Raw genomic sequence first — 72089 nt, forward strand, 5'->3', positions numbered from 1 at the left:
ACCCTGGTTTTTATGCTGTTTTGTACATGTGATTTTTGTATGAAGTATCGATTTCCTGAACTGGCTCCTGAAATGGCTCCTTTCCTGCAGGTCTCCATTGCTGCCATCTCTGCAGCCTAGGATTTGGGGCTGGCTCTAGGTTGGAAGGAGGCAGAGGGGCTCATTCTGATGGGGATGGTGAAGGTGGACACCCTAGGCCATTAGATATGTGTTGGAGAGCAGTCACTGCATAAATGCCAGAAAGGACACTCAGACTCTGCCTGGACTCTGGAGTGGGATGAGAGGAAGGGCAGCCATTCCTCAGTTCGTTTACATAGAAGTCGGCCCCACAGAAGGGTGGTTAGTGTCCGTCTCTCCCTCTAGAATGTAAGCACATTATGGGCAGGGAATGTGTCTACCAAATGTGTTAAATTGTACTCTCCCAAGCACTTGGAACACTGCCCTCAATAAATATCGTGGATTGATTAAGGTGTCTGGGTTCTCCCCACAGTCCCTGTTCCAAAGTCAGAAGAGGAACCCAGGCTTTACCCGCAGTCCTTGTGTCAATGTCAGAAAAGGCATCCAGGCTTTGGTTATAATCCCTGTGTCAATGCCAGAGGAAGCACCCAGGCTCTTCCCATTGTCCGTGTGTCAACAGTAGATGAGCTCCCAGGCTCTGCCCACATTCAGTCAGTCAATCAGTCAATTGAATTTACTGAGTACTTACTGTTCGCACAGCACTATTCTAAATGTATGGGAGAGTACAATTCAAGAGTACAATACAACAAAATAACAGTTACATTCCCTGCCTAAAATGAGCTTACAGTCTAGAGGGGGAGATGGACATGAAAATAAATAAATAAATTACAGATATGTGCATAAGTGCTGTCGGGCTGGCTAGGTGGATGAATAAGGGGAGCAAGTCACGATGACGCAGAATGGAACTGACGAAAAGGATTAGAAGGCTTAGTCAGGGAAGACCTCTTGGAAGAGATGTGCTGTCAAGGCTTTAAAGCTGGTGAGAGTAATTGTCTGTCAGATATGAGGAGGTATGGTATTGAAGGGCAGGACGTGGGCAAGAGATCAAAATACAGTGAGAAAGTTAGCATTAGAGTAGCCAGGTGTGTGGACTGGATTATAGTAGGAAAGTAGCAAGGTGAGATAGGAGGAGGAAAGGGGATTGGATGCTTTAAAGCCAATCGTGAGGAGTTTCTGTTTGATGCAGAGGTGGATAGGTAATCACTGGAAATTCCTGGGGAGTGGGGAAGCATGGTCTGAGTGTTTTTGTAGAAAAACAATCCGGGCAACAGAGTGAAGTATGGATTAGAGTGGGGAGAGAGAGGAGGCTGGGAGGTCAGCAAGGAGGCTGATACAAGCAGGATAGTGACTGGACTACCGTGGTACTACTTAAATAATCCCCGTTTATGTTCAAGAAGAGGCACCCTTGTTCTGCTAACAGTCCCTGTGTCAATCCCAGTAGAGTTACCCAGTCTCTGCACACAGCCCGTGTCAATGCCAGAAAAGGCACCCAAGCTCTGCCTACATTAGAAGAGGCACCAAGGCCCTGCCATCGTCACTGTTTAAATAATAATAATAATAATAACGATGGCATTTATTAAGCGCTTACTATGTGTAAAGCACTGTACTAAGCGCTGGGGAGGTTACAAGGTGATCGGATTGTCCCATCGTGGGGCTCACAGTCTTAATCTTCATTTTACAGATGAGGGAATTTAGGCCCAAAGAAGTGAAGTGACTTGCCCAAAGTCACACAGCTGACAATGGGTGGAGGCGGGATTTCAACCTATGACCTCTGACTCCAAAGCCCGAGCTCTTTGGACTGAGCCACGCTGCTTCTCACCCGCTTTAAATGCCAGAAAAGGCACTCAGACTCGGCCTACAGTCCTTTTGTCAATGACAGAAGAAACCCTAGGTTCTGCAGAAAGTCCCAGAGTTGATGCCAGACGATGCGCCCTTGGCTTTGCCGACATCCCCTGAAAAATGCCAGATGAGGCACCCAGGTGCCGGTCCGGGCCCCTGCGTCAATAATAGAAGTGGTACTCTGGCTCTGCACACATTCCCTGTTTAAATGAACGTGGCCTGGTTCGAGAGTGGGGCCATGGCCTGGTCTGTGAGCGGGGCCGTGGTCTGGTCTGTGAGTGGGGCCGTGGTCTGGCCTTGGAGTGCGGCCACTGTCTGATCTCCCCTGTCGTTCCCTTGATTTTCCCATCACTGTAGTTGGCACCGCCATTCTTCTTGTCTCACAAGCCCATAACGCCATAACGCCTTGACTCCTCTCTCTCATTCAACCCACATATTCAATCCATCACTAAATCCTCTTGGTCCAACCAACAGCCCTACATTCTGCACTTTCCTATCCTTCCAAACACCTACCATGTTTATCCAATCACTTATTCTATTCCACCTCGATTATTGTGTTAGCCTCTTGGCTGACCTTCCAGCCACCTAACTCTCCCCAATCTAGTCAATTCTTCACTCTGCTGCCCATATCCCTTTTCTAGAAAAATGTTTAGGCCACTTTTTCCCCTTTCCTCAAGAGCCTCCAGTGGTTGCCCATCCCCCTCCACATCAAACAGAAACCCTTCATCAATTGCTTTAAAGCACTCCATCACCTTGCCCCTTCCTTCCTCACCATGCTACTCTCCTACTACAACCCAGCCCACGTGCTTCTCTCTAATGCTAACCTTCTCACTGTGTCTCTGTCTTATCTATCTCACCAACAACCTCTCGCCCACATCCTACTTCCGGCCTGGATTGCCTTCCCTCCTTGTAGCCAACAGATAATTACTCTCTCCCACTTCGAAGCCTTCTTGAAGGCACAGCCCCTCCAAGAGGCCTCCCCTGACCAAGCCTTTCTATCCTCTTCTCCCTCTCTCTTCTTCATCACCAGGACTTGCTCCCTTCATTCATTCTCCCTCCCAGTCCCTCAGCACCTATGTCAGTATCTGTAATGTATAGATTTATATTAATGTCTCTCTCCCCTTCTAAACTCGTTGTGGGCAGGGAATGTGTTTGTTATATTGTTGTATTCTTCCAAGTAGTTACTACAGTTCTCTGCACACAGTAAGTGTTCAATTAATACAACTGACTGACTGACTAATCTGTGAATGGGGCCACAGTTCAGTCTGTGAATTGGGCTGCTCTTCATTCTGTGAATGGAGATATGGCCTAGTCTGTGAGTGAGGCCTCCATCCAGTCTGTGATTGGCGACATGGAATGGTCTGTGACTGGAGGCATGGCCCTTTGTTCAAGCAGGGCTGTGGCCTGATGTGTAAGTGGGTTCTCGGCCCAGTTTGTACGTGGGGTAGACACCTGTTCTGTGAGTGGCGACTCGTGCCGATCCCTACTCACAGACTGGGCTGTATCCTTATTCACAGACCAGGCCAAGGCCACTCAGAAAGACCAGACAGCAGGCCCACTCACAGACCAGATTGAGGTCCTATTCCCAGACTGGGCCTCGTAGTAACTCACTGACTGGGCCCCGGCATCACTCACAAATCAGACCACATCCCCACTCACAGACCAAGCCACAGCCCCAGTTATACCGAGCCACGGCCCCACTCACAGACGAGGTTGTGGCCCCATTCTAGACCAGGCCACAGCCCCACTCCAGAACCTCATAGTTCCGAGGTACTATGGCCCTTCCTACTTACATTTCCCCGGTGCTAATCTCAGAACTCCTCCCACATGTCCCAGGGAAGTGACCTGAGGCTCAGAGCCCTTGTCTCTGGTGCTATGGTGCTGAATCAGAATCTAGGACCATCCCTATAGGATCGGGGCTGCTCGCCCAGGTCCCAGAGCCCTCATTGAGATGCTGAATCATGTGCCAGAGCTTTCACAAATGCCAAGAGCCCGAGTGAGGTCCTGAGACCCCTGCCCCATAGGCACTAGGATTTTGATTCATGGCTGTCCTGCTAGTTTCCAGGGTGTTGGACCATGTCCCAGGACCATCTCTAGAGGTGGTGGGCTGCTGAGCCAAGACCTTGGGCTCCACAAAAAAGGGAAAGAACCCATGCATCACCCCAGTATAACTGTCAAAACCAGGATGAGACCATAGGGCAAAAATGTCAAACCAATACAGTTTACTGGCTCACTCTCACAGTGATGCCCAGACCCATGGTCTCCGGTCCACCGAGCAAAGACCTTTGTCCCCAGTCCCATTTTAACCAGCTCCAATATCCTTTGCTCCACCCTGGTTCTGCAGAGAAGGTGGGCTTTCTCACTTCTGAGGTCAGTCTGGGCAGACTAGCGTTCTTGAGGTGCATCACCATATTTCAGAGTGACATGGGAGTCAGAAGGTCATGGATACTAATCCCAGCACTGCCACCTGTCTGCTTTGTGACCTTGGATAAGTCACTTAACTTTTCTGTACCTCAGTTCCCTCATCTGTAAAATGGGGAATAAGACTGTGAGTGCTATGTGGAACAAGTACTGTGCCCAACCCGATTATGTTTTTATCTACCCCAAGCGCTTGGAACAGTGCCTGGCATATAGTAAGCACTTAGCAAATCCCACAATTATTATTAATTATTATTATTTAAAGTACTTAATTACTTTACCTCCCCCTACCTTACCTGGCTACTTTTCTGCTACAACCCAGTCCGCACACTTAGCTCCTCTAATGCTAAGCGTCTTGCTGTGCCTTGATCTCACCTATCTCTGCACGAACCTCTCATCCATGTCCTGTCTCTGGCCTGGAATATCCTCTCTTGTCAAATTCAACTGGCAATTACCCTCCCTGCCTTTAAATGCTTATTGAGGGCACATCTCCTCGCAGAGGCCGTTCCTGACTAAGCTCCTCTTTCCTCTTCTCCCACTCGCTTTTTAATCACCTGACCTGCTCCCTTTGTTCATTGCACAGCACCTATGCACACCTCTGTAGTTTATTTATTTATTTATTTATTTATTTATTTGATTATTTATTTATTTATCACTAGACTGTGAGCTCGTTGTGGACAGGGAATGTGTCTCTTCACTGATGTATTATACTCTTCCAAGTGCAGGAAGGAAGGGAGGAAGGAAAGAAGGGAGGAAGGAAGGAAGGAAGGAAGGAAGGAAGGAAGGAAGGAAGGAAGGAAGGAAGGAAGGAAGGAAGGAAGGAAGGAAGGAAGGAAGGAAGGAAGGAAGGAAGGATCCCACCATCCTTTCATGTTCTTTTTACTATAGCACTGATTCTGGTATCTGCCCTACCAACCTACCAAAGCACAGTGATCTGCGCCCCCATGTGGGGGGATCCAGTTAACTACATTGCTTTAGAACTCTTGTTGTGTTATCTTGTCGTTGGCTTGGTAATTATGCCAGGATGATGGGCAGGTTCCTAACCGTTTTGCTGGGGGGAGGGATGTTGTTGGGTGGGGGGGGTGCTGTGGAGAAGGTAGGTCTCTTTCAGGAGCCCCAATACGTTGTTAAAGGGAGATGGTTGTTAACAACATATCCAAGGCCGTGCACTCTTCTCATTAGTGCAGAAGAACTGGCCAAAACCCTAGAGTCCTCACTACAGGTGCTGGTTGACAGGGATCTCCCTGTCAGTTCAGGGTCTTGAACCGGTCTCCAGACCATCCACCTGAAAACTGTGATGCTGTCATGTCCCAGAGATTTCCCCAGAGATGATGTGATGCTGACCCAAATCCTGCAGACCTCTCTTCAGGTGCTGGGATTTTGACCCTGGTCCTGGAGCTCTCCCCATCCATTTCACAGAGATGATCTACAGGTGATGGGTTGCTGAATTAGGACCTGGGGATCCTTCATTCTATGAAATTGACCCAATATCTTTGACGCTCCCTATGGCTACTAGGGTAATTACCAAGGTCCCGGAGTTCACAGTCAGATGCTAAAATGCTGAATCATTTCCCGAGGCCATCAAGAACTAGGATGTAATGACCCAGCTCCCAGCGTTCTCCTCCCTGGTGTCAGGATCCTGAACAATTTCCGAGGATCTCCCTCACTTACTGGACTGCTGGCCCATGTCCCAGTACCAGCACAGATTGTGTTACGTCACTGCCCCATTGTCTCATTCTCCCCTCTCTTCCAAGCCAGCACGCTGAGGTCTCAGGGCTTTCTCAATTTGTATTTTATATGCTGTCTTGGGTTCCTGGGCCTTCCCTCCAAGTTCTGCATGAAGCTACATGTCCTAGGATTCTCTTCATATGTGCTGGGGAGCAGACCCAGATCCCAGAGATGTCTCCATTGTTGTCAAAGGTATTGACCCAGGTCCTGGGGCTCATCTCTTGCATGCCATCAAGTTTTCTCAAGTTCCTTAGCCTTTCCAACACCTCTCTGAGGTGTTGAACCAGGTTCCAAAACCAACACCATAAATGCTGTGGTGCAGGCCCAGAACCCAGTGGAGTTCACCAAATGAAAACTCCAGAAGTGTTGAGCCTGAGACCTAGGTCCTTCTTTATAGGTGCCAGATTCTCACCCAGGTCCCGGGATTCTCTTCAAGGACCAAACTCCTAGTGCCACCCTACAATTACTGATGTGCTGACCCACTGTTACAGAACCAAGTACCTGGGCATACACCAAATATCTCTGGGTGCTGACAGAGTTCCTCGGGACCTCCTCACTGGTGTTGAAGTGCTGATCCATGTCTCATCTCGTACAAGAAGCCAGTATACTGAACCACGTCTCCGGGTCTTCCCCAGAGGTGATTATTTGCTAACTCGGGTCCCTAGACATACCAGACGCAGACCTCAAGGCCTGCCACACAATTGCCAATGTGCTATGCCAGGTCTTATGCTTTTCCTCCCAAGTGCCAGTGTGCTGTAACAGGTCCCAGGATCCTAGCCACAGGTGCCAAGGTACTGAACCAGGTTCCTGGACAGGCCCAGGCAAATGCTGGGTTTGATGGCACCACCATACTTCCTGTCTCATATAATAATAATAATGATAATAATGGTATTTGTTCAGCGCTTACTATGTGCAAAGCACTGTTCTAAGCGCTGGGGAGGCTACAAGGTGATCAGGTTGTCCCACGGGGGGCTCACAGTTTTAATCCCCATTTTACAGATGAGGTAACTGAGGCACAGAGAAGTTAAGTGACTTGCCCAAAGTCACACAGCTGACAGTTGGTGGAGCCGGGATTTGAACCCCTGACCTCTGACTCCAAAGCCCGGGCTCTTTCCATTGAGCCACGCTGCTTCTCTATATGTCCATACCCTTGGCATTTTTCTTGACTCGTCTACTATTCAACCCACATTTTCAGGCCATCACTAAATTCTGTCAGTTCTAACTTCAAAACATTGACAAGATCCGGCCATTCCTCTCCATTCAGACTCCTATCACATTAATGCAAGCACTTATCCTATCCCATCTTGATTACTGTATCAGCCTCCTTCCTGACCTCCATGCCTCCTGTCTCTCCCCACTCCAGTCCATACTCTATTCTTTGGCCCGAATAATTTTTCTTCAAAAACATTCAGACTATATTTCCCCTCTCCTCAGGAAATTCCTTTGGTTGCCCATCCACTTCCGCATCAAACAAAAACCCCTCACCATTGATTTTAAAGCACTTAATCACCTTGCCCCCTCCCACCTCACCTTACCACTCTCCTACTACAACCTATCCCACACATTTTTCTCCTCCAATGCTAACCTTCTCACTGTACCTCGATCTTGTATATCTCGCCACCAACCTCTCACCCACATCCTACCTCTGGCCTGGAATGCCCTCCCTCCTCATATCAGACAGATAATTCTTTTCCCCCACTTCAAAGCCTTATTGAAGGCATATCTCCTCCAAGAAGCCTTCCCTGACTGAACCCTCCTCTCCTCTTCTCACACTCCCTTCTGTGCTGTTCTTACTTGCTCCTTCATTCAGTCTCCCTCCCATCTCCACAGTATATATAGATAGATAGATATGTAGATATATATCTGTATACATCATTTATTTATTGATTTATATTAATGTCTGTCTCCCCATCTAGACTGTGAACTCGTTGTGAGCAGTAATGTGTCTGTTTGTTGTAATATTGTATTCTCTTAAGTGCTAAGTCTTCTTGCAGATGGACGGGTACTGAATCAGGTCCCAGGACTCTTCTCAGATGCCAGATGTGGGCTCAGGTTCAGGGACACTCCCCACAAATACTGGGGTGCTGCTGAATCGAGTTCCATGACTGACCCCATATGTGCTCTGGTGTTGACTCAGGTCTCCTAGACCTTGTGCCAGGTGTCAGAATTCTCCCTGCACCCTCCATGGTCACGAGTGACCTCCACTTTGCCAAATCCAATGTACTCCTAGGCATGTGAGTAGCCTTTCCTTCTGTGGATAAACCCCTTCTTCTGGAAACACCATCTATCCTTGGTTTCTCTGGCAATGCCCGCTCCTGGTTCTTCTCTTACCTCTCTGACCTTTCCTTCTTGGGCTCTTTCATTACCATTCTCTGTAGAGGTGTAGGGTAGAAATAGAAAACACTCCAACCACACCTCATTCTGGTTGAAACCCCTTGATTTCCACTCCTCAACCTTGAGGAATGATGCCCATAGATTTGGGCTTTTATCACTTGGAATATTTACATACTCCCTCCCCTGGCAGACACAATCAGCCTCCCAGGCAACTGCCCACCAACCCACGTCTCTGGAATAATAGTCCAGCTAGCAAGAATCCTCCGTATCCTGAAGTTTGTCCCAGATATTAGGGCTCGGCCCACAGATGTCAACCCAGCTGTAGCCCTTGTTTGCTATGTGTCCTTGGCCAAGTCACTTAATTTATCTGTGCCTCAGTTACCTCATCTGTAAAATGGGGATGAAGACTGCGAGCCCTTTGCAGGACAGGGAATGTACCCAACTCGATTTACATGTACCCACACCAGCACTTAGTTCAGTTCCTGGCATATAGTAAGTGCTTAACAAATACCATAAACCCTCTAGACCGTGAACTCATTATGGTCAGGGATTCTCTCTCTTTATTACTGTATTATGCTTTCCCAAGCGCTTAGTACAGTGCTCTGCACACCGTAAGCACTCAATAAATGCAATTGAGTGAATGAACCACGTTACCCTAGCCGAGCATCTCTTCCCAGTGACATTCTACCTCATGGTGAGGACAAGGGTTCTAGTCCCAGCTCGCCACTTGCCTAATGTGCAATCTTGGGCAAGTCAACTTAACTGCTCTGCGTCTTATTCTTAGGTGGGTGGACAATCACTGAAGGTTCTAGAGGGGCAGGGAAATGTGAACTGATCTTTTTTTTAGTAAAAGGATCTGGCCAGCAGAGTGGAGTAAGGATTGGGATGCGGAGAGGTAGATGGCAGGGAGCTCAGCAAGGAGGCTGATTCAGTAATCAGATAGGATAGGACAAGTGCTTGGATGAACATAGTAGGAGTTTGGATGGAGGGGAAAGAGCAGATTCTAGCGATGTTGTGAAGGTTGAACTGTCAGGATTTGGTGGCAGATTGAATAGATGGGTTGAATGAAAAAGAAAAGTTGAGGACAATACCAAGGTTATTGGTTTATGAGACAGGGAGGGTAGTTATGTTTTCTACAATGTTGGGAAAATCTTCTGGGAGGACGGGGTTTGGGTGGGGAAATGAGGAGTTCTGTTTTGGACATATTAGGTTTGAGGTGTCAGCTAGATATCCAGGTAGAGATGCCCTGAAAGCGATAGAAAATGTGACACTGCAGAGAAGGAGTGATAGATGTGGGAATCATCCATGTAGAGATGGTAACTGAAGCCAAGGGAGCAAATGAGTTCTCCAAGGGAATAGGTGTAGATGGAGAATGGAAGGGGACCCACAAATGAGCCTTGAGAAACTCCCACAGTTGCAGCGGGGAAGTAGAGGAGGAGCCTGTGAAAGAGACTGAGAAGACAACTGAGGAGGTTGTGGCCAGTTAGAGGAATGTCAGAGTTGATGAGGTTAGAGATTATTCAGTTACTAGAGACGTGTCCAGGCATGAGTCCAATTTGGTGAAAGGATGAGGTGGGGTGGAGCAGGAGGTCAGTGGAATGGTCGAGAAAGAGGAAGTGGGCAGTGAAAGGGTTGTCGAGAACATCCCTGTGGATATTGAGGTCCCCATATGGATAGAGAGAGAAGGAATGTGAGAAAGGGATCAAAATGGTTCAAAAGGTTGAAAGAGAGGCCTGGCGGTGGTACATGATTGTGAGTAGTACTTAGAATGAGTGCTGAAGGCAAATGATATGGGCTTCAAAGGAAGGAAATGAGAGCGACAGGGCAGGTGGGATGGTACAAAAGCGGCAGGGGGGGGGGGCAAAAAAGGAAGTCAACACTTCTCCATAACCTAGTGAGTCCAGAGGAGTGGGAGAAGATGAAGCTCCCCTGAGAGAGAGTGGCAGACGACACTGTCTTCTGGGGAGAGCCAGGTCTCAGTAATGGCAAGGAGGAGCAGTGATTGAGTCAGAAACAGGTCAAGGATGAAGGGAAGCTTTTTCTTAATGAAATGGGGATTCCACAGGCTGCACTTGGCTGAGGCTGTTGGGAAGGGTTGAGGTGGGAGGGGATGGCGTAAGAGATAGGGATCGGTCGGTTGCGAGTGAGCTGTTGTGGGCTGGTGCCTGGGGAAGGGTAACACCTTCTCAGGATTTGACCAGTACTTCACTAATCCTTATCCATGGGAATAACAAATATTGAATGTTCAGCAATCAATCATATTATTGAGTACTTGGTGGAGAGAGCACTGTACTAAGAACGTGGGAGAGTACAGTATAACAGAGTTGATAGGGACATTCTCTGCCAACAATGACTTTACCATCTAGAGAAACATAGCTTTGCGATGGTGGAGACTGCATTGAGAAAAATATGTCCTGAGGCTTAAGGACCAAAATCCTGTCTCAAGTAATTGAGCACAAGTGGTTGCAAAGCACAATTCATACTCTCATTCCTGCCATTCATTCATTCATTCAATCATATTTACTGAGTACTTACTGTGTGCAGAGCACTGTACTATGCGCTTGGGAAGTACAAGTCGGCAACATATAGAGACGGTCCCTAGGGCTCAAAACGTGAAATGAGCAAGTAGATGGGCACAAATCGAGTATATTGTGAAGTGTACACAAAGATTCTTTTATAACTGCGTTATTTGGTAAGCGCTTACTATGTGCCAAGCGCTGTTCTAAGCACTGAAGTAGATGAAAGATAATCGGGTCGGACACAGTCCCTGTTCCACATGGAGCTCACAGTCTTAACCCCCTTTTTACAGATGAGGTAACCGAGGCATAGAGAAATGCAGTGACTTGTCCAAGGTCACAAAGCAGACATGTGGCGGAGCCAGGATTAGAACCCACATCCTCTGACTTCCAGGCCCCTGATCTTTTCACTAGAACATCTAATCATATGCAATTGTTTAAATACTTAATTTCATTATGTAGTATTACATTTCTATTTTCATATCTGTCTCTTTTTTATGCTTCCTGTGGGCAGGGCATCAACCAATCACGAAGTGCTTACTACAGTGCTCTGCACACAGTAAAAACTCAAGGAATACCATCGATGGCTTGATTGATCACCCATCTCCATCGAAACTACTACCACTCTGATCCAAACACTTATCATTTACCACCTTTTTTCATTCATTCATTCATTTATTCAATTTTACTCATTGAGCACTTACTGTGTGCAAAGCTCTGTACTCAGCACTTGGAAAGTACAATTCGGCAACAGGTGGAAGCAATCCCTACCCAACAACGGGCTCACACTCCAGAAGGGGGAGACAGACAACAAAACAGAACAAGTAAACCGGCACTAATAGCATCACAATAGATAAATAAAATTATAGATATAAACACATCATTAATAAAATAAATAGAATAACGAATATGTACAATTGTACACAAGTGCTGTGGGGCAGGGATGGGGGAGGGAATAGTGGCTATGGGGAAGGGAGGAGGAACAGAGGAAAATGGGGACTCAGTCTGGGAAGGCCTCCTGGAGGAGCTGAGCTGTCAGTAGGGCTTTGAAGGGGGGGGAGTGAACTTTTTTAGAAAAAGTATTTATTATTCACAATAATAATATTGCTTAAGCACTCATTATGTGCTACGCACTGTACTAACTGCTGGGGGGATACAAGCAAATCGGATTAGACACAGTTCCTGCCCATATGAGGTTTACAGTCTTTGTTCCCATTTTATGGTAGAGGTAACTGAGGCCCAAAGATGTTAAATGACTTGCCCAAGGTCACAGAGCAGACAAATGGCAGGGCTGGGATTATAACTCAGGTCCTTCTGACTCCCGTGACCGTGCCCTATCGACTAGACCATTTTGTTTCTCTGCCTTGACTACTGAATCAGCCAACTCGCTGATCTCTCTGCCTCCTACCTCTTCTTCTCCAGTCCATACTTTATTCTGCTTCCGGAATCATTTTTCTGAAAAAATGGTCAGTCCACACCTCCTCACTACTCAAAAACCTCCAATGATTGCCTACCTACTTCTACATCAAATAAAAAGTCCCTAAAGTAGGCTTGAAGGCACTCAATAATAATGATCTTGGTATTTGTTATGCACTTATTCTGTGCCAAGCACTGTTCTAGGCAGTGGGGTAGATACAAGATAATCAGGTTGTCCCGTGTAGGGCTCACAGTCTTAATTCCCATTTTACAGATGAGGTAACCGAGGCCCAGAGAAGTTAAGTGACTTGCCCAAAGTCACACAGCTAAGTGGCAGAGCCGAGATTAGAACCCACGACCTCTGACTCCCATGCCAGTGCTCTTCCCACTAAGCCACGCTGCTTCTCTATCAGCTCACTCCATTGTATTTCACCCTTCTAATCTTCTACTACGACCCAGTATGCACACTCAGCTTCTCTATTGCCAGCCTACTCTGTGTACTGTGATCTCATCTATCTTGTCGCCAATCCCTTGCCCATATCCTTCCCTGGGCCTGAAACTCAGCATGGTGTAGTGGATAGAGCACGGGTCTGGGAATCAGAAGGTTATGGGTAACAATCCTGGCTCCGCCACTTGTCCGCTGTATGACCTGAGCAAGACACTTAACTTCTCAGTGCTTCAGTTACCTTTCATTCGTTCATTCAATCGTATTTATTGAGCTCTTACCGTGTGCAGAACAGTGTACTACGTGCTTGAGAAGTATAAGTTGGTAACATATAGAGACGGTCCCTACCCAACAGTGGGCTCACAGTGTACCTCAGTCTACCTCATCTGTAAAAGGGGAATTGAGACTGAGCCCCTCACGGAACAGGGACTGTGTCCACTCCGATTTGCTTGTATCAGCCCCAGCACTAAGTACAGTACCTGGTACATAGTAAGCGCTTAACACATACAATAATCATTATTGTTATTACTCATATACCACTGTCCACAACTCTCCCCACCTTCAAAATCCTCCTGTAATCACATCTCTTCCTAAAGGCCTTCCCTGACTAAGCTTTTATATTGCTTATCTCCACTCTTCTCACCATCAACTGTGTACTTTTCTGTATACCCTTTAAGCTCTTTGATACTCATAAGAGCCCTATGGACCTTATGTAAACATCTTGATACTTAACCATGTCCCCTATCTGTATTTTATTTGAATATCTGTCTCCTCCTGGAGACTGTAACCTCCTCCTTATGGGCAGGGATCATATCTACCATATCTACCAACTGTATTATAATTGTACTTTCCCCAAAGCTTAGTACAATGCTCTGTACACAGAGTGTTTGCTTGACTGATTAATCACCTTCCCTGTTCTTGCTTCCCAATCTATTTAACCCTGAAGTTAATCCTCTCTTCCTGCTACCATCAGCTATCAGCTTCCCCACCTCATCCTTCCTGCTCAACCTTAATTATTTTCCTCCAAAGACCTTTGTCTAGCACATCCTAAACCTTATACCTCAACCAGTCCAATAGTCCCTGTTGATACTGCCACCCTCAACCTCTCCCAGTCCTCCAATGGTTCATTAAGGCTTTCAGGGACTGTGGATTTTCCACCCAATTGAAACAGCATTTTCCAGCTACAGAGATAGTCAGCAGGCCACTCTTGGCTTTCAGGATATTGCAGGGTGCTGATTGGCAACCACGCTGCAAAATTGTTACCATTGTGGTCAGTGACAGGGTGCAGACGAGTTTCCACTCCCCGAAACGGCTGCTTCGGCCCTCTCGGCTGCTGCCTTTGCAGTCCTGCAGAGGGAGCCCTACTGTCAGGAGAGCCAGGTCTTCATTCAATTTCATTTTCTCTACCTACTGTCTTCAAACCAAGTACCCACGCCGACTCCTGGAATTTCCACATGAGTCCTAGGACAGATGGAGGTGCACCAGGGAAGCAGTAATCACAGGTAGGCCTGGCCCTCTGCACGTTAAACCAATGATTCACACGCAATTAAGATGCCCAGCATCCTGAGCTCCTGCAGCCTGGTCACAAACAGGTTGGGCAGGTTGAATCGGACCACCCATCCTTCAGTCCTAGTGGGACTCTTTGCCCCTTGGTGGAGATCTCCTAGCCAGGAACCATTGCTATTATTATCATTGTTATGGTATTTGTTAAGCGCCTACTCTGTGCCACGCACTGTTCTAAGCACTGGACTAGATACAATGTAATCAGGCTGTCCCATGTGGGGCTCACAGTCTCAATCTCCATTTTACATATGAGGTAACCGAGGCACTGAAAAGTTAATCGGCTCTCCCAAGGACACACAGCAGACAAGTGGCAGAGAAGAGACTAGAATCCACATCCTCTGACTCCCAAACCCGTGCTCTTTCCACTAAGCCACGCTGCTTCTCCTATTGATACGTCTTTATCATAGTGTTCCTACCCTGTCTGACTCCACCTTCGGACCCTGCTCTCACCCCAACTAGTCTGCACCCTCTGAAACTTTCGAACACTCCTATGGCGACTGGTGGTAGTAGCAGAGAAGATGTGGGAATGGATGGGTCACGGCAGGCCACTTCTCATACCTCTTTCCCTAACAGACTAATATATTCACTTCCCCAAAGCCCAGGTAAGCACATAGTCCCTTGAGCAGAACTCTTGAGAAGCGCACTAGGAAGGAGAAAGTTTAAACTCTGGGATCAGTAAACCGGTCAGTCGTATTTATTAAGCACTTACTATGTGCCGAGCACTGTATTAAGCCCTTGAGAGAGTACAATACAGCAGAATTAGTGGCTAATGTTCCCCACCCATAGCAAGTTTACAGTCAAGAGGGGCAGACAGATAATATTATAAATAGATAATTCATAATATATAATTTAAAGAAATGTACAAGGTACTGTGGCGTTGGAGGTGGAGTGAATATCAAATTGCCCAAAGGTCATAGATTCAAGTGCCTAGACGAGGGAGAATAGAGAGGGAGCCAGGGGAAAAAAGGGCTTAATTGGGGAAGGCCTCTTGGAGGAGATGTTACATCCAATAAGGGAATTAGGATTGAGGAGGAAGGGGCAGGGAGAAGTTGAGGACACGTATGTTCACTTACTTACCTTGTCCCTATCCCAGTTTCCATGGCCTGGTACATTCCCCAGCCCCTTGCTATACAAGCCTTTTGAGGTGGGGCTCCGTGCAGAAACCAGCCCTGGCTTGGTTGTCCACTAGTGGACAGTGGAGTGTTCAGCTACCTTCAACTACTTGGTGGGGATGACTGTATAATATCCAACAGAGGCCCCAGTGTCCCTGACGCCATAGGAGGGTGGAAAGATTGGATGTTGTAAGCCTTAGGGGATAGTCATATAATAATAATGATGATAATAATAATGGAATTTATTAAGCACTTACTATGTGCAAAGCACTGTTCTAAGCGCTGGAGAGGTTACAAGGTGATCGCGTTGTCCCACGGGGGGCTCTCAGTCTTAACCCCCATTTTATAGATGAGGTAACTGAGGCACAGAGAAGTTAAGTGACTTGCCCAAAGTCACACCGCTGACAATTGGCAGAGCAGGGATTTGAAACCATGACCTCTGACTCCAAAGCCCATGCTCTTTTCCACTGAGCCAGGCTGCTTCTCTATGTGTGTGCTGTGGGTAATGTCAGGCAAAAATGAATTCCTGAGGCTCACCTGGGGGTTTCCCTTGACATGTGTGGCTTAGTGGAAAGAGCAGGGGCTTGGGAGTCAGAGGTAATGGGTTCTAATACCGGCTCCGCCACTCCTCCGCTGTTTGAATCTGGGCAACTCACTTCATTTCTCTGTACCTCAGCTATCTCACCTGTAAAATGGGGATTTATTATTATTATCATTATTATTATTATTATTATTACTGTATTTGTTAAGCGCTTAACTATGTGCCAGGTACTGTACTAAGTGCTGGAGTGGATGTAAACAAATCGGGGTGGACATAGTCCCTGTCCTATGTGGTGCTCACAGTCTCAATCCCCATTTTACAGATGAGGTAACTGAGACCCAGAGAAGTGAAGTGACTTGCCCAAGATCACACAGCAGACAATTTTGAACCCCATTAGGAAAACCCAATAACCTTGTGTCTACTCCAGCACTTAGAACAGGGTTTGGCACATAGTAGGCGCTTAACAAATACCATTCATCATCATCATCATCATCATCTGTTTTGCCACATCAGAATAGCATCAGCCACTATGGCTTTCAGTGCTCATAGGGCACAGCCTACCCACAAATGTCCCTCTGGCCAATGACAGGTAGAGAAGGCCACTAACGGCTGAGACCCCTCTACCAGCATGATGATTATTCTATAGCTGAAGGCGCCCAAGCAAGCCACAGTTAGGTGTGGACTTCACACATTGTTTGTCCCCCATTTGTCCATTTCCAAGACTTTAAGCCTTCGTCTCGTATCCTCCACATGGCCTTGGGTGAGGAATTTGAGAGCTGTGCAAGAACCGTCAAATTAGGGCTATCCAGTCCATTCCCCCTGCCTCTATGACCTTGCCAATAAAAGTCAATGGCTCTTCCCCTTCTAATAACCAATACTTTGTATATTAGTTATGAAATCCTCAATTAACAACAGGGTAAAGGCCAGATTGGGTTTTGAATTAAAAAGTCTCACAGAGACTTTACAGGATGCTGCACCTTTTCCTCACTCCTGACTTGTTGCAACCACTGCCCAGCAGACAGAAGGGCCTTTGGTGGGCCTTCACCAATACAAGCCACGTAGACACGGAATATAGTAGGCATGCAGTAAGCAGAGATGGTATTACATGTGCACTTTGCCCAAGTACATAGAGCTCACTCCAACTAAAAAAAATTTTCTGGGGGACAGGTCCAGATAAAGACCCCCATGCTCCCAGGGGTATTCAATGTGGGGGCTCCCACGGTGCCTGTGACATCTTTATACCACGCTACACTTACCAAGCGTCTTCTCCCCCTCTATCATGAATCCAGAGTCAGAGTTCTCCCCTCCCTCCTTCTGCCCTTGCTCCCTTTCATCTCTGTCAGGCTTCTGCCCTTCCCTGGAAATGGTTGGTGATTGTCCAGCCATCAGGTCTAGGGACTGGGTGGGGGTGTCCAGGCCTCAGAGCCATGGAACATGTTGGGCATCAGAAAGCAGCCAAATCTAATTTGCTTCCCCTTTCTCCTCAGTCACCTGAGAGTCACTTTCTTACCCCTAAATTGAGAGACCTTCTCCCACCTTCCTGCCCCGCTGGCCCTTGGAGTGAAGTGAAGCTGGCTCCTTCAATACATCTGATTAGGTCTCATATATTACGGGGAAACTGGGGCCAAGTACCATTTTGTCACTGCTGTCTGGATGGAAGGTCTGCAAGGGAAAGAGGAGACGGGAGGACCCTGCTTAGCAGAGGGGAAAGGGGAAGGCTTGAACACCATCTGTCCCTGGTGAACTTCACTTTGACCTAAACTCAGCTCTGTATCTTTGACTCTCTCACTAAACTGTTTTCCCTGTGATAGGGCATCTCCTTACCATCAGCTTTAAAGCACTCAATCACCTTGTCCCCTCCTACCTCACCTTGCTACTTTCTCCTACAATTCAGCCCGCACACTTTGCTTCTGCGATGCCAACTTTCTCACTGTACCCTTATCTTGTCTCTCTCCCTACCAACCTCTTTCCCACATCCTGCCTCCGGTTTGGAATGTCCTCCCAGTTCATATCTGACAGACAAAGACTCTCCCCACCTTCAATGTCTTATCGAAGGCATTTCTCCTCCAAGAGGCCTTCCCTGATGAAGCCTTCCTTACCTCTTCCCACTCCTTTCTGTGCTGCCTTGACTTGCTCCCTTTATTCATCCCCCATCCAAGCCCCACTGCACTTATGTACATATCTGTAATTTTATTTTTTATATTAAAGTCTATTTCCCACTCTAGACTTTAAGCTCCTTGTGGGCAGGGAATGTGTCTGTTATATTGTTGTGTTATACTCTATCAAGCACATAGTACAGTGCTCTGCACACACTAAGCACTCAAATACGATTGACTGGCTGAATGACTGACTCTAAGTTGGCCATAGAGCAGAGACAGAAGAGAAAGAATTAGTGGGAGAGTGAGTCTGAAAGAGAGAGGGTGAGGGAGAGGAAGAGAAAGAGAAAGAAAGAGAAAGAAAGAGAGAAAGAGAGAAAGAGCGAATGAGCATGTGAATATAAGAATGAAATAAGGAAACTCTGGAGGTGATCTGCAGAAGCACAAGTCAATGCCTGCTCCTGCTTACCACCCATACAATCTGAAGACAAGCATGTGCTCCCTGAAACTCTCCATGATGCCCTCCAGCAGATTTCACCCTGACCAGTTTAGGAGGGGAGGTAGAGTGGTTCACAACATCCATATCTGACCTGTTGGCTCTGGAAGGCATCCAGGCTCCTCTCACAGCATGCCCATCCTAACAGGTGGGCTGGCAGTGGCAGGAGAGTCAGAATCATGCCAGAACAAGATCGGATTGCCACGTAGTACCTAGGCTCCAGGAATGGCCTCTCCCTACGCCCCCTCATCAGCCAATCTAGTCTTTCCAGACCAGAGAATTGCAGAAAAAACTAAAGATGAGGAAAGTAAAGATGGCTGCAGCAGCTAGTGTCTGAGGGGATGTAGGTGTCCAAGGTGGGGAGGTGATGTCGGGCAATGAGGACTCCTGGTTAGCTTCATCTCCTCCTCATCCCCTCTAATGTTGTGCATGTGTCAAAGTCATCTTGAGAAGGTCCTGTTTGGATGCCAACTTAGTAGTGTCATAAGCAGTAGCCATGTTGGTATGATTAAGATTACTACCGAAAGTGGGAATGGCTCAGGTTGCACATCTCTGGAAGGTGATTTTGATCTGTCTCCCTCTCCCTCCTTTATGCCACTTATTCCAGGACTGCAGCCCCTAAAGTACCTCCATTAATCTGCCCAGCTGGGGACCCTTGAGTTGGTAACTTTCGGCAGAAGGTGTGGGGAAGGGAGGGAGAATTCCTTTAATTTTCAGTATCTGGCTCTCTCTACCTTGATTGCTGCCACATCTCAGAAATTGTGCCTCTGTTCAGAGGGACCAGGAAGATAAATGTGACAGCTCTGAAGAAAAGCAGAATGATCAGGGTCTCCCTAGAGAAACACTAGTTCCTAGCTGATTCCTGCCAAATACTCCGTACAATGTCATTGTATTACACTGGGTGAAAAGCCTAACACATGCAAAGCATTGCATCTGATTGTCCTGTCCTAATCCCAATCTTTATGACTACATAAATGTTTCTGTGCAGCTTTTAATGAGAGACGTAATCACCATCTCAAACTGGATATAGGTAACGGGACATCAGGATTTCTTGGTGCTCTTCCATTGTTCTGAACAGAAAAGGGGAAGGAAGATTCTCATTATGACTCCCCACAGATGGATCCCCTTTCACCATCAGAAGCATCATCTTTAAACCAAAGAACAATTCCATGGGAAAGAGACCCTTTTGGAAGGGTATGGGGTTTGTCCAGGCCCTAGGAGTGGGACTAGGAGAGTGGCTGGCGCCATCTAGGGCTAGGACCAGGTACAGCCTCCAGGACAGCCCTAAGTGTTGACCTCTGTCCTCGTCGACCCATCTTTTCCCTGGTCACCTTGATTACTGTATTAGCCTCCCTGTTGACGTCCCTACCTTCAGTCTCTCCCCACTTCAGTCCGTAATAGTTCACTCTGCTGCCCGGATGACTTTTCTACAACAACGTTCAGTCCATGTGTCCTGACTCCTCCAGAACCTTCAGTGAATGCCCACCCGTCTTTGCATCAAACAGAAACGCCTCCCCATTGGCATTTCCCCAAGCACTCAGTCACCTTGCCACTTCCGACCTCAGCTTGCTACTCTCCTACGCCAATTCAGCCTGTACTCTTTGCTCCTCAACCTACTCACCGTACCTCGATTTCCTCTACGTTGTTGCAAACCTCTCTCCCACAACGTGCCTCTGGCCTGGAATGCCCTCCCTCTTCATATCTGAAAGACAACTACTCTCTCCACGTTCAAAGCCTTAATGAAGATACATCTCCTACAAGAGGCCTTCCTTGACCTTTTTTTTTCTTCTCCTACTCTCTTCTACATCACAACATCAGAACAGTGGCCACATTAATTTTCTTTCCACACTTGGTAGAAGCCTGGGAAGATTTATGCTGAAAGTCTGCTGTCCCCTTATCACAGGAGATGGATGCAAAATCAATAACTGCCCACTCTCCGCAGCAGTACCTACGTCTGCTCAGAATTTCCCTCAGAAGCATGTCGTAGCCTCCCCAACTCTCCCGTCACCAGCCAGAGGCATCCTCTGAATGATTATTTGTAATTCAGTCATGGAAAGCAGCTCAATTCTGATGGTTGGGCTATAGCAGCAGCCAGGTTCAGGTTTAAAGAATATTTTCAGAGCCAGATTAATGGCTCATGGTTGCTTTATGAGGACCTAACTAGCCTTCAGCTGGTTTAGAGTACACAATAGACTAGCGGTGGCAGCAAATCAGGAGCCCAGAGCTCAGGAGTATACTGTAGTCTGGAAGGAACCATACTCTGCAAGCCCAAGGGAAAAGAACATTATTTTCTAGGTGCAGGGGGGCGGAGGGGGAGTGTGCTAGCATGCAATACAGGGAGGAAAACCGGACAAGGAGGACTTGCCCGAGGGCTGGCCAAGATTTGAAGAAAAAAAAATAATCACAGGATATTTCAAAGAGTTTATTGAAGCAGTAACAGTTTGGTCAGACACTGGCTTGAAAGAGGCAGTTTCATGATTCTGAAAAACACTTTACAAAAGTACTGCAGCACAAGATTCCCTCTGTAAGCTAGGCTTTGCCGTAAACTTCCCTAGAGTTATGTGTTCATAAGACTTCAAACCTATTCTTTCTACCTATCCAGGATGGTCTTGCACTCTTGAAAAACTGCAGAAGGCACTTGAAAGCTGTTTTAGGACTTGGTCAAATTATTTTGCTTGCTGGTAAGGTGTTGCTGCACTGGGCATCGGTGCAGGTTTTCACTATAGATCATCATGGTGTTGGGATGTTTCGTTGATGACCTGTGAACAACAAGTTGAGGAGAAGGACCACGTAATGCGTGAACAACTGCCCGATGGCAGAGGTATGAGATTTAGAAATCTAATCAGATAATTCATGCATGTTAACCTGGTGCTACCTGCAGAACCTCATTTTCCTTTGGAGAACCTTGGTTTCTCCATTCTGACAGCTTCACTTCCCAGAACAATGGGTGCAGGGCTGAGGAACAGTCAGAGAGGTACATGCAGGCATGAGCTGCTGCCCCCAAGACATTGAAAATGACAGTGGCTCCAAGAGGCCCTTCAGGCAGTAGGATCTGACAAACGCTAATTCACATTTCAGAAGCATATTCAGTGCAGGAGAGGCCAAAAGGCATCTGGAATCCAGGCCGAAGCTAGAGGCTAACGAAGGGAGCCAACACACGAACACCCAACGATGCTGTGGTCTTCCTACCTCCTAGGGAAGGTGTTTGGATGACTCCCAATTACCTTTAGCTGTCTGAGCATAGATTAATTGGGACTTCATGCTCCAGGGACACTGAGGTGCAAAGGCTGGCTGCCCATATAGGGCACTGGCCCTGTAGAGTGGGGCTCAGTAGGGTATATCCTGGGGGCCCAGCAGTGAGGTGAAGGGAATTGTCTTTAGGGTCAGGCCAGGGTCAACTGACTGAACTTACAGAGAGTCAAAATGTTTGTATGTGTGTGGGTACTGGGGACAGGGAGAAGAGATGGGCCAGGGTAAGGAAGATGTCCCTCTGAGCTTGTATGCCCTTCCCAGCTAGCCCTGGGAACGGATCTCCTGAGAGTCCTTTCCCATCACCCCTGGCTGGGTGTGGGGCATATTGACAGTGGCGCATAGGTCTTTCATTTCTTTCTGCAGACCCTCCTCTTCTCCCCTACTCCAGCCCCTTGATTTAAGAAATTCACATACCTACCTGTCCATCCCTAGTTTCAACAGTCTTGAGAAGGAGTGTTCTCTTGGGATGGGTGTCCACCAGAGGGTGGGAGTCAATGTTGGTTTCTGAAAGACTAGAATAACAATTTGTCAAAATGAGAGTTTAATGGTCCCTGCATATCACCCAAGAGTTCTCTACAAAAGATTAAGAGTCTTGTGTTTATTCCTGTTGAGAATTTCTCTCTTTCACCAGGCACCATCTCAGTTCCTTGGGAGGTTTAAAGAGTTGCCAATATTGGTTTCGTGATCAGCAATTCATGTACAGAGCCTGTGTGAACTATTGATTACAAAAGTGAATAGCTATTCATAAAATAGGGATTTTGGGGCAGTAATAAAAAAGTTAAAAAAAGTTTAATTTTGTTGCCCACAGAAATGAACAGTTACGAGCCTAGGGGTAGTCAATGATCATGATCAAGTCAACGAGAACATTGGTATTTAGCAGTACAAACTATTCAGGAGTTGTGGGGTAGATTTAGTCAGGGTACATCTTGATTCTGACTAGTTCCTTTTGTCCTAATCAATCATGTGACCGGATACTTAGGTGAAAAAAGTCTAAATTTCAGGGGGGCCACATTCTATTATTATCATGTTATTTGTTAAGTGCTCACTATGTGTCAGGCAATTTATTAAGAACTGGGAGGATAGAAGCAAGTCTAGTTGTCCCTTGCGGGACCCACAGTCTCTATCCACATGTTACAGATGAGGTAATAAAGGCACAGGGAAGAGAAGTGACTTGTCCAAGGTCACACAGCCGATAAGTGGCAGAGCTGGGATTAGAACCCATGGCCTTCTGACTCTCAGGCCCATGGGCCATGCACTACACCATGTGGGCCACAGTCATCCTATGCATGGTGTGACCGCCACCCCTGCTTTAGTAGCAACTGTGTGAGTGATGTGATTTCTCCAGTTTGACCCAGTAGAGGCATAATCACCTTGCCTGCCAGATTTGAGGGAGGATTGGTTGCTGCAGTTTGGATGAAAGAGACTAACTCACCCTCTTTCTGCTACCCCTACCCCCACTGCTGGGGCTTCCCCTAATTCCACTGCAGCGTCAACTAGAGACAACCTCCCATTATTACAAGGGGGTTCCAGCTTCCCCAAACACAGGTCTCGGCACTTAGGAGTGTCTAGGTCTTTTTCTGATCAGAAGGAAACTTCTGTGCTTCCCATAAGGAAGCTACCAAGCCCTGGAAATGAAATGGCAGTGCTCACCTCTCAGGTTCAAGGAAGAAAAGCCTGGAACCGGCAGGGTAATCCTGTAAAAGACAGATCACGTTAAGTTGTTACCAGGTAACCCTAAGGATAGATGGTCACCTCCCAGGTTCCCACTCCTCTCCCCTACTTACCTGCCCTCCGCCCCCTCCAGTAATTTGCAGTAGGTGACTGTCTCAATATCCAGTACCATCTTGACATTCAGCAGGTCCTGGTATTCACGCAGGTGGCGAGCCATCTCTTCCTTCATTTTCTGGATTTCATCCTGAAGGCGGACAATAGTGTCTTGGTAGTTAGCAACTTCAACCGAAACGTTCTCCTCCATCTCACGCATCTGGCGCTCCAGAGATTCGTTCTGCAAGAGAAGAGTAGGAGCTTGGCTATGACCTCATCAAAGACCTGGTGCCCTGAGCGATGCTGCCCAACCCAGTTTGACCCCATTCTGTGGTCCATGGAGAGGCAGAGGTTTCTCAGCATGAACATGGTGCTAGATAATACGAATAATGCCATTTATTAAGCACCTACTATGTGCAAAGCACTGTTCTAAGCGCTGTGGAGGTTACAAGGTGATCAGGTTGTCCCACAGGGAGTTCACAGTCTTAATCCCCATTTTACAGATGAGGTAACTGAGGCACCAGAAGTTAAGTGACTTGGCCAAAGTTACACAGTTGACAGTTGGTGAAGCTGGGATTTGAACCCATGACCTTTGACTCCAAAGCCCACGCTCTTTCCACTGAGACACGCTGCTTCTCTAAAGTGTATGTCCAAACGCTTGCAGAAGCATTCTTAAGCCACCTGCCAATTGAGTATTCCAAGTAATCGTGGACAGAAGAATGAATCATTGTGTTCCAAGTTGACAGTCAGTCAAGCAGAAATAATCAAAGACACGGGGCCCAGAGGTGTAGTTCAGGAACTACCTGGTCTTTCATGATATCCTAACACTTGGTTAAAAACCTAAACTTCTTTTGTTTCAAACTTGGCTTTAATCACTACCTTTGATTGCCGATTCCTTCTACATTGGTTAGAAACACATTTGGGATTATGGGAATATATGTTCATGGGTAAAATGGTTTAAATAGTCCTGTTTAAAATGTCTGTTGGGTGTCCTCATATAGGAGGCCGGAATGCCAATTTAGGAGGCTAGGATATTAGAGCAAAGCCCATTGTTGGTATTAAGTTAGCCATCACCAAGCAAAGGGGAGAATTTCCTGCAATGCCAACTTCAGCCAACACAGTGGACCTGTGGTATTTCATCCCCCACACCCACACCCTCCAGCGTGTACTCACGGTCCCTTTCAGTGCATCCACTTCACAAGTGAGAGACTGGACCTACCAGCGATACTCATTTGATTCCTGCTTGGCCTGACTCAGGGCATCATTGTTCCTATTAGCAGCTTCAGAGAGGTCAGCAAACTGTTGAGAAAACATTGACAGTGGACATCTCAACCCCAGGGTGGATCGCAGCCCCTTGGTCCCAAGAGGACAGAGGACCAGTCAGCTGTCAACTGGAAAGCTGGATCACCAATGAATTCCCTATTCCACTCTCCTCCAGTCACCAGCGTCACCTCCCGTAGCATACAGCGTGGTCCTGAGAAACCCATCTAGGGAAATAGGTGAGTCCTGTGCATGCCACGGATACTTCCAGAGGGAGCCCCTACCCCCTGACTGCCCCCGATGAAGTGAGTGTATGCATGCATGCACCATATCCCCAATCCCTGCACCCCCTCTCCAAGAGGGTGACCTGTGCCAACTGCTTGGTCTAATTCCCAGAGAGCTGGTTTAGGGACTAGGTTTAGGGTACCGCCCTCAGGGAACACCGTCCCCTAGAGTCACACCTCGGATTTGTGCCATTCTTCAGCTTCATGGACGTTCTTCGCAGCCACATTTTGGTACCGCTGGCGAACATCACGCAGGGCAGCAGTGTGATCGGGCATAGCCACATCCACATCGATTTGGATGTGCTGTTCCTGAATCTGGGCCTGCAGCTCCTGGATTTCCTGGTGAAGAATAAGTAGAGAATATCAAGTTCCTGCTGGCTTCCCTGATTAGATCGGCTTAATTTACATTCCCCGATTAAGAGGAAGCCCATTACCTCGTCGTGAAGTTTCTTCAAGAAGACTATCTCTTCTTGGAAGGATTTGACTTTCCGCTTGAGATCAAGGCGTGCCAATGAAGCATTGTCAACGTCCTAATTGAAATGAGAGCCAAATTACTTATTCTAACCAAATCAACCATTCATTGACTCACATTTGCTTTTTAGAAATCATTTGTTGAAAATAAGCAGAGTCTACCATGCAAAGCATCCGGAAATAGTTGAACTGAGCTTTCAGGTCTGAGGTTTGGAATTTGGCCAGATCAATCTGGTTCTCAATTTGGAAATGCCGAGGTGAGAGGCCATCGTTCTTTGGTAATTAGTCATAAGGGTAGGCCCGGTATCGTGAGAGTCTAAATGGGGACTTCTTTATTGAGACAGATCCTGGGTGGATCTTGTAGGCCCTGGTCACCAACAGGCAGGCAGGTTAGAAAAGCATAGCTCTGGCTCTGATTCTGGCTTCAGAAAGTGAAAAACAGATGTGTCAATCTATCAGTTCAACTTGCTTTTCCCCTTCTTCCACAGGACATCACAGCTTGGAGACAAGGGAGACCGTGTGGCCTATTGGAACAAGCACAGGGCTGGGAAACAGGAAACTTGGGTTCAGATCTTGGTTCTGCCACTTGTCTGCTGGGTGACCTTGACCAAGTCACTTAACTTCTCTGGGCCTGTTTCCTGTAAAAGGGGAATTCAATTCTTGTCCTGCCTCCTTCATTGACTATGGGTTCTGTGGGAAAAAGGTACTCTTCCCATTCTGATTATTTTATCTCTGCCCCAGCGGCTAGTACATAGTGAGAACAACCACAATAACTGCATATAGTATAGTACTCTGAATACGGCAGGCATTCAATGTGTACTACTGGATGAATGCATTAATTGCAATATAGTGCCTTCTTCCTGCAGATGTAATTTCTCTGACTGCTGCCCAAGCCTTCTCTCTGACTTCCCTGCCTTCAACCTTCAATCTTCTACCCAGATCATTTTCTTAAAAATATTATTCTGGGCACATCTCCCCACTCCTTAAAAAAACCCCATCTCAGTACAATACTCTGCACACAGTTAGCTCTCAATAAATACTATTGAATGAATGAATGAATGAATGCCCCTTGCTTTCTACCCCTCTGCTTTCTGTTCCTTTGCTTCTCAGGCCATCTGCCCCTCAGCTCTCTTCCCCCTACCCTTCGTCTCTCCTTTCTCTTCCCCTCTGCTTTCTGCCGTCTGTCTCCACCCTTCTTGACTGTGAGCCTATTGTTGGGTACGGATTGTTGATGACGTTGTACTTTCCAAGCTCTTAGTACAGTGCTCTGCACACAGTAAGTGCTCAATAAATACTATTGAATGAATGAATGAATGCCCCCTGCTTTCTACCCAGCTGCTTTCCTCTCCTTTGCTTCTCAACCCTCTGCCCCTCTGCCCCTCTGTACTGCTGACCCTCAGCTCTCTTCCCCCTACCCTTCAGCTCTCCTTTCTCTTCCCCTTTGTTTTCTGCTGTCTATCTCCCCCCTTCTAGACTGTGAGCCTGTTGTTGGGTACGGATTGTCTCTGTAGATGAATTGTACTTTCCGAGTGCTTAGTACAGTGCTCTGCACACAGTAAACACTCAATAAAAACTATTCAATGAATGAATGCTCCCTTCCCCTCTTCCTTCCTTCCTTCCACCTTGCGATCAGCTCTCTTCCCCTCTGCTTTCGGCTCCCTGCTGCTATGCCCTTCTGCACTCTTCCCTTCTGTATTCTGCCCCACTCCTCTCTACCCCTTAGTATTTTCCCTCCTGGTCTCTTCCCCCCTTGTCTCTGTCCCCAGAGTTTCTGCCCCCCGAAACTCTAAAAGCCAGCTCTCTGGCTTTTCTGACCCGAGCTCTCTGGGGAATGTAGCCAGGTCCCCCGAGCTCATGTTCTCTAGGGAATGAATGTTCTGCCGTCACGACCTGCCTGGCTCCGGGGCCAGGGCCAGCCGCCTGCCCCGCGGTGGGTGGGGGGAAGAGAGACGAGGGACGACCCACTCCCCCGCTCCCCGGAGCGGCTCTCAGCACGGTGGTCCAGCCCCCTGCCGGTTTTGGGTTGCCCCCCCGGTTTTGGGGTACCCCCGCCCCCGGGGGGGTATTCCACCGCCCCGAAGAGGTTGGGAGGGGTCCCCCTCGATTTCGGGGGCTCTGCACACAGTAAGCAGATGTAGCGCATCTGCAGGTTTAGACGTTCCAAAGGAAGAGCCTTGGAACCCTTCCGAGCCTTAATATTATTCATTCATTCGATCGTATTTATTGAGCACTTACTGTGTGCAGAGCACTGCACTAAGCGCCTGGGAAGGACAAGTAGCCTAGTCTCGCTTTGACTAATTCATCAGTCTGCTTGTTCATTCATTCATTCATTCATTCATTCATTCAATCGTATTTATTGAGTGCTTACTGTGTGCACAGCACTGTACTAAGTGCCTGGGAAGGACAATTAGCCTAGTCTCGCTCTGACTAACTCATCAGTCTGCTTGTTCATTCATTCATTCATTCATTCATTCAATCGTATTTATTGAGTGCTTACTGTGTGAAGAGCACTGTACTAAGCACCTGGGAAGGACAAGTAGCCTAGTCTCGCTTTGACTAATTCATCAGTCTGCTTACTTATTCATTTATTTATTCATTCATTCATTCAATCGTATTTCTTGAGTGCTTACTCTGTGCAGAACACTGTACTAAGTGCCTGGGAAGGACAAGTAGCCTAGTCTCGCTTTGACTAATTCATCAGTCTGCTTGTTCATTCATTCATTCATTCATTCAATTGCATTTATTGAGCGCTTACTGTGTGCAGAGCACTGTACTAAGCGCCTGGGAAGGACAAGTAGCCTAGTCTCGCTTTGACTAACTCATCAGTCTGCTTGTTCATTCATTTATTCCTTCATTCATTCAGTCAATGAATTGACTGACTGAATGAATGAATTCAATCGTATTAATTGAGCGCTCACTGTGTGCAGAGCACTGTACTAAGCGCCTGGGAAGGACAAGTAGCCTAGTCTCGCTTTGACTAATACATCAGTCAACCTTCTGCATCACCCTTGCACTTTATAACATGATTAGATTTGTACCCTTTCTTTATTCAGCATGGCTCAGTGGAAAGAGCCCGGGCTTTGGAGTCGGAGGTCACGGGGTTCAAATCCCGGCTCCGCCGATTACTAGTCTATTGATTTTATTTTGTTAATATGCTTGGTTCTCGTGTCTGTCTGCCCCTTCTTGACTGTGAGCCCGCTGTCGGGTAGAGACTATCTCTGTATGTTGCCGACTTGGACTTCCCAAGCGCTTAGTACAGTGCTCTGCATACAGTAAGCGCTCAATAAAGACGATTGAATGAATGAGTGAATGAATAAATGAATGAACAAGCAGACTGATGAATTAGTCAAAGCGAGACTAGGCTACTTGTCCTTCCCAGGCACTTAGTACAGTGCTCTGCACAGTGTGCGCTCAATAAATATGATTGCATTCATTCATTCATTGAATTCATTGAATTCATTGAATGAATGAATGAATGAATAAATGAATGAACAACAAGCAGACTGATGAATTAGTCAAAGCGAGACTAGGTTACTTGTCCTTCCCAGGCACTTAGTACAGTGCTCTGCACAGTGTGCGCTCAATAAATATGATTGCATTCATTCATTCATTGAATTCATTGAATGAATGAATGAATGAATAAATGAATGAACAACAAGCAGACTGATGAATTAGTCAAAGCGAGACTAGGCTACCTGTCCTTCCCAGGCACTTAGTACAGTGCTCTGCACACAGTAAGCACTCAATAAATGCGACTGACTGAATGAATGAATGAATAAATGACTAAACAAGCAGACTGGTGAATTAGTCAAAGCGAGACTAGGCTAATTGTCCTTCCCAGTCACTTAGTACAGTGCTCTGCTCACAGTGAGCGCTCAATAAATATGATTGAATGAATTCATTCATTCGATTCATTGAATTCAATGAATGAATGAATGAATGAATGAATGAACAAGAAGATTGATGAATTAGTCAAAGTGAGACTAGGCTACTTGTCCTTCCCAGGTGCTTAGTACAGTGCTCTGCACACAGTAAGCACTCAATAAATACGACTGACTGAATGAATGAATAAAGAAATGAATGAACAAGCAGACTAATGAATTAGTCAAAGCGAGACTAGGATACTTGTCTTTCCCAGGAGCTTAGTACAGTGCTCTGCACACAGTAAGCGCTCAATAAATACGATTGAGTGAATAAATGAATGAATGAATAAATTAATGAATGAACAAGCAGACTGATGAATTAGTCAAAGCGAGACTAGTCTACTTGTCCTTCCCAGGCGCTTAGTACAGTGCTCTGCACACAGTAAGCGCTCAATAAATGCGATTGATTGAATGAATGAATGAATGAATAAATGAATGAACAAGCAGACTGATGAATTAGTCAAAGAGAGACTAGGCTATTTGTCGATTGAATGACTGAATGGTAAGCTGTGTGACTTTGGGCAAGTCACTTGACTTCTCTGGGCCTCGGTTCCCTCATCTGGAAAATGGGAGTGAAGACTGTGAGCCTCCCGTGGGAGAACCCGATCACCTTGTAACCTCCCAGCGCTTAGAACAGTGCTTTGCACATAGTAAGCACTTAATAAATGCCATTATTATTATTCGCCTCCCCCTCAGCCCCACAGCTCTTATATACATACCTGCAATTTATTTATTTATATTAACGCCTGTCCCCCCCGCCCCCCGTAGACTCACCGTGGGCAGAGAACGTATCTACCAACTCTTGTTACACTGTCCTCTATATGTGCTTAATTCATTCATTCTTTCGACTGTATTTATTGAGTGCTTACTGTATGTGTTTAATTCATTCATTCGACCGTATTTATCAAGCGCTTACTGAGTTTAATTCATTCATTCATTCGATCGTATTTACTGAGCGCTTAGTGTATGTACTTAATTCATTCATTCGATCGAATTTACCGAGCACTTACTGTGTGTTTAATTCATTCATTCATTCGATCGCATTTATGGAGCGCTTACTGAGTTTAATACATTCATTCATTCGATCATATTTATTGAGCGCTTACTGTGTGTTTAATTTATTCATTCATTCGACTGCATTTATTGAGTGCTTACTGTGTGATTAATTCATTCCTTCATTCGATCATATTAATTGAGCGCTTACTTTGTGGTTAATTCATTCCTTCATTCGATCGTATTTATCGCGCGCTTACTTTGTGTTTAATTCATTCCTTCATTCGATTGTATTTATTGAGCACTTACTGTGTGCTCAATTCCTTCATTCATTCGATCATATTGATTGAGCGCCTACTGTGTGTTTAATTCATTCATGCATTCGATCGTATTTATTGAGCACTTACTGTGTGTTTAATTCATTCATTCATTCGATAACATTTATTTAGCGCTTACTGTGTATTTAATTCATTCCTTCATTCCATGATATTTATTGAGTGCTTACTGAGTTTAATTCTTTCATTCATTCGATCGTACTGAGTGCTTACTGAGTTTAATTCATTCACTCATTCGATCGTATTTATTGAGCTCTTACTGTGTGTTCAATTCATTCATTCGATCATATTTATTGAGCACTTACTGTGTTTAATTCATTCATTCGATTGTATTTATTGAGCGCTTACTGTGTTTAATTCATTCATTCATTTGATCGCATTTATTGAGAGCTTACTGTGTTTAATTCATTTATTCATTCGATTGTATTGATTGAGCATTTACTGTGTGTTTAATTCATTCACTTATGCAATCGTATTTATTGAGCACTTACTGTGTGTTTAATTAATTCATTCATTCAATCGTACTTATTGAGTGCTTACTGTGTGTTTAATTCATTCATTCATTCGATCATATTAATCGATCGCTTACTAAGTTTAATTCATTCATTCATTCGATCGCATTTATCGAGGGCTTACTGTGTGTTTAATTCATTCATTCATTCGATCGTAGTTATTCAGCGCTTACTGTGTGTTTAATTCATTCATTCAATCATATTTATTGAGCGCTTACTGAGTTTAATTCATTCATTAATTCTATCGTATTTATTGAGCGCTTACTGTGTTTAATTCATTCATTCGATCGCATTTGAGCGCTTACTGAGTTTAATTCATTCACTCATTTGATCGTATTTATTGAGCGCTTACTGTGTGTTTAATTCATTCATTCATTCGATCGTATTTAGAGCGCTTACTGTGTGTTTAATTCATTCATTCAATCGTATTTATTGAGCGCTCACTGTGTTCAATTCATTCATTCGATCGTATTGATTGAGCGCTTACTGAGTTTAATTCATTCATTCATTTGATCGCATTAATTGAGCGCTTACTGAGTTTAATTCATTCATTTATATTTATTGATCGCTTACTGTATTTCATTCATTCATTCGATCGTATTTATTGAGCACTTACTGTGTGTTTAATTCATTCATTCATTTGATCGTATTTATTGAGCGCTTACTGTGCTTAATTCATTCATTCTATTGCATTTATTGAGCGCTTACTGTGTTTAATTAATTAATTAATTCATTCATTCATTATTATTATCAACATAGTAGCAGCTTGGAAGGCGACAAAGAAGGTTGGATTTCAGTGACGGATCCCGGCTCCGCTGCTTGTCACCTGTGTGACTTTGGGCAAGTCATTTCACTACTCTGGGCATCAGTTCCCTCATCTGGAAAACGGGGATGAAGACTGGGAGCCCCCACTAGGACGACCTGATCACCCTGTATCCCCCCAGTGCTAAGAACAGTGCTTGGCACCTAGTAAGCACTTCACAAATATTATTATTGTTATTATTATTATTATTATTATTAAAACTGAAAGGATTTAGTGCCAAACTGAATACGTGGGACGGCCTGATCACCTTGTATCCCCTCCAGCGCTTAGAACAGTGCTTGGCACCTAGTAAGCCCTTCACAAATACCATCATTATTATTATTATTATTATCATTACTATTAAAACTGAAAGGATTTAGGGCCAAACTGAATATGTGGGACGACCTGATCACCTTGTATGCCCCCAGCGCTTAGAACAGTGCTTGGCACCTAGTAAGCGCTTCACAAATACCACTATTATTATTATTTTTATTATTAAAACTGAAAGGATTTAGGACCAAACTGTATATATGGGACGACCTGATCACCTTGTATCCCCCCCAGTGCTTAGAACAGTGCTTGGCACCTAGTAAGCGCTTCACAAATACCATTATTATTATTATTATTAAAACTGAAAGGATTTAGGGCCAAACTGAATACGTAGGACGACCTGATCACCTTGTATCCCCCCCAGCGCCTAGAACGGTGCTTGGCACCTAGTAAGCGCTTCACAAATACCATTATTATTATTATTAAAACTGAAAGGATTTAGTGCCAAACTGAATACGTGGGACGACCTGATCACCGTGTATCCCCTCCAGCGCTTAGAACAGTGCTTGGCACCTAGTAAGCGCTTCACAAATACCATTATTATTATTATTTTTATTATTAAAACTAAAAGGATTTAGGACCAAACTGTATATATGGGACGACCTGATCACCTTGTATCCCCCCCAGTGCTTAGTTAGAACAGTGCTTGGCACCTAGTAAGCGCTTCACAAATACTATTATTATTATTATTATTATTATTATTATTATTATTAAACTGAAAGGATTTGTGCCAAACTGAATACGTGGGACGACCTGATCACCGTGTATCCCCTCCAGCGCTTAGAACAGTGCTTGGCACCTAGTAAGCGCTTCACAAATACTATTATTATTATTATTATTATTATTATTATTATTATTATCATTATCATTATCATTATTATTATTATTATTATTAAAACTGAAAGGATTTAGGGCCAAACTGAATATGTGGGACGACCTGATCACCTTGTATCCCCCCCAGCGCTTAGAACGGTGCTTGGCACCTAGTAAGCGCTTCTCAAATACCATCATTATTATTAGTAGTATTATTAAAACTGAAAGGATTTAGGGCCAAACTGAATACACGGGACGACCTGATCACCTTGTATTCCCCCCCCCCCCCACACACACACACACCGCCAGCGCTTAGAACGGGGCTTGGCACCTTGTAAGCACTTCACAAATACCATCATTATTATTAGTAGTAGTATTAAAACTGAAAGGATTTAGGGCCAAACTGAATCCGTGAGTTGAACGAGGGAGGTGAGAGAGACGGGCAGTGACGACAGGAGAAAGAAATCCCTGGTAAAACCCAGATTCCGACCCAAAGAGCCCGAGTGCTTGCCCAGCGAGGTGAGGTTCCGATAGTTTTCCAGCATCGTGTCCCGACAGAGGTTGTGCTGGGCGAGGTCCAGAAGCCGCCACTCTTTGCGGGTGAAGGTCATTGCCACGTCCTCCAATGTCACCGTCCCCTGAAATGCCATGAGGTTCCCGGTCAGTTCACATCGCTCCCGTCCATCGCTCCGAGAACCCGTCCACCGCTCCGAGAACCCGTCCACTGTTCCGAGCACCCGTCCACCTGTCCGAGAACCCGTCCACTGCTCTGAGCACCCGTCCATCACTCCGAGAACCCGTCCATCACTCGGGCTTTCCGAGAAGGGGATACCTGGCTTCAGGGATTCCCGGAGGCCCTGGGAGGGAATAATGCTACTCCCAGGGTCCACAGTATGGGAAGGAGATGGGAGAGAAGGGTGGAAGGGTTGGAAGGTGCAGCAGAAGAGAAAAAAAAAGATTGAGAAGCGACAGCAACATATTTACTACTCTATTTATTTTATTTTGTTAATATGTTTTGTTTTGTCCTCTGTCTCCCCTTTCCTGCCTGTGAGCCCGCTGTTGGGTAGGGACCGTCCCTCTAGGTTGCCAACTTGCACTTCCCAAGCGCTTAGTACAGTGCTCTGCACACAGGAAGCGCTCAATAAATACGATTGAATGAATGAATGAATAAATAAATACAATTTAATGAATGAATGAATGAAATGGCGTTTCTTCCAGGCAGGGAGACTGTGTCGGTTTCCTGGGGGAGAATTTTTTTTCGGTTGTTATGGCATTTTGTTAATAATAATGATAATGATGGCATTTGTTATGTGCTTACTAGGTGCCAAGCACTGTTCTAAGTGCTGGGGAGGTTACAAGGTGATCAGGTTGGCCCACGGGGAGCCTCACAGTCTTCATTCCCATTTTAATAATAAGGATAATAATAATGATGATGGCATTTATTAAGCGCTTACTAGGTGCAAAGCACTACTCTAAGCGCTGGGGAGGTTGCAAAGTGATCAGGTGGTTCCACAGGGGGCTCACAGTCTTCATCCCCATTTGACAGATGAAGTCACTGAAGCTCAGAGAAGCGAAGTGACTTGCCCAACGTCACACAGCAGACATGTGGTGGAGCCAGGATTCGAACCTCTGACCTCTGACTCCAAAGCCCGGGCTCTTTCCACTGAGCCACGCTGCTTTAATAATAGTAATGATGACATCTGTTAAGCGCTTACTATGTGCCAAGCGCTGTTATAAGCACTGGGGAGGTTACAAGGTGATCAGGTGGTTCCACGGGGGTCTCACAGTCTTCATCCCCATTTTACAGGTAAAGTCACTGAGGCTCAGAGAAGTGAAGTGACTTGCCCAGAGTCACGCAGCAGACGTGGCGGAGCCAGACTTCGAACCCCTGACCTCTGATTCCAAAGCCCGGGCTCTTTCCACTGAGCCACGCTGCTTTAATAATAATAATGATAGCATTTGTTAAGCGCTTATTATGTGCCAAGCACTGTTCTAAGCACTGGGGAGGTTACAAGGTGATCCGGTTGTCCCCCGGGGGGCTCACAATCTTCATCCCCATTTTACAGATGAGGTAATAATAATAATAATAATAATAATAATAATAATAATAATAACATTTGTTAAGCACTTATTATGGGCCAAGCACTGTTCTAAGCGCTGGGCAGGTTACAAGGCGATCAGGTTGTCCCCCGGGGGGCTCACAGTCTTCATCCCTATTTGACAGATGAGGTAATAATGATAATAATAATAATAATAATAATAATGATGGCATTTGTTAAGCGCTTACTATGTGCCAAGCACTGTTCTAAGCGCTGGGGAGGTTACAAGGCGATCTAGTTGTCCCCCGGGGGGCTCACAGTCTTCATCCCCATTTTACAGATGAGGTAATAATAATAATAATAATGATGGCATTTGATAAGCGCTTACTATGTGCCAAGCACTGTTCTAAGAGCTGGGGAGGTTCCAGGGTGATCAGGATGTCCCCCGGGGGGCTCAGAGTCTTCATCCCCGGATTGACAGATGAGGTACTACTACTACTACTACTACTACTACTACTACTACTACTACTACTACTACTACTAATGATGGCATTTGTTAAGCGCTTACTACATGTCAAGCACTGTTCTAAGCGCTGGGGAAGTTACAGGGTGATCAGGTGTTCCCACTTACTATGTGTTAAGCGCTAATCACGTTGTCCCACGTGGGTAAGCACTTACTACATGTTAAGCACTGAACTAAGAGCAAGGATGGATACAAGCTTACCAGGTTGGGCGCAACCCTTGTCCCACGGTCTAAACCGGAGGGGTGAGAACTGAATCCCCAATTTACAGATGAGATAACCGAGGCACGGAGAATCCTCATCCCACGGTCTAAAACGGAGGGCGGAGAACTGATTCCCCAATTTAAGGATGAGATAACCGAGGCACGGAGAATCCTCGTCCCACGGTCTAAACCGGAGGTGGGAGAACTGATTCCCCAATTTAAGGATGAGATAACTGAGGCACGGAGAATCCTTGTCCCAAGGTCTAAACTGGAGGGAGGAGAACTTAACCCCCAATTCACAGATGAGATAACTAAGGCACGGAGAATCCTCGTCCCACAGTCTAAACCGGAGGGAGGAGAACTGAATCCCCAATTCACAGATGAGATAACCGAGGCACGGAAAATCCTCGTCCCACAGTCTAAACCGGAGGGGGGAGAACTGAATCCACAATTTACAGATGAGATAACTGAGGCACGGAGAAAGAATTAACTTGCCCAAGGTCTCCCCCTCCTAGACTGTGAGCCCACTGTTGGGTAGGGACCGTCTCTGTATGTTGCCAACTTGGACTTCCCAAGGGCTTAGTACAGTGCTCTGCACACAGGAAGTGCTCAATACATACGACTGAATCAATGAATGAACACAGCGGACTAGAGAAGCAGCGAGCGTGGCTCAGTGGAAAGAGCCCGGGCTTGGGAGTCAGAGGTCGCGGGTTCAAATCCCGGCTCTGCCAATTGTCGGCTGGGTGACTTTGGGCAAGTCACTTCACTCCTCTGGGCCACAGTTCCCTCATCTGGAAATGGGGATGAAGACTGGGAGCTCCCCGTGGGACAACCGGATCACTTGTAACCTCCCGATCGCTTAGAGCAGTGTTTTGCACATAGCAAGCCCTTAATAAATGACATTATTATTAGTAGTAGCAGTATTCTCTGGGCCTCAGTTCCCTCATCTGTCAAATGGGATGAAGACTGTGAGCCCCACGTGGGACAACCGGATCACCCTGTAACCTCCCCAGCGCTTAGAGCAGTGCTTTGCACATAGTAAGAGCTTAATAAATGCCATTATTATTATTCTTATTCTTTGGGCCCCAGTTCCCTCATCTGGAAAATGGGGATGAAGACTGTGAGCGCCCCCGTGGGCCGACCGGATCACCTTGTAACCTCCCGATCGCTGCTTTGCACATAGTAAGCGCTTAATAAATGCCATTATTATTATTAGAAGGGGGAGACAGACAACAAAACATATATTAACAAAATAAAATAAACAGAATATGCAAATATGTGCGAGAGAGAACTTGTACTTTTCAAGCGCTTAGTACAGTGCTCTGCACCCAGGAAGCACTCAATAAATACGACTGAATGAGAAACAGGACCTCAAGAAGGGCAGAGGGAACCGCATCTCACCCGAGCACTGGTTTTCCGAGGCGCGGGGGCCGTTGCTTGATTTCCCGGGCTCCTCTCTGGGAGATGAGGACCTGTGGGAAAAGGAAAACCACTGTCCGTGAATCCAGTGCCACTTCCCGATTTCCCAGATAACATCACCAGAGATTGCCGTGAGGAGTAGGGAGACCTGAGGGAGAAAGAAGGAAAACCACTGTCCGTGAATCCAGTGCCACTTCCCGATTTCCCAGATAATATCACCAGAGATTGCCCTGAGGAGCTGGGAGAATTGAGGGAGAAAGAAGGAAAACCACTGTCTGTCTATGAATCCAGTTCCACTTCCCGATTTCCCAGATAATATCACCAGAGATTGCCCTGAGGAGCTGGGAGAACTGAGGGAGAAAGAAGGAAAACCACTGTCTGTGAATCCAGTTGCACTTCCCGATTTCCCAGATAACCCAACCAGAGATTGCTCCGAGGAGCAGGGAGACCTGGGGGAGAAAGAAGGAAAACCGCAGTCCGTGAATCCAGTGCCACTTCCCGATTTCCCAAATAACCCAACAAGAGATTCCCCACCCATTCAAAATGGTATAGATCCAGAAAAGAAGAGGGAGTGGGAAAAATGAGGGCTTTGGACGGCTTCTTGGAGGAGACGGGATTTTAATAAAACTCTGTAGGTGGGGAGTGTAGTGGCCTCCTACATGTGAAGAGGGACGTTGTCCCGGGCCGTGGGGAATGGGAGGAAGGAGAAGGGAAGGATATTGACATGTTTTTCAAAAGCCACAGCGTGGCTCAGTGGAAAGAGCCCGGGCTGTGGAGTCCGAGGTCATGGGTTCAAATCCCGGCTCTGCCAATTGTCGGCTGGGTTACTTTGGGCAAGTCACTCAACTTCTCTGGGCCTCAGTTCCCTCATCTGTAAAATGGGGGTGAACACTGTGAGCCCTCCGTAGGACAACCTGATCACCTTGTAACTTCCCCAGCTTTGCACAGAGTAAGCGCTTAATAAATGCCATTATTATTATTATTATTATTGTTAATAATAATTCTACACGGTTGAAGGAAAAGCAGGTGAAGATAAGCCCGTCGTTGGTTCTGGACCGTCTCTGCATGTTGCCAATTTGGACTTCCCAAGCGCTTAGTACAGTACCCTGCACACAGGAAGCGCTCAATAACTACGATTGAACGAATGAATGAATCTGTACAGATTTATTGCTCTATTTATTTGACTTGTACATTTTTACTATTCCATTTATTTTGACTAATGATGTGCTTATTGCTATAATTCAATTTATTCTGAAGGTATTGACACCTGTCTACTTGTTTGGTTTTGGTGTCCATCTCCCCCTTCTAGACCGCGAGCCTGACGTCGGGTCGGGACCGTCTCTATTTGTTGCCAATTTGGACTTCCCAAGCGCTTAGTACAGTGCTCTGCACTCAGAAAGCACTCAATAGATACGACTGAATGAATGGATGAATCTGTACAGATTTATTGCTCTATTTATTTTACTTGTACACATTTACTATTCCATTTGTTTTGACTAATGATGTGTTTATAGCTATAATTCGATTTATTCTGATGGTATTGAAACCTGTCTACTTGTTTGGTTTTGGTGTCCGTCTCCTCCCTTCTAGACCGCGAGCCCGTTGTCGGGGAGGGACCGTCTACATATTTTACTTGCGCTTTTAGTAAGCGCTCAATAAATATAATTGAATGAATGAATGAATATATGTTGCCAACGTGCACGTCCCAAGCACTTAGTACAGTGCTCTGCACACGGGAAGCGCTCAGTAAATATGATTGAATGGATGAATGAATATATGTTGCCAACTTGTACGTCCCAAGGGCTTCCTCCAGTTTTCTGCATACGGGAAGCGCTCAATAAATACGATGGAAGGAATGAATGAAGAGGGCGGACTGGGTTGTAGTAAGAAAGTCGGGAGGAGAGCTAGGAGGGGGAGAAATACCTCTGACACTAACCTCCTCGCCGGGCCGCGTCCTAGCCCGTCCCGCCGTCGATCCCCGGCCCACGTCCTCCCCATGGCCCGGAATTCCCTCCCTCCACACATCCTGCCAAACTAGCTCTCTTCCTCCCTTCGAAGCCCTACTGAGCGCTCATTCCCTCCGGGAGATCTTCCCGAACGGAACCCCCTTTTCCCTCTGCTCCTCCTCCCCTCTCCGTCACCTCGACTCCCTCCCTCTGCTCTGCTCAAGCGTTTAGTACAGTGCTCTGCACACGGTAAGCGCTCAATAAATACGATTAATTGATTGCCCCCGGCCTCCCAGCACTGTGTGCATATGCATGTATTTATTATTCGATTTATTTTATTAATGATGTGCATCTATCTATAAATAATAATAATAATAATAATAATAATAATAATAATGGCATAATGTAAAATCTTCATTTGACCGTTGAGGGAACTGAGGCCCAGAGAATAATAATAATAATGATGGCATTTATTAAGCGCTTACTATGTGCAAAGCCCTGTTTTAAGCGCTGGGGAGGTTACAAGGTGATCAGGTTGGCCCACAGCGGGCTCACAGTCTTAATCCTCATTTGATAGATGAGGGAACTGAGGCCCAGAGAATAACAATAATAATGATGGTCTTTATTAAGCGCTTATTATGTGCAAAGCACTGTTCTAAGAGCTGGGGAGGTTACAACGTGATCAGGTGGTCCCACGGGGACTCACAGTCTTAATCCTCATTTGACAGATGAGGGAACTGAGGCCCAGGGAATAATAATAATAATAATAATAATAATAATAATAATAATAATAATAATAATAATAATGACATTTATTAAGCGCTTACTATGTGCAAAGCACTGTTATATGCCCGGCGGAAGTTACAAGGTGATCAGGTTGTCCCACAGGGGGCTCACAGTCTTCGTCCCCATTTGCGAGATGAGGGAACTGAGGCACAGAGAAGTGAAGTGACTTGCCCACAGTCACAAAGCCGACAATTGGCAGAGCGGGGACGTTAGCTGAAGTCATGAGAGCAAATGAGTTCTCCAAAGGACGACTCAGAACTGAGCCGTGAGGGATGTCAGAGGGTGGAAGGGAGAGGAGGAGCCAGAAAAAGAAACTGAGAAGGGGCAGGAGAGACAGGAGTGTCAGTGACACCGGAGCTGGAGGAAGCTTCATGGAAAAGAAGGTGGTATACCTTGCCAAAAGCAGTCGCGAGGTCTAGGAAGACTAGGACGGAGTACAGACCATCAGATTTGGCAAGAAGAGAGTCATCCGTTACCTTTGAAAGGGCCGTTTCTGTGGAAAACAGATTGGAGGGGATCGAGGACAGAACTGGCAGAGAAAGAGGAAAAAGAAACTGAGAAGGAGCAGAGAGAAAGGAGTGTCACTGAAGCCAGGGTTGGGGGAAGCTTCAAGGAAAAGGAGGTGGTATACACTACTAAAAGCAGTTGAGAGGTCTAGGAAGATTAGGATGGAGTGCAGACCATCAGATTTGGCAAGAAGAGAGTCAAAAGCAGTTGAGAGATCTAGGAAGATTGGGATAGAGTACAGACTATCAGATGTGGCAAGAAGAGAGTTGTCGGTTACCTTCGAGAGGGCCGATTCTGTGGCATAAAAGTGGTGGAAAACAGATTGGAGGGGATCGAGGAGAGAACTGGAGGAGAGGAGACAGTGGAAAAAGAAACCGAGAAGGAGCAGAGAGACAGGAGTGTCAGTAAAGCCAGGGCTGGAGGACATTTCAAGGAAAAGGAGGTGGTATACATTGTTAAAAGTAGTGGAGAGGTCTAGGAAGATTAGGATGGAGTGCAAACCATCAGATGTGGCAAGAAGAAAGTCATCGGTTACCTTCGAGGGGGCTGTTTCTGTTGAAAACAGATTGGAGGGGATCGAGGAGAGAACTGGAGGCGACAGAGCAAAAAGAAACTGAGAAGGAGCAGAGAGACAGGAGTGTCAGTGAAACCAGGGCTGGAGGACGTTTCAAGGAAAAGGAGGTGGTATACGTTGTTAAAGGCGGCTGAGAGGTCTAGGAAGAATAGAATAGAGTACAGATCATCAGATTTGGCGAAAAATGAGTCAAAAGCAGTTTGGAGATCTAGGAAGATTATGATAAGAGTACAGACCATCAGATTTGGCAAGAAGAGAGTCATCGGTTACCTTCGAGAGGGCCGATTCTGTGGCATAAAAGCGGCGGAAAGCAGATTGGAGGGGATCGAGGAGAGAACTGGAGATGGTGGGTGCCACCAACTCACGCTTGGAGTTTGGGAGAAGCACGGTAGGAGGTAGATGGAATGATAACTGGAGGGATCCTTGGGGGGTCTAGGATAAGATAGTAACGATCCTAGTGATTTAATATTGATAAATTGAATGTTTACATTCTTGCACTGGTAATCACATTTTTCTCTCCAGTATTTGAAATCTCCAGTGGTTGCATTTCAAAACTAGCCTTGGGGCTGGAGAAACCCCAGGGCAGAATAATAGGTCTCCCTCATTGCTAAGGTGTGGCATTTTCAGGAAATGACAAGGAAAGGAAATCCTATCTAAAAGGGACTACACTCGGGAAGTACTGCCTTGAGTCCTGGCAGGAAAACTTCAGGGAGTGCAATTTTGGTCATTTAAGCCTCCTTCTGGAGTGAACCCTAACCCTCGTCGACCTCTCCGCTGCCTTCAACACTGTGGATCATCCTCTTCTCCTCAACAGTCTGCTAGACTTTGAGCCCACTGTCGGGTAGGGACCGTCTCTCTATGTTGCCGACTTGGACTTCCCAAGTGCTTAGTACAGAGCTCTGCACACAGTAAGCGCTCAAGAAATACGACTGAATGAAAAATAGGGAGACACAAGCAAGCGCTTAGTACAGTGCTCTGCACACAGTAAGCACTCAATAAATACGATTGAATGAAAGATAGGGAGACACAAGCAAGTGCTTAGTACAGTGCTCTGCACACAGTACGCACTCAATAAATACGATTGAATGAATGAATGAATGAATGAATGAATGAATGAAAACAAGTATCCCCCTCCTCCCCCTCCCCATCCCCCACCTTACCTCCTTCCTTCCTTCATTCATTCAATAGTATTTATTGAGTGCTTACTGTGTGCAGAGCACTGTACTTCTCCTCCCCACAGCTCCTGTATATATGTATATGTTTGTACATATTTATTACTCTATTCATTTATTTATTTTACTTGTACATATTTATTCTATTTATTTTATTTTGTTAATATGTTTTGTTTTGTTCTCTGTCTCCCCCTTCTAGCCTGTGAGCCCGCTGTCGGGTAGGGACCGTCTTTATATGTTGTCAACTTGTTCTTCCCAAGTGCTTAGTACAGTACTCTGCACACAGTAAGCGCTCAATAAATACGATTGAATGAATGAATGAAATCATTACTCTATTTATTTTACTTGTACATATTTATTCTACTGATTTTATTTTGTTAATATGTTTTGTTGTCTGTCTCCCCCTACTAGCCTGTGAGCCTGCTGTTGAGTAGGGACCGTCTTTATATGCTGCCAACTTGTTCTTCCCAAGCTCTTAGTACAGTGCTCTGCACACAGTAAGCGCTCAATGAATACGATTGAATGAATGAATGAATTCATTACTCTATTTATTTTACTTGTACATATTTATTCTATTGATTTTATTTTGTTAATATGTTTTGTTTTGTTGTCTGTCTCCCCCTTCTAGACTGTGAGCCCGTTTTCAGGTAGGGACCGTCTCTATATGTTGCCAACTTGGACTTCCCAAGCGCTTAGTACAGTGCTCTGCACACAGTAAGCGCTCAATGAATACAATTGAATGAATGAATGAATTCATTACTGTATTTATTTTACTTGTACATATTTATTCTATTGATTTTATTTTGTTAATGTTTTGTTTTGTTGTCTGTCTCCCCCTTCTAGCCTGTGATCCGCTGTTGGGTAGAGACCGTCTCCATACGTTGCCGACTTGTACTTCCCAAGCGCTTAGTCCGGTTCTCTGCACACGGTAAGCGCTCAATAAATACGATTGAATGAATGAATTTATTACTCTATTTTACTTGTACATATTTATTCTATTTATTTTATTTTGTTAATATGTTTTGTTTTGTTGTCTTTCTCCCCCTTCTATCCTGTGAGCCCGCTGATTGGGTAGGGACCGTCTCTCTATGTTGCCAACTTGGACTTCCCAAGCGCTTAGTACAGTGTTCTGCAGACAGTAAGCGCTCAACAAAGACGATTGAATGAACAAATGAACAAGCAGGTTGGAAAGCAGTGGGGAAGAAGCTGTTGGAAAGGGAATGGTTGAGGGAACCGAGGAGGAATGTCATGGAGCAGGTAACTGAGGGAGCCTGGATCGGAATCCAGGGACGGCGATGGAGTGATAATAAAAACAATAATGGCATTTATTAAGCGCTTACTATGTGCAAAGCGCTGGCTGGACAGCGGGCTCTGAGGGGAGAGGCGGAGGTCACGTTCCAGCCGCGGCGGTGGAGGGGAGGGAGTTGAGCTCTTTACCTATCCATGAGAAGCCGACGCAGTGCGACGGGAAAGACTCCTCCGCGGCTTCCGGAAATGCTGCGTCCTCGGCCAGCAGTTCGTGTACCCGGGCCTTCGCCTGGGGAGATTCAAAACATTCGCAAAGATGGGGCCGGGACGGGGAGAGAAGTTCTCGGGGCGGGGGGGGGGGTGTCAAATTTAAGGCTTCTGAGTTGCCACCGATCCCGATCCGCGAACGTCAGATATTCATCCATTCAATCATATTTATTGAATTATAAATTTATTAATTCATTCAATAAATTCATTCATTCCTTCATTCAATAATATATTTATTGTCAAAGGCAGTGGAGAGGTCTAGGAAGATTAGGATGAATGAATAAATGAAAGTTCATTCATTCATTCAATTCATTCAATAAATAATATATTGATTGTCAAAGGCAGTTGAGAGGTCTAGGAAGATTAGGATGAATGAATGAATGAAAGTTCATTCATTCATTCAATTCATTCAATAAATAATATATTGATTGTCAAAAGCAGTTGAGAGGTCTATGTATATATGTTTGCACAAATTTATTACTCTATTATTTATTTATTCATTTATTTATTTTACTTGTACATATCTATTCTATTTATTTTATTTTGTTAGGATGTTTGGTTTTGTTCTCTGTCTCCCCCTTCTAGACTGTGAGCCCACTGTTGGGTAGGGACTGTCTCTATATGTTGCCACCTGGTACTTCCCAAGTGCTTAGTACAGTGCTCTGCACACAGTAAGCGCTCAATAAATACGATTGACTGATTGATTGATAGAAAGATTAGGATGAATGAATGAATGAAAATTCATTCATTCATTCATTCATTCATTCAATTCATTCAATAATAATATCTTTACTGTCAAAGGCAGTTGAGAGGTCTAGGAAGATTTGGATGGATGAATGAATGAAAGTTCATTCATTCATTCAATTTATGCAATAAATAATATATTTATTGTCAAAGGTAGTTGAGAGGTCTAGGAAGATTAGGGTGAATGAATGAATGAATCGATTGAATTCGATGAAAGAATGAATTCATTCAATGATGAATGAATGAATTCATTCAATGATGAATGAATGAATTGAATGAATAAATACGATTGAATGAATGAATGCACGAATTGAGCACTTCCGGTATGCAGAGCACTGTACTAAGCACTTGGGAAGTCCAAGTCGGCAACATCTAGAGACGGTCCCTACCTGACGGCAGGCTCACAGTCGAGAAGGAGGAGACGGGCAACAAAACAAAACGTATTAACCAAATAAAATAAATAGAATAAATATGTGCAAATAAAATGAATTGAGTCATACATACCAACATCAGCGCTTAGAACAGTGCTTTGCACAGAGTAAGCGCTTAACAAATACCATAATTATTATTATTATTATATATGTATATATACTCAAATACCATCATCATTATCATCATTATATATACATATATACTCAAATACCATCATTATTACTATTATTATTATTATATATACATATATATACTCAACCACCGTTAAAATCCGCTTTCCTGATCCGGAGTCGGCCCCACGGAGGCGGAGAGGGTTGAGATTTTCACCCCGCACACCCGAGGGGAGCCAGCAAACCGGGTTTTCAGTGCAGATAGGGACCGTCTCTCTATGTTGCCAACTTGGACTTTCCAAGCGCTTAGTACAGTGCTCTGAGCACAGTAAGCGCTCAATAAATACGGCTGATTGATTTTAGTACATTGTTTTCATCTTTATTGTACAGATTATTGCTTCTGGACGGATCTGTTACTCTATTTGTACATATTTACTATTCTATTGATTTTATTTTGTTAATATGCTTTGTTTTGTGGTCCGTCTCCCCCTTCTAAAAATAATAATGGCATTTATTAAGCGCTTACTATGTGCCAAGCACAGTTCTAAGCGCTGGGGAGGTTACAAGGTGATCCGGTTGTCCCACGGGGGGCTCACAGTCTTAATCCCCATTTTTCAGATGAGGGAACTGAGACCCAGAGAAGTGAAGTGACTCGCCCAAAGCCACACAGCTGAGAAGTGGCGTAGCTGGGATTTGAACCCATAATAATAATAACAATGGCATTTATTAAGCATTTACTATGTGCCAAACACTGTTCTAAACGCTGGGGAGGTTACAAGGTGATCTGGTTGTCCCCCGAGGGGCTCACATTAATCCCCATTTTGCAGACGAGGGAACTGAAGGCCCAGAGAAGTTAAGTGACTTGCCCAAAGTTATACAGCTGAGAAGTGGTGGAGCCGGGATTTGAAATCACAATAATAATAATAATGGCATTTATTAAGCGCTTACTTTGTGCCAAGTGCTGTTCTAAGCGCTGGGGAGGTTACAACGTGATCAGGTCGTCCCAAGGGGGGCTCACAGTCTTTATCCCCATTTTCCAGATGAGGTCACTGAGGCCCAGAGAAGTTAAGTGACTTGCCCAAAGTCACACGGCTGAGAAGTGGCGGAGCCGGGATTTGAACCCATAATAATAATAATAATAATAATAATAATAATAATAATAATAATAATGGCATTTATTAAGCGCTTACTATGTGCCAAGCGCTGTTCTAAGCGCTGGGGAGGTTACAAGGTGATCAGGTTGTCCCACAGGGGGCTCACATTAATCCCCATTTTGCAGATGAGGGAACTGAGGCCCAGAGAACCGAAGTGACTCGCCCAAAGCCACACAGCTGAGAAGTGGTGGAGCCAGTGTTGGAACCCATGAACTCAGTCTCCAAAGCCCGGGCTCTTTCCACTGAGCCACGCTGCTTCTAGACTGTGAGCCCGCTGTTGGATAGGGACCGTCTCTATATGCGGCCAATTTGTACTTCCCAAGCGCTCAGTACAGCGCCCTGCACACAGTAAGCGCTCAATATATACGACTGAATGAATGAATGAATGAATGAACTGCTTAGTTTAGCACTCTGCGCAGAGCTAGTGCTCAATAAATGGGACGAACTGATCTCCTCGTAACCTCCCCAGTGCTTAGAACAGTGCTTAGCACATAGTAAGCACTTAATAAATGCCATCATCCTTATTATTATTATATTTGTATCAAATAACTATCACCTGTCTGCAAGTTTTGTTTTGTCGTCCGTCTCCCCCTTCTAGACTGTGAGCCCGCTGTTGGGTAGGGACTGTCTCTCTGTGTGGCCAACTTGGACTTCCCAAGTGCTTAGTACAGTGCTCCACACACAGGAAGTGCTCAATAAATACGACTGAATCAATGAATGAACAAATAATATGACCTTGTCCCACTGCCCCCCTGATTGGCACAATTTTTATGCGAGGCAATTACCTGGATCACATGAGACCGAAGTCTATATGTTGCCAACCTGGACTTCCGAAGCGCTCAGTTCAGTGCTCTGCACTCAGTAAGCGCTCAATAAATGCAATTGAATGAATGAATGAATAAATATGACTGACTGAATGAATGAGCTCTGGAGTTTGCAAATATTCACAGGTGTTTTGTCTGAACACGTGTTTGGAGTCAGAGGTCATGGGTTCAAATCCCGGCTCCACCAATTGCCAGCTCGGTAACTTGGGACAAGTCACTTCACTTCTCTGGGCCTCAGTTCCCTCATCTGGAAAATGGGGATGAAGACTGTGAGCCCCCCGTGGGACGACCTGATCACCTTGTAACCTCCCCAGTGCTTAGAACAGTGCCTGGCACATAGTAAGCGCTTAACAAATGCCACTATTATTAAATCCCGGCTCCGCCAATTGTCAGCCATGTGACTTGGGACAAGTCACTTCACTTCTCTGTGCCTCAGTGACCTCATCTGTCATATGTGGATGAAGACAGTGAGCCCTCCATTGGACGACCTGATCACCTTGTACCCTCCCCAGCGCTTAGAGCAGTGCTTGGCACATAGTAAGCGCTTAATCAATGCCATTATTATTAAATCCCGGCTCCACCAGTTGTCAGCCAGGTGACTTTGGGCAAGTCACTTCACTTCTCTGGGCCTCAGTTCCCTCATCTGGAAAATGGGGATGAAGACTGTGAGCCCCCCGTGGGACGACCTGATCACCTTGTAACCTCCCCAGTGCTTAGAACAGTGCCTGGCACATAGTAAGTGCTTAACAAATGCCATCATTATTATTCAGTGCTTAGAACAGTGCTTGGCACATAGTAAGCGCTTAATAAATGCCATTATTATTATTTGGGCAAATCACTTCACTTCTCTGTGCCTCAGTTCCCTCATTGGGAAAATGGGGATAAGACTGTGAGCCCCCTGTGGGAAGACCTGATCACCTTGTAACCCCACCACCCCCGGTGCTTAGAACAGTGCTTGGCACATAGTAAGCGCTTAATAAATGCCATTATTATTAAATCCCGGCTCCGCTAATTGTCAGCTGTGTGACTTCGGGCAAGTCACTTCACTTCTCTGTGCCTCAGTGACCTCATCTGTCATATGGGGATGAAGACTGTGAGCCCCCCGTGGGACGACCCGATCACCTTGTATCCTCCCCGGTGCTTGGCACCTAGTAGGCGCTTAATAAATGCCATTATTATTAAATTCCGGCTCCGCCAACTGTCAGCTGTGTGACTTGGGGCAAGTCACTTCACTTCTCTGGGCCTCAGTTCCCTCATCTGGAAAATGGGGATGAAGACGGTGAGCCCCGCGTGGGATGACTTGATCACCTTGTATCCTCCCCAGTGCTTGGCACATAGTAAGCGCTTAATACATGCCATCGTTAAGTGCTCACTAAGTGCCAGGCACCGAACTAAGCTCCCGGGGAGGCACAAGTTATAAAGGTCGGCCACGGTCCACGGCCCAAATCGGGCTCACCATTCTGACCCCCTTTTCCTGATGAGGAAACCGAGGCACAGAGAAGGGAGGCATCTTTCCCAAGGCCACACAGCAGCTAAGGGCCAAGATCAGAACCAGTCGCATTTATCGAGCGCTTACTGTGAGCAGAACACTGTACTAACTGCTTGAACCAGATTCCTTCCGACGTTCCGTGCTCTAACCATTAGGCAGAGCTGCTTCTCCTGACTTACTTGTAGTTCCTAAGCGCTTGGTACAGTGCTCCGCACACAGTAAGTGCTCAATAAATACGATTGAATGAATCCCTGCTCCGCAAACTGTCAGCTGGGTGACTCTGGGCAAGTCACTTCACGTCTCTGGGCCTCAGTTCCCTCATCTGGAAAATGGGGATTAAGATTGTGAGCCCCCCGTGGGACCACCTGATCACCTCGTAACCTCCCCAGTGCTTCGAACAGTGCTTGGCACATAGTAAGCGCTTAACAGATACTATTATTATTATTATTATTATTATTATTATTATTATTATTATTATTATTATTTCTGCGTTTTGTTGTTTATTACTGTTTCTGCGTTTGGTTTTGGTTTCCTCCCGAGCTGCATTTATCAAGCGCTTACCTTTAGAATAATAATAATAATAATAATAATAATAATGATGGCATTTATTAAGCGCTTACCTTTATAATAATAATAATAATAATAATGGCATTTATTAAGCGCTTACTATGTGACAAGCACTGCTCTAAGCGCTGGGGGTGGTTACAAGGCGATCACGTTGGCCCACAGGGAGGCTCACGGTCTTCATCCCCCACTTTACAAACGAGGGAACTGAGGCACGGAGCACTTAATATCAGTGCTCCGATGGCCATGCTATTTTTGCGTCCCACTCATTCTGTCGATCGTTATTTATTGAGCACTTTACCGCGTGCAGAGCTCTGTACTAAGCGCTTGGGAAGGACAAATCGGCAACATATAGAGACTGTCCCTACCCGACAACGGGCTCACGGTCTAGAAGGGGGGGAGACGGACGACAAGACAAAACATTCAGTCATTCAATCGTATTTATTGAGCGCTTCCCATGTGCAGAGCACTGTACGAAGCACCTGGGAAGTATTCATTCTTTCATTCCTTCAATCATATTTGTTAAGAGCGCTTCCTGTGTACAGAGCACTGTACTAAGCACCTGGGAAGTATTCATTCATTCATTCCTTCAACCGTATTTATTAAGAGCACTTACCGTGAGCAGAGCACTGTACTAAGCGCTTGGGAAGTCCAAGTCGGCAACATATAAACGCTCAATAAATACAATTGATATAGAGACGGTCCCTGCCCGACAATGGGCTCACGGTCTAGAAGTGGCGGGGGGAGGGGGAGACGGACAACAAAACAAAACATTCAGTCATTCAATCGTATTTACTGAGCGCTTACCGTGTGCAGAGCACTGTACTAAGCACCTGGGAACTATTCATTAATTCCTTCAGTCATATTTATTAAGAGCGCTTACCGTATGCAGAGACTGTACTAAGCTCCTGTGAAGTATTCATTCCTTCAGTCATATTTATTAAGAGCGCTTCCTGTGTGCAGAGCACTGTACTAAGCACCTGGGAAGTATTCATTCATTCATTCCTTCAATCATATTTATTAAGAGCACTTCCCGTGTGCAGAGCACTGTACTAAGCACCTGGGAACTATTCATTCATTCCTTCAGTCATATTTATTAAGAGAGCTTACCGTGTGCAGAGCACTGTACTAAGCGCCTGGGAAGTATTCATTCCTTCAATCATATTTATTAAGAGCGCTTCCTGTGTGCAGAGCACTGTACTAAGCACCTGCGAAGTATTCATTCATTCATTCCTTCAATCATATTTATTAAGAGCGCTTCCCGTGTGCAGAGCACTGTACTAAGTGCTTGGGAAGTCCAAGTCGGCAACATATAGAGACGGTCCCTACCCGACAACGGGCTCACGGTCTAGAAGGCGGGGGAGATGGACGACAAAACAAAACATTCAGTCATTCAATCGTATTTAGTGAGCGCTTACCATGTGCAGAGCACTGTACTAAGCGCTTGGGAAGTCTAAGTCGGCAACATATAAAGACGGTCCCTTCCCAACGACGGGCTCACCCAGTGCTTAGAACAGTGCTTTGCACATAGTAAGCACTTAATGCTGTTTCTATTATTATTATTATTACTATTATTATTAGGGGGAGACAGACAACAAGACAAAACATGTGGACGGGTGGCAAGTCTTCAGAACAAATAGGATTGTTTTATTATTACTATTATTCTCTGAGCCCCAGTTACCTCATCTGTAAAATGGGGTACCTCATCTGATCACCTTGTAACCTCCCCAGCGCTTAGAAAAGTGCTTTGCACATAGTAAGCGCTTAATAAATGCCATCATTAATTAATACATTCATTAAAGCTAGATTCATTCAATCGTATTAATTACTATTAATAATAATAATAATAATAATAATAATAATAATAATGAGAGCATTTATTAAGTACTTATGTGCAAAGCACTGTTCTAAGGGCTGGGGAGGTTACCAGGTGATCTGGTTGTCCCAAGGTGGGCTCGCAGTCTTAGTCCCCATTTTACAGATGAGGGAACTGAGGCCCAAAGAAGTCAAGTGACTTGCCCAAAGTCACACAGCTGACAATTGGAAGAGCCGGGATTTGAACCCATGACCTTTGACTTCAAAGCACGGGCTCTTTCCGCTGAGCCACGCTGCTTCTCATTATCATCATTATTATTATTATTCTCATTATTGAGCGCTTACTGTGTGCAGAGCACTGTACTAAGCGCTTGGGAAGTCCAAGTTGGCAACATAGAGAGACGGTCCCTACCCGACAGCGGGCTCACGGTCCCATCGTTAACAAAAATCAATAGAATAGTAAATATGGGCGAGTAAAATAAATAGAGTAATAAATCTGGACGAACATAGATACGGGGGCTGTGGGGAGGGGAAGGTTGGATGTTGTGTGGATGTTGTGTGTTGGTTGATGTACAGATGTTGACGTGCCCAAGGACGTCCTGTTCCTCCCCACGTCACCCGTAAACACGCGATCTCATCGTCTCTAGCCACTGCATATCTCTACCCTCACCGCCTCTGAAATCCCGCTATCCGGCCGCGTATTTAGCTCTAATTCAATCGTATTTATTGAGCGCTCCCTGTGTGCAGAGCACTGTACTAAGCGCTTGGGAAGTCCAAGTTGGCAACATAGAGAGACGGTCCCTACCCAACAGCGGGCTCACAGTCTAGAAGGGGGAGGCAGACAACAAAACAAAACATATTAACCAAATAAAATACATAGAATAGTGTGACTCGGGGGAAAGAGCCCGGGCTTTGGAGTCCGAGGTCATGGTTTCAAATTCCGGCTCCACCAATTGTCGGCTGGGTGACTTTGGGCAAGTCACTTCGCTTTTCTGGGCCTCAGTTCCCTCAGCTGGAAAATGGGGATGAGACGGTTCCTACCCAACAACTGGATCAGAATCTCTAGTGTTAGAAATCCTCTCTCTCAATCCTGAGAAATTTTCAGAAAATTGTTTTCATTTCTAGGGAGAACTCCATTAACATCCAAGAGTCTGATGAAGACCATATCTCTAATGGCACCAAATCTTCTTTCTGACGAAGGTTTGCAGAAAAAATGACTAAAGTGGATTTTACTTGGAACAAACCTGCATGTCCCCCTTTGGAGCATTTGAACTGATCTTGGGAGATCTCACTTCTGTTTCCTTGAAGAGCACTTTATATAGAAAATGTTCACTAGGAGGTGAAGGCCATGATATGAATTACCTTAATCCATTATGAACAATAACAATAACAGAGTTTCGTCATTCTCACAGTGCTATTTCTCCGCTGGCTGAATTCACTGAGGAGTTTCTCAGTGTCCAGGAAATTTGCTACTTCTATACCATCCTGTTATGGTGTGTAACATCTGCAGAGATTCTTCAAGGATGAATGCATCCATAGGTCAGGCAGATGTGAAATAAGCAACAAGTTATTTGGCTAGGTATATGTGCCCGATTTCGGCCTGTTACCTCCTTACAGGAGTTCTGATTGGACAAAATATTTCATATTTCCTAACTAGGCATTTGAAGGTGCACTAAACTGGCCCCGATAAAGCAACAGCAGCTGAACTTTCACTACTTCATTCAAAGGTATTTAAGGAGCATGTACTGTGTGCAAAGCACTGTACTAAGCATAGAGGAGAGTACCATACAACAACTGACAGATTCCTGAACCATAGCAAATTCACAGTCTAGAGGGAACCGAAGGGATAACTTTGATATCTCCATAGCAGTGAAGTCCAGTATTTCTTCAATCAGTTCATAAATAGTATTTATTGAGTGTCTGCTGTATACAGAGCAATCAATAAATCTTATTTATTGAGAATTTACTTTGGACAGCACACTGTGCTAAGCACGTAGGAGAGTACAATACAGTTGGTTGACATGATCCCTGACCTAAAGGAGCTTGCAATAGAGTGGGGGAGATAAACATTAAAATAAATTACAGGTAGGGGAAGCAACTGAGTATTAGGATATATATACATAAGTGCCATGGATGTGTGAGTACAAAGCACTGTACTAAGCATTTGAAATAGTAAAATAATTATAAGAATGATACTTACTAGGGTGCCAAGCACCATACTAAAAACTGGAGTAGATGCAATCAATAAATCAACCAATCAATAGTATTTATGGAGTGCTAACTTTGTTCAGGGCACTTTACTAAGTGACTGGGAGAGTACAACGCACCAATATAACAGACACATTTCCTGCGAATACAGAGTTTACAGTCTAGCGGGGGAGACAGAAATTAATATGAATAAATAAATTACAGATATGTACATAATTTCTGTGGGGCTGGGTTGGGGGATGAATGAGGGGACCAAGTCAAGGGGGAAATGAGAGTTTAGTCAGGGAAGTCCTCTTGGAGGAGATGTGCCTTCAGTAAAGCTTTGAAAGTGGGGAGAGTAAATGTCTGTTGGATAGGAAGAGGGAAGGCATTCCAGGCCAGACGTAGGACATGATGATGATGATGATGGCATTTGTTAAGCACTTACTATGTGCCAAACAGTGTTCTATGTGCTGGGGTAGATGCAAGGCAATCAGGCTGTCCCACGTGGGACACAGACTTAATTCCCATTTTACAGATGAGGTAACTGAGGCACAGAGAAGTTAAATGGCTTACCATGGAGAGGACATGGGTGAGGGGATGGCAGTGAGATAGATGAGATCGAGGTAGAAAGAGAAGGGTGATGTAAGAGGAACGAAGTAATAGTAATAGTAATGATGGCATTTATTAAGTGCTTACTATGTGCAAAGCACTGTTCTAAGCGCTGGGGGGGATACAAGGTGATCAGGTTGTCCCACGTGGGTCTCACAGGCTTAATCTCCATTTTACAGATGAGGGAGCTGAGGCTCAGAGAAGCTAAGTGACTTGCCCAAGGTCACACAGCAGACATGTGGCGGAGCCGGGATTCGAACCCATGACCTCTGACTCCAAAGGCCGGGCTCTTTCCACTGAGCCACGCTGCATCTCGAGTGTGGGCTGGGTTGTAGTAGGAGAGTAGCAAGGTGAGGTAGGAAGAGGCAAGGTGATCCTGTACTCTAAAGCCAATGATAAGGAGCTTCTGCTTTACATTACTCCAATGTAAGCAGATCTGACACAGTTGCATTCCCATATGGGGCTCCCAGTCTAAGAGAGGAGGAGAACAGGGATCTTATTCCCAGTTTTACAAATGAGGAAACTGAAGCACAGAGAAGTTAAGTGGGAAGCAACGTAGCCTAGAGGAAAGAGCACGGGCCTGGGAGTAAGATGAACTGGGTTCTAATCCTGGTTCTGCCGCTTGTGTGCTGTGTAACCTTGGATAGGTCATTGAACTTGTCTGTATCTCAGTTACCTCATCTGTAAAACGGGATCAAATCCTACCCCCTCCCACGTAGACTACGAGCCCTTTGTGGGATATGGACAGACTCCAGTGCTCAATATGGTGCCCAGAGCTTGGTACAGTGTCCAGCACTTTGTACAGTACCTGGCCCATAGTAAGTACTTAACAAATAGAATAATTATTGTAATCTTGTATCCACCCAGGGCTTAGTACAGTGCTTGGCACAGAGTAAGTGCTTAATAAGTACCACAAAGAAATAGTGACTTGCCCAAGGTAACACAGTAAGTGGAAGAGAGGTTTAAACCTCTTGTCCCTTGAATCCAAGATCAATACTCTTTCCACTAGGTCATGCGTTCTGCTTCTCATATAAAATGAAAATACCTGATCCCTGTCCTCAAGGAGCTTACAATTTAAATTACAGATGAGACCAAGTAATAGAATATATAAGATTTGAGATATTGTCCAAGGTAACATCTCACATAGAAAAATAAGTGCTAATAATAATGATGATGGCATTTATTAAGCGCTTACGATGTGAAAAGCGTTGTTCTAAGCAGTGGAGAGGTTACAGGGTGATCAGGTTGTCCCACGGGGAGCTCACAGCCTTAATCCCCTTTTTAGAGATGAGGGAACTGAGGCACAGAGAAGTTCAGTGACTTGCCCAAAGTCACACAGCTGACAATTGGCAGAGCCAGGATTTGAACCCATGACCTCTGACTCCAAAGCCCGTGCTCTTTCCACTGAGCCACGCACAGGGTATGTTTTCTCTGGCAGGGCTACAGAAGGTCATCATTAAGTCTCTTGAAGGAATTTTAATTCTCCAGAAGATGGACATCAAACCATCTGGACAATTTAACTAACATTTTTGGTAACTTATGAGATTGCTAAACTAAATTTGGATTGGATTTGGAGAAGTAACATGGCCTAGTGGAAATACCACAGATGTGGGAGTCAGAAGACATGAGTTCTAATCCTGACTCTACCATTTGTTTGATATGTGACCTTGGGCAAGGTGCTTCACTTCATGGCGCCTCAGTTTCCGCAACTGTAAAATGGGAATTAAATACCTGCTCTTCCTCCTACTTGGACTGTGAGCTCTCTGTGGGACAGAAACTGTCCAATCAGATTCTCCTGTGTCTCCTTCAGGGCTCAGTACAGCATTTAGCACATAGTAAGCACTTAACAAATACCACAATTGTCATTATTGTCATTATTCTTCTAATTATTATTATTGTGTTTAGTGATGGTGCGATAATCATTCTACATTATGTATAGCAACAATAATCTGAATGACTTTCAGGTTTCACTGTCAAAGAGTAATATTGTCCATCAAGAGCTATTTTTGTGTTGGAGTATATTCAAGATGGGTTTTGTTTCATCTGAAAGTGGGTGGATAATTTGGTGATTTTGGTGATATTTTGGTGATATCTTGGTGATTTCACTTCAAGTTTATCCTTTCCTGCCTTAACTCAGCCCTCTCCTCTGCCAGACAACACTATTTCTCCTCCCTTATTGACACCCATGCCCATCACCCCCGCCAGCTCTTCCGTACATTCAACTCCCTTCTCAGGCCCCCGGTTCCTCCACCTCCTCCTTCCCTCACCCCCAACGATCTGGCCTCCTACTTCATTAACAAAATTAAATCCATCAGGTCCGACCTCCCCAAAGTCACTTCTCCCGCTTCTCTAACCCCCCGGCTCTCAACACTCTCTGCTACTCTCCCATCCTTCCCAGCAGTATCCTCAGAGGAGCTCTCCACCCTCCTCTCAAGTGCTGCTCCGGCCACCTGTGCTGATGACCCCATTCCTTCTCATCTCATGAAATCTCTCGCTCCGTCCCTTCATCCCTCCTTAACTTCCATCTTCAACCGCTCACTCTCCACTGGTTCCTTCCCCTCTGCCTTCAAACATGCCCATGTCTCTCCCATCCTAAAAAAACGCTCTCTTGACCCCACCTCACCTTCTAGTTATCGCCCCATATCTCTCCTACCATTCCTTTCCAAACTCCTTGAACGAGTTGTCTACACGCACTGCCTCGAATTCCTCAACACCAACTCTCTCCTCGACCCCCTCCAGTCTCGCTTCCGTCCCCTACATTCCACAGAAACTGCCCTCTCAAAGGTCACCAATGCCCTGCTGCTTGCCAAATCCAACGGCTCCTACTCTATCCTAATCCTCCTCGACCTCTCAGCTGCCTTCGACAGTGTGGACCACCCCCTTCTCCTCAACACACTACCTGACCTTGGCTTCACAGACTCCGTCCTCTCCTGGTTCTCCTCTTATCTCTCCGGTCGTTCATTCTCAGTCTCTTTTGCAGGCTCCTCCTCCCCCTCCCATCCCCTTACTGTGGGGGTTCCCCAAGGTTCAGTGCTGGGTCCCCTTCCGTTCTCGATCTACACGCACTCCCTTGGTGACCTCATTCGCTCCCACGGATTCAACTATCATCTCTACGCTGATGACACCCAGAGCTACATCTCTGCCCCTGCTCTCTCCCCCTCTCTCCAGGCTCGCATCTCCTCCTGCCTTCAGGACACCTCCATCTGGATGTCTGCCTGCCTCCTAAAACTCAAAATGTCCAAGACCGAACTCCTTGTCTTCCCTCCCAAACCCTGCCCTCTCCCTGACTTTCCCATCTCTGTTGACGGACCTACCACCCTTCCCGTCTCACAAGCCCGCAACCTCGGTGTCATCCTAGACTCCGCTCTCTCATTCACCCCTCACATCCAAGCCGTCACCAAAACCTGCCGGTCTCAGCTCCGCAACATTGCCAAGATCCGCCCTTTCCTCTCCATCCATACCGCTACCCTGCTCGTTTAAGCTCTCATCCTATCCCGTCTGGACAACTGCATCAGCCTTCTCTCTGATCTCCCATCCTCGTGTCTCTCCCCACTTCAATCCATACTTCATGCTGCTGCCCGGATTGTCTTTGTCCAGAAACGCTCTGGGCATGTTGCTCCCCTTCTCGAAAAGTCTCCAGTGGCTACCAATCAATCTGCGCATCAGGCAGACACTCCTCACCCTGGGCTTCAAGGCTTTCCATCACCTCGCCCCCTCCTACCTCAACTCCTTTCTCTCATTCTACAGCCCACTCCGCACCCTCCGCTCCTCTGCCGCTAGTCTCCTCACCGTACCTCGTTCTCGCCTGTCCCACCATCGACCCCCGGCCCACGTCATCCCTCGGGCCTGGAATGCCCTCCCTCTGCGCATCGGCCAAACTAGCTCTTTTCCTCCCCTCAAGGCCCTACTGAGAGCTCACCTCCTCCAGGAGGCCTTCCCAGACTGAGCCCCTTCCTTCCTCTCCCCCTCGTCCCCCTCTCCATTCCCCCATCTTACCTCCTTCCCTTCCCCACAACACCTGTATATAGGTATGTATGTTTGTACATATTTATTACTCTATTTATTTATTTATTTTACTTGTACATATGTATTCTATTTATTTTATTTTGTTAGTATGTTTGGCTTTGTTCTCTGTCTCCCCCTTTTAGACTGTGAGCCCACTGTTGGGTAGGGACTGTCTCTATATGTTGCCAACTTGTACTCCCCAAGCGCTTAGTACAGTGCTCTGCACACAGTAAGCGCACAATAAATACTATTGATTGATTGATTGATTAAAAAGCTGATGAAGGGCACGCTTGTGCAGGCATGGGACATTCTTATTGATTTTCCCAAGTCCAGGTGGTCCCTAAGGGTTTGCTCCTTCTTTCTTCATCACAGAATGTTGGCTCTGCTGCTTCAAATCTATCGAAATACCAAAAACAATCTCTCTTCTCCTTCACCCATAAAGTCATTACTATGTCACCCTGGACACATTGATTTCATTTATTGGGTATATAATCCTGAGTGTTCTCCCATTTACCAAAACTATCTGCTTTCCCTTCTATTCTTCCCTTAAGAGGATTCCAATTACCATTAGAATGTACTAAAAGGAGTTTTTTAATTAAGGTGTATAATGAGAAGGAAGACTTAAACATGTACAGGAAATGGCATTCATTGTTCCGACAATTCAAAATACATTAAAACCTTCAAGTATGGTTCTTGTAGAAGAGATTATGAAAAAGTGATTTTCCTTAAAGCATTTGAAGAACCCACTCACTGGTTTCTTCCTTCTCCCACTGAAAAAAACAACGTAATTCTCAGAAAGTGATTCACATCTCCTGAAGTCATTATTTGGCTCCATATCTTCCTCATGGCAGTTTTTCACCCCCTCATTTCTCACAGTGTAGATCTAGGGGTATAACATGGAAGTACTGAAAACATAGAATATGGCCACTGTTTTGTCCGTGGGGGAGGTGGAGGCAGGCCTCATGTAGGTGAAGATACAGGGAACAAAGAACAGCATGACAACCTTGACATGAGAGCCACAGGTGGAGAGGGCTTTGCACCTTCCCTCTGAACTGAAACTTTTTAGAGAGTTCAAGATGACCGTGTAGGAGACGACCAACATGAGGAAACAGACAGTGCAGATCAGGCCACCGTTGATAGCCACCGACAGGCCCACGACGCAGGTGTTTGTGCAGGCGAGTTCCAACAAAGGGTACATGTCACAGAATAAAGGATCAATGACATTGGGATCACAGAAGGGCAGCCGGAATAGAATGGGAATCTGAATTATTGAATGAAAGAAGCCCAATACCCAGGCTACCCCCACCAGTAGGACACACACCTGCCGGTTCACGATGATCAAATAGTGCAAGGGTTTGCAGATGGCCATGTAATGATCAAAGGCCATCACAATGAGAAGGATGGCCTCTATCATTCATTCATTCAAACATATTTATTGAGCGCTACTGGGTGCAGAGCACTGTACTAAGTGCTTGGGAAGTACAAGTCGGCAACATATAGAAACGGTCCCTACCCAACGATGGGCTTACAGTCTAGTCCTTCCAAAGAAGTGTGATAGAAAGAGCTAGACCATACAGCCATCATAGGATATGACTTTTCTAGCAGACAGGCTGTCTACAATCATTTTGGGAGCAGTGAAAGAGGAGTAGAAAGCACCCATGAAAGATAAGTACCAGAGGAAGTAGTACATAGGGGAGCTGAGGTTCTGACTGGCCTTGATGGTTATAACCACAAACAGGTTTCCCAAAAGAGTTACCAGGTAAATGATTAGAAACAAAACAAATAAAAGTTTCTGCAACTCTGGATTCCGGGTAAGTCCCAAGAGAAGGAATTCGGTCACATTTTTCCTTTTTTCCATCAATTTAGTGTTGGTGATGATCAGACCGGTGAGCATGCACAGCAGAGAACTGGTTTACTTGAAAAGATAAAGATAATTGAATTTCTTTAGTACCATTTTTTTTCCATGGAACCCAAGGTACTTAATTTATATTACCTAACATTTCACTCATTCTTGAAACACTTTGGTCCCATTTGACAGAAAGAAAAATCAAGCCAAGTAACAATCAATCAATGGTATTTACTGAGTGCTCACTCTCTGCAGAGTGCTGCAGAGACTGTTTCGATATGCTGAATCCAGTATTCTTTCCACTTAGTTCAGAGCTTGTCAACCAGCATGATTAGTACCACTGGTAGCATTTCACTTGGGTTTTCACCCTTTAGTCGCACCTCCCTCAGTCCCACAGAATTTATGTACCTACCTGTAATTTATTTATTTATTATTAATGTTTGTCTCCCCCTCTTGATGGTAAGCTCATTATGAGCAGGAAACATGTCTACCAAATCTGTTGTATTTTCCTAATTACTTAGTACAGTGCTTGAGGAGAAGCGGGGCCTAGTGGAAAGAGCACGGGCTTGGGAGTCAGAGGTCGTAGGTTCTAATCCCGGCTCCACCACCTGTCAGCTGTGTGACCTTGGGCAAATCGATTAAGTCCTCTGTGTCTCAGTTCCCCCACCTCTAAAATGGGGATGAAGACTGTGAGCCCCATGTAGGACAACCTAATTACCTTGTATCTACCCCAGCGTTTAGAACAGTGCTTGACACACAGTAAGCACATAACGACTACCATCATCATCATCATCATCATCATCATGAGTGTTCTGCACACCTTAAGTGCTCAGTAAATGTGATTGATTGACTGATGAATTTCACAGCACACTTGGGCTCCCAACAGAAGCCGTTTTGCTTTACTTAGGGATGATCGCAATAATAATACTAATAATGCATTTGTTAAGCTCTTACTATGTGCCAAGCATTGTTCTAAGTGCTGGAGTAGATACAAGGTAATCAGGATGTCCTACGTGGGGCTCACAGTCTTCATCCCCATTTTACAAATGAGGTAAATGAGGCACAGAGAATATAAGTGACTTACCCAAAGTCGCACAGCTGACAAGTAGCGGAGCCAGGATTAGAATCCACGACTTCTGACTCCCAAGCCCGTGCTCTTTCCATTAAGCCACGAATCGTCTTGCTGAATTGTTTGCTTTAGAAAAGTGTTTTCTCTTTTTAGTAGACAAGGCATACGTACTGTCAGGTTACGTTTATTCCCTCCTCTCGCTGTGAATGCCTCCAATGGTACAAGTTAGACAACTAAACGTTCCTCTTTCAGACAATCCTTTTTCTGTAATTCCACTCCAGAGATACTTCCTTATAGGTAAGGGGCTCTATTGGAGAGAGGAAGCAAATGGTCACAAAGATTCCTGATAATGCTCATAATCAATAAAACTACAATCTCTCTACTTTTTATTCTCAAAATAAGGGGTTAATTATTGAATTAAGGATATTGAATGCTCTTTCTTGTTCTATCATCAATCAATCAATCAATCAATCAGTGATATTTATTGAGTGCCTGGAGTGCTATATTCAATGCTTGGGAGAGTACAATGCAATAGAGTTTGTGAGCTCGTTGTGAGCAGGGAATGTGTCTATTATATTGCTATAGTGTATTCTCCCAAAGTGCTTTGTATAGTACTCCGCACATAGTAAATGCTGAATAAATATGATTAACTGACTAGATTAGGTAGACCTGACACCTGCCCACAAGAAGCTTACAGACTGGAGGGGGAGGCAGACATTAAGATAAATGATAGATGGATATGCACATAAGTGCTCTGGGGCAGGGGTGAATGTCAAAGTGTTAAAAAGGGTAGAGACCCAAGTGCAGGTAATGCAGAAGAGAGGGAAAATTGAAGAAGTGAGTTCATAGTCAGTAAAGGCTTCATGGAGGAGATCTGATTTTAGAAGGCTTTGAAGATGGGGAGAGTAGTGTTTTCAGAAACTAGAACAGTCACAACAAGAACATACCTAGGAGTTTACTCCTCTCCTTCCAGGCATAGGTTTCTACTAAATCCCCTCTTGGGCTTCTGCTTCCCAGAGAAAAACATGGAAATGTGTAGGATTCATCCTTTAACTCACTGCCCTTGCCCCTCCCCACTTCCTGCTCTCCCTCTTTAATAATTATCAACTCAGATTCCTTTTATCCTATATCCTGCAACCTTTCTCTCAAACGTTCAATGCCCACCCACTCTTGACATCAATCAATCAATCAATGTATTGAATGTCTACTGTCCTGGTTCTCCTGGTTCTCATCCCTCTGGCTGCTCAGTTTCAACCTGTTTCCCAGGCTCCTCCTCTGTCTCACATCCCCTAACTGTGGGGGTCCCTCAAGGCTCTGTTCTAGGTCCCCTTCTATTCTCCATCTACACCCACTCCCACTCATTCTCTCCCATGGCTCCAACTACCTACCATCTCCATGAGAATAATTCCCGGATCTATACCTCCAACCCAGATCTCTCTCTTCTGCTGTCTCATATTTCCTCCTGCTTTCAAGATATCTCTATTTATATGTAACACCGACACCTCAAACATAACGTGTCCTAAACAGCACTCTCTTATCTTCCCACCCAAACCGTATCATGTCCACGACTTTCCCATCACTGCACACAGCACCACCATCCTTCCTGTCTCACAAGCTGATAACCTTGGTGTTATCCTTGACAACTCTCTCATTCAACTCACATATTCAATCTGTCACTAAATCCTCTAAATCCAACGTGTACAACATCGCTAAAATCTGCCTTTTCCTCTCCATCCAAACTGCTACCATGTTAATCCAAGCACTAACCTATCCCATCTTGATTACTTTATTCACTTTCTTGCTAACCTTCCTGCCTCCCATCTCTCTCCTCTCTGATCCATACTTCATTCTGCTGCCCAGATTATTTTTCTACAGAACATTCAGTCTATGATTCCTCACTCCTTACCATCAGCTTTAAAACACTTAATCACCTTGCCCCCTCCTACCCTATCTTCCTCCTCCCTACTATAACCCAGCCCAGACACTTCACTCCTCTAATGCCAACCTACTCACTGTACCGTGATCTCATCTATCTCGTTGCCGACCTATTGCCCATATTCTGCCTCTGTCCTGGATGCCCTCCTTCTTCATATCCAACAGACAATCACTCTCCCCACATTCAAAGCTTCGTTGATTTTCCTGAATAAGCCCTGATTTCCTCCTCTACCACTCCGTTCTGTGTCACCTTTGCATTTGGATTTGCATTGCTCCCTCAGCCTCACAGCACTTATGTACATATCCATAATTTGTTCATTTATAGTGTCTGTTCCTCTAGCCTGTAAGCTTATAGAGGGTAGGGAATGTATCTGTTAACTCTGTTACATCGTACTCTTCCAGGCCCTTAGTACAGTACTCTGCACAAAGCAAACCCTTAATAAATGTGGTTGATTGATCAATTGGTTACTGTGTGCAGAGCATTGCACTGAGTGCTTGGGAGAGTACAGATATGGGCAATATTTCTGAAGGACCACACATAAATTCAGTGAAAAAGGCATTTTGAGCACCTGTTTACATCTGAGATTTGCAATAGAAACACATAACTGTTCCCTGGATTCGTAACTGGTTTCAGGTTTGGGACGAATTGGTCAATTCCTAATTTTATTCACAGTTTTGTGGAGCTTATTGGTGCACTAAGTATGTGGTTTTCCAATTAGCTGCTTTTATATAAGCACATGAAGGAAAAACGGACATTCATATGGATTTTACAGTCTCCAGACATGATCATCATTAGAGAAAAATGCTGGCCACTAAGAGTTAGAACAAAATTCCTTTTAATGAAATGAAATGAAATGAATAAAAAGTCATTGAAGTAATGATCAGCCAGAATGGAAGAGATGTATTTGTTAAATGTGTAATATTTAAGTGGATAATTTCCTGTGTACTATTGTCTCCCAACCTCAATAGCTCATTTGATAAACTACTTTAGCTAGTAGCTCGCAAGATAGTCCCTCTCAGAGACACACTCATGGATTGACAGTTGCATCAGTCGCCCCCCTCTTCTATCCATATTTCACTCTGAGCCCAGCATCATTTTTTATTGCATTTGTTAAGTGCTTACGATGTGCCAGGCACTATATTAAATGCTGGGGTAGATAAATGCTAATCAGGTTGCTGATCAGATTGGTACAAATTATGTCCCACAATGGGCTTGCAACCTTAACCCCTTTTTAGAGATGAGGGAACTGAGGCACAAAGAAGTTAAGTGACTTGCCCAAGGCCAGGCAGCAAAGCTAAGGGCAGGGCAGGGATTAGAACGCAGGTCCTTCTGACTCCCAGACCTGTGCTTTATCCATCAGGCCACACTGGTTCTCTGAAACGTAGATCTTTCTAATATGTTCTTCTGCCACATCTCGCCATTCCTCAAAAACCTCCAATGGTTCTCCAGTCCTCTCTGCATCAAGCAGGAACTCCTAATCACTGGCATTAAAGCACTCAATAAAATCTGTCCTTCCTACTTATTCATTCTCTTTTCCCTCCCTACTAGTACACTTTGCTCCTTCCAGACGATGATTCATTCTTGTCTCTTCTGCTAGGGATCGCTTTCTCATGTTTTTCCTCTCTTTCTGGAACTCTCTCCCTCTGCAAATCCTACAGAACCCCCCCCCCGCCCCCACTTCCGCAAACTCCCCAATTTCAAAGTGCTACTGAAATAACATCTACGACAAAGAGATCTACTCTAATTAATTATTTCCTGTACTCAGGCTATATTTCCTTCAGTTGACGTCTCAGCACTTCAATGTCACCTGAGTACCTAACAAACTCAAGCTTCTATAACACTTATGTCCATATCTTATATAATAAATTATTCAAGCAGTAATTCACGTACACCTCCCCTTTTCCTCTTTACTCCTCTCTCTACATTATTTCAGTATCTGTTTCCCCTGCTAAAATGCAACCTCCTTAAGAGCAAGGACCATGTCTACTAATTCGATTGTACTCTACCAAGTGCTTGGTACAGTGATGCTCAGTAAATTGATCAATTTACAGTATCCTGATTTCTCCAAGATGAAAACAAAGTGTGACTTTTTTCCTTGGAAGGACTGATAAAACCCTATCCAAACACTCACTTTCTATGCCTTCGTAGATGTGGATTTCTTCCTTTGTTCCCTGTTCACCCAACTTCAGCAATGGCTTGCTCCAGTTACATAGTCCTTGAGGTAGCACAGGCACCAGCCTAAAATGGTTACATAAAGGAACTAGTGGCCACTCCATTCCAGCCAGAACCATGTTTTCCAGCTTTGTTTCCTTACCCCAGCCAAAGACACAAAATCCTAGAAACTAGAAAGGCATCTGGTCTGAGATTCCATAAGAACCCAAACGGCTTCAGGATAAACCTAAACTTGACCTGAGGTGTCTTTTCTTGGAGTGAAGTCAAGATTTAAAGCAGCAACGAATTTTAGTCCAATTTCCTTTCATTGCCAATCTTTCTCTGCAATATTAGCTCAAGATCCTCCTCTCAGAACATCTAGATCCTTTATGAAGGGGGACGTCTAAGTGCACTAAAGAGCTGGGGAATTTTCCAAGTCAGTGAGAAAGAATATATTTTGCTGGGACTGTGACAAACATCTCTACCAGACTCGATTTGTCCATCCTTGCTCTAGGTCTGCCCTGAAGCAGATACATTAGGTACACTGTTTCTCCTCTCACATTTAAACTGGATTCTATATTCAGGAACCTCATAACGTTCTGTCTAAGCAGCCTCATGGGAATATGACCAGTCACCCCTTGCGGAAGGTTTGCCCAAGATGATGCCAAATTGAATTTTGTTTTAAAAAAATGAGTATAGATGCAGAGAAGGAAAAAGACATTTGCACTGATTTTGATCCCAAAAGAGAAATCATTTCTGTTTCTCTTATGACCGACGTCAAATTGCCAGTCACCGGTACCTTGCAACCGAATGGCCCCCGGTTGATTTGGACAAGGTAGCTGAGAACATTTTTCAGATACTTCTGGAGGGAAATTTTCCAGCTCATTTGTCTGGGTATTTCAAGCAAAAGAGATTGCTCACTTGCTTGCCTGACTTTTGTATCTCTGATTTCACACAATTGTCAAGTGGAAAGAACATCAATGGGCACTTTAGGTTGATAATGTCTTTAATAGACAAAATCAATGATATTTATGAGCACTTCCTCTGCGCAGAGCACTGTACTAAGTGCTCGGTAGAGTAAAATATATCAGAGTTAGTAGACACATTCACTGCCCACAACAAGCTTACAATCTAGAGGACAAAGGTATTGAGTCTGACAAGCAGAATGCTCCTTTAGGAAAATAGCCAGTGTAACATCTTGGCAACAGGAAGCAAAATTATTAGTTCAGAAAACAAAAACAAAGATGAAGAGAGCACAGGTCCTACTAAAACTAATCCATTCTAGGTTTACTTAACATCTGATCTTATTATGTATGGTAAGTCCACTTGGTTTTACTGAATGTTCTATTTTGCTCTCAGTTTAGCAGATTTCTCCTTAAATTCAGGCAAATGTTGGGCTTGCACTCCAACCTTACCTTCCTGCTTGCGTGATTGGCAAGAGTCTTTCTGATGGACAGTTTTCTCCAGATTCACAAGTCCTATCCTGGGAATATCCTATCCTGGGAACAGGGAATATTCCCTGTTCCATTCCCAAACCTACCCAACCCTTGCCCCCCAGCGACCACATTTTGTGGGGAAGGAATATTTTACACCCACAGAGAACCTTTCTTCAAGGGCTTTTCATAGATTTAGCCAAAATTAATGCATTAAGTCTGACAGAATGCATGGATGAAAATATTATCCACAAATGCCAGCTCATCTACATTGCAGGTCTATATAGATAACACCCACTTAATAATGGGAATCATTCAGCAGTAGAGATGGTGTCCATTCAAGTGACCTTTCAAAACACACAAGGTCCAGCTCTCTTGGCATCTTCCTGAAGACTTCATTCTCCTATTTCCAATGCCAACCTTCTCACTGTATCTCGATCTCATCTATCTTGCCATCGACCTCTCACCTATATCTCGCCTGTAGTCTGGGATGTCCTTCCTCTTCATATCATTCTGCTCTTGCTAGCAGCTTGGCTCAGTGGAAAGAGCACGGGCTTTGGAGTCAGAGGTTACGGGTTCAAATCCTTGCTCTGTTAATTGTCAGCTGTGTGACTTTGGGCAAGTCACTCAACTTCTCTGAGCCTCAATTACCTCATCTGTAAAATGGAAATTAAGACTGTTAGCCCCCGTGGGATAACCTGATCACCTTGTAACCCCCCTAGCGCTTAGAATAGTGCTTTCAATACAGTAAGAACTTAATAAATGTCATTATTATTATTAATAATATCATTATTATTATATCTAAAAGGCAATTACTCTCTCCCTCTTAGAAGTCTCATTGAAAGTACTTCTCTTCCAAAAAGCCTTCCCTGACTAAGCCCTCCTTTCCTCTTCCACTCCATTTTGCATAGCCTTGACTTGCTCCCTTTATTCCTCCTCCCTCCCAGCTCCACAGAACTTACATACACATCTGTAATTTAATTTATATTAATGTCTGTCTCCCCCTCTAGATTGTATGATTAGAGAAGCAGCATGGCTCAGTGGAAAGAGCAGGGGCTTTGGAGTCAGAGGTCATGGATTTAAATACCGGCTCCACGACTTGTCAGCTGTGTGCTTTTGGGCACGACACTTCACTTCTCTGTGTCTCCGTGACCTCAGTGACCTTTAAAATGGGGTTTAAGACTGTGTGCTCCACGTGGGACAACCTGATTACCTTGTAACCTCCCCAGTGCTTAGAACAGTGCTTTGCACGTAGTAAGCGCTTAGTAAATGCTATTATTATTATTATTATTGTTATTGTTATTATTATTATTATTATTATTATTATTATTATTATTATTATTATCGTGGGCAGGGAACATGTCTATTATAATGTTGTACTCTCCCAAGCTCTAAGTATAGAGCTCTGCACACAGTAAGCACTCGATAAATATGATTTACTGACTCGCTGACACCATATCCCATTTGCTATGTCTCGATCAAAAGAGTTAAGAAGCTGCAGAGTATTTTTTTTATTTTGTTTTGTAATGTTTTATTTTTTAATCGTATTTGTTAGGTGCTTATTGTATGCCGGACATTCATTCATTCGTTCAACTGTATTAACTGAGTGCTTACTGTATGTAAAGCACTACACTGAACTACGTTGGTGACTCTAGGGCTTGGTGAGGGAGGGAGCCAGGGAGCAGCTGCAGACAGATTCAGTAGGCAGCAAGGCCTGAGGGCAAGGGTTCTTCTGACCCCCAACCCCTTAGGGTTAGAGTGGGACTGCGACAGACATGGAACAGAGGAGCTGGGTCACTACTTTATTTTATTTTGTAAATATGTTTTGTTTTGTTGTCAGTCTTCCCCTTCTAGACTGTGAGCCCGCTGTTGGGTTGGGACCGTCTCTATATGTTGCCAACTTGTACTTCCCAAGTGCTTAGTACAATGCTCTGCACACAGTAAGCGCTCAATAAATATGATTGAATGAATGAATGAATAAGCGTGTGGGAATGTAAAATATAAAAACAAGCAGACACATTCGTTGCCCACAACGAGCTCACAGTCCAGAGGGGGAGACAGACATTAATATAAATAAATATATAGATAAATAAATAAATCATATCATATAAAGGCACTGTACTAAGTGCTGGGGTAAGTACAAGCTAATCAGGTTGGATACAGTCCACGTACCACATGGGGCTCACAAATGTAATCTCCATTTTATAAATGAGGTAACTGAGTCCCAGAGAAGTTATTTACCCAAGGTCCCAAAGCAGACAAGTGGCAGGGCCAGGTTTAGAACCCAAGCCCTCCCAGGTTGCTTCAGATTGCCTTCTAGAACTGGGAAATCTTCCAAAGGAATAATCAACTCATTATCAAGTTGTAAATCACCCCCTTTAACAAGATGGTGGTCAATCAGATAAGGGAGCCCAGGCACATCCATAATCCAGTCAAATACCTACTAAGTAGACAGCACCACCCCTCACCCCCTCCTCTGTCTGTCATATACCTGCTACTGGTCAAAGACCTAATATCATTTCAACACATTCCACCACTTGCTTACTGTGATACTTTGGGCAAGTCACTTAACTTCTCTGGACCTCATTTACCTCACCTGTAAAATGGGGATTAATAATAATAATAATAATAATAATAATAATAATAATAATGTTGGCATTTGTTAAGCGCTTACTATGTGCAAAGCACTGTTCTAAGCGCTGAGGGGCTACAAAGTGATCAGATTGTCCCACGTGGGGCTCACAGTCTTCATCCCCATTTTACAGATGAGGGAACTGAGGCTCAGAGAAGCGACGTGACTTGCCCAAGGTCACACAGCAGACATGTGGTGGAGCTGGGATTCGAACCCATGACCTCTGACTCCAAAGCCCGGGCTCTTTCCACTGAGCCACGCTGCTTCTCTGTGAACCCCACGTGGGACAGCCTGATCACCTTGTAACCTCCTCAGCGCTTAGAATATTGCTTTGCACATCAATCAATCAGTCAATCGTATTTATTGAGCGCTTACTGTGTGCAAAGCACTGTACTAAGTGCTTGGGAAGTACAAGCTGGCAACATATAGAGACAGTCCCTACCCAACAGTGGGCTCACAGTCTAGACGGGGGAGACAGAAAACAAAACCAAACATACTAACAAAATAAAATAAATAGAATAGATAGGTACAAGTAAAATAAATAGAGTAATTAATATGTACAAACATATATACATGTATACAGGTCCTTTGGGGAAGGGAAGGAGGTAAGATGCGGGGGATGGATAGGGGGACGAGGGGGAGAGGAAGGAAGGGGCTCAGTCTGGGAAGGCCTCCTGGAGGAGAGGAGCTCTCAGTAGGGCCTTGAAGGGAGGAAGAGAGCTAGCTTGGCGGATGGGCAGAGGGAGGGCATTCCAGGCCCGGGGGAGGACGTGGGCTGGGGGTCGATGGAGGGACAGGAAGGCTGAGTAGATGCGAATGAGGTTGTCGTTAATGTAACTTGGTGATAACAAGGACCTTTTTCCCGGGGTTTGGGGCGGGGGGAGTCAGTCAGGACCGGACCGGGAAGCGGGGTTGGGGGGCACTATAAGGAAGGTCTCTTAAGTGGGTGGGGGTGCAAGCAGGGGGCGTCTATGGCGGCGTTCGGAGGAGAGGAGCCTTCCGGAAGCAGTGGAGGCCACGCGGTGTGATGGCAGGCGGGCCTCTCGGGAACGGAGTCCCGCGCGTCTATGGCGGGCCTCTCTGGCGCTCTGAGGAGAGGAAACTTCCGGGAGCAGCGGGGTCCATGCGGTGTGATGGCGGGCGGGCCCCTCGGGAACGGAGTCCCGGGTGTCTATGGGGGCGCTCTGAGGAGAGAATCATTCCAGGAGCAGAAGGGGCCACGTGGTGTGATGGCGGGCGGGCGGGCCTCTAAGGAACGGAGTCCCGGGCGCCTATGGCAGTGCGCTCTGAAGGGACGATCCTTCCGGGATCAGCGGGGGTCACGCGGTGTGATGGCGGGCGGGCCTCTCGGGAACGGAGTCCCGGGCGTTTATGGCGGCACTCTGAGGAGAGGATCCTTCCAGGAGCAGCGGGGGCCACGTGGTGTGATGGCAGACGGGCCTCTCGGGAAAGGAGTCCCAGGCGTCTATGGTGGCGCGCTCTGAGGAGAGGATCCTTCTGGCAACAGCAAGGCCGTGCGGTGTGCTGGGGGGAGGGCCTCTCGGGAACGGAGTCCCGGGCGTCTGTGGAGGCGCTCTGAGGAGAGGATCCTTCCGGGAGCAGCGGGGCCCACGCAGTGAGATGGCGGGCGGGTGGCCCTCTCCAAATGATTAATGAGTTATTATTATTGTTATTATTATTATTATTATTATTATTATTATTATTATTATTATTATTACTGTGTGTAGAGCACTATACTAAGCTCTTGGGAAAGTACAATACAACAATGAACAGTGTCAATCCCTGCTCAAAAGGAGCTCAGCGTTTAGCAGGGGCCGCGGAACAGGCATCAGTACAAATAAATTAAAGATATATACGTAAGTGCTTTAGGAGTGGGGCGGGGAGAAGAGCAAAGGGAGCAGGTCAGGGCGAGCTAGAAAGGAGTGGGAGATGGGGAAATGTGGGGCCTAGTTTGACAAGGACTCTTTTACCTTCAATAAGGCTTGGAAAACGGTGGGGAGTATTTGTCAGATTTGAAGAGGGAGGGCATTCCGGGCCAAAGGGAGGACGTGGGCCAGGGGTTGGCAGCGAAAGAGGCGAGATCGAGGCACAGTGAGAAGGTTAGCACCAGAAGGAGAGAAAAGGAAGAGAGGAGCAAGTTGATGGAGTGTTTTAAAACCAATGGTGAGGAGTTTTTGTTTGATAAGGAGGTGGATAGGCAACCACTGGAGATTTTTGAGGAGGGGGGACTTTACCTGAACATTTTTGTAGAAAGATAATACGAGCAGCGGAGTCAGGAGGTTGGAAGGTCAGCACGGAAGCTGGTGCAGTGATCTAGGTGGGATAGGATGAGCGATTATTTTAACGTTGTGGCAGTTAGGATGGAGAGGAAAGGGCGGGTTTTAGCGAAGTTGTGAAGCGGGACTACAAGATTTGGTGACGGATTGATTATGTGGGCTGAATGAGAGAGAAGAGTCAAAGATAACGCCATGGTTACGGGCTTGTGAGACAGGAAGGATGGTGCATTCCAATCGGAGTGCCCATAACATGAGTAGTCCACGTCTGACACCAACGATGTCGAGTCTTGAGTGGTCAACTCGTTACCCGAGATTATATTAGAGGGTTCGTGTCCTGGGGCCTCCGAGGGAATGATCACCACAACGTAGAAACTATATAATTTAATCAAAGATTCAGCTGTAGCGAGAACGCAACTGTACCCCGCCCAACCAAAGCATAGAGTTTTGCTACCGCGAGATGATCAGTCCCACCCGGAGTTCAGGTCCTTAGCGAGGCGGGCCGGCACGGGTGTCTCTGGCCTAAGAGGTCCCTTGGGCCCGGGCTGCCCCTGCCTTCCCTTCGGAGGACAGTGAGCAACAGCACAGTATAATTTCCCCCTCCTCTTATACTACGCTTGTTGACCGTAACACCAAGCTTCTTCCAGGCTTCTACTAGCAGATAGTTTGTTCGGTTTCTGGCATTTGTAATGACAGTGCAGTTTTCTTTCTTCTCCGGTTTTCCTTCTTCTCCGGTTTTCTTTATTCTGCATATCATTAAGCCGGAGGGCCCCTCCACCGTCCCTCCACCGTGGCAGGCTGCAATAAGCAGAAAGCTGCGGGTCGTGTTTGCTGACAGAGTTAGTTGAGGAAGTAGATTAGGGGTCGAGG

At 45.4% G+C, this 72089-nt stretch overlaps 1 pseudogene; it reads right to left on the minus strand.

Moving 5' to 3' along the window:
• Window positions 1-20933: 20933 nt before the first annotated feature.
• Window positions 20934-59266, minus strand: LOC119924295 (annotated as a pseudogene).
• Between the last annotated feature and the right edge of the window lie 12823 nt (window positions 59267-72089).

The sequence above is a fragment of the Tachyglossus aculeatus genome, unplaced genomic scaffold (genome assembly GCF_015852505.1).
Source record: "Tachyglossus aculeatus isolate mTacAcu1 unplaced genomic scaffold, mTacAcu1.pri scaffold_92_arrow_ctg1, whole genome shotgun sequence".
NCBI lineage: Eukaryota > Metazoa > Chordata > Mammalia > Monotremata > Tachyglossidae > Tachyglossus > Tachyglossus aculeatus.